At 35.5% G+C, this 72,089-nt stretch overlaps 1 long non-coding RNA gene across 4 annotated transcripts; it reads left to right on the forward strand.

The window, feature by feature from the left end:
* The first annotated feature begins 2,552 nt into the window (after positions 1–2,552).
* On the forward strand, positions 2,553–53,033 carry LOC137856183 (uncharacterized). 4 transcript variants are annotated; one of them, XR_011096271.1, is made up of 7 exons: positions 2,553–3,275; positions 5,357–7,393; positions 19,387–19,474; positions 22,372–22,455; positions 32,657–32,739; positions 39,361–39,492; positions 39,808–41,100. It is a non-coding gene; the product is annotated as an uncharacterized lncRNA (long non-coding RNA). The 4 variants fall into 4 exon arrangements; XR_011096273.1 differs by lacking the exons at positions 39,361–39,492; positions 39,808–41,100 and adding an exon at positions 36,109–39,286 and having other exon boundaries at positions 5,357–5,679; positions 5,773–7,393; XR_011096272.1 differs by lacking the exons at positions 39,361–39,492; positions 39,808–41,100 and adding an exon at positions 52,675–53,033 and having other exon boundaries at positions 2,554–3,275.
* Positions 53,034–72,089: the final 19,056 nt, after the last annotated feature.

Consider the following 72,089-nt stretch of genomic DNA (forward strand, 5'->3'; position numbering starts at 1 on the left):
AGTCGGGGAAAAGTTTCAGGCTGCACAGAGAGTGCTATAAAGAGAACATAGCTAATATATTTAATGTTATACCTTTTAAAGTTCTTTTGTTGTTTGTTTGTTTGTTTGCTTAATAGTTAGCCTGTGTGTAGGGATGTCAGCTTTTCTGACTGTATTGTAACAGTGCTGTAAAATGACTGCAAGTGTGCTTGTGCTGTTCCTCTTATAGTTCAGATTGGGACTCACCGCTGCTAAACAAGAGGAAGGTGGAATACCTAGAAAATAATTTTAACTTTTTAAAAATGCAGACGTGTATTTCTTTAAAGTGGAGCATTGCCTTCTTGCAGAGATACATGAGATCACATTTAAGCAGAAAAGAGTGAAGTTAAAATTTTGTTTTATCCATTTAAAATAATGCATATTTTGTGCCTTACAGTTCAAAAGGTTAAAGAGCTAAATGGTTTTGTGTATACCATAGGCCCCTGCTAAAAAGAGGACAATAATGATGAGCCAGCCACTTTTGCAGAGGTGGAAAGCAACTAGTTAGAATAGTTAATCTTTTGAGACACATCTCTGGCATTAAGTGGATTCTTCTAATTCAGCTGAAGGCATAACAGCTGGATTCCGTCATCCCTGACTGGGGCGGTCTTGTTAGTGTAGCATGACCTCTGGAGCACTAACACAGATAATACTGGCACCTCTCTCCACTCTAATCAACTACCAGTCTGAGCAATTCTACAGGAGATGGGGGCATTAAGGCCATATTATTCTAAACAAAATTCAGTGATGGTAGCAGAGTATTGTGACAGCAAAAGACAGATTCTACCTTTCCCACCAAAGGTTTTTAATGCTAAATTTAGGGAATGATCTGTAAAAACAACAGCTCCATATTTTCTCCTTTTCTTAAAGTCATGTTTGCAAAACTAGACTGTTTGTGTCAAGTATGTCTAAGCTAAAACTCTCACAGTTTTACTGCCATATTTAAAGCTGTTCATTGCAACCACACGCAGTTAATGTGGTCTCTCTTCATCTCTTTCCACATAGATTAGAGCTGGCAGGAAAACAAAGATTTCTGAGCATTTAGCTGGAATGTGAAAGACTCAGGTTCAAGTTAATGTTCTGTCCTGCTCTGGAGCAGGGCATTGAACTAGGGTTTCCTGTATCTGAATTGAATAATCCTGTGGCTGGACTAGGTGCTATTTTGATGATGGAAGTCTTGTATTTTGACTGTTTTCAAAGGTGCTTCATCAAAAACAACTGACCAGTTCTCATGATGTCCATGAACTTTCAATGAAAATATTTTCTATTGTAAAATGTTTGGTCATAGTTAATATTAAATGCTATAGATAAATAAATAAAAAAAAAAAATTAAAAAAAGGCAACAAAGCTCAACAAAGATTTTGGTAGTTATGAAACTGCAATATGGGGTGTGTGTGCCACAGAAGCATCACTCTACCAAGATATTCAGAATATCTCACAGTTTTTTAGCATATCTGTTTCACATATACAGGTGTGCCATTGATAAGCATGCAGTAATGCACTGGTGCAAAACAGAAAATACACTAATTTTACAGGTAAAAGCAATGATTGATTAGAAAATAACCAAATAATTGCCATCTAATTTGGGCTTGCAAGCATAAAATGTGCACAGCTTGAGTGCCTTTGTGTACTTGGCCTTTTCTAGCTGTTACAAATGATCTCTGGATCCTTGCTGCAGCAAAAGACAAGATAGAGACATTGTCTTCAGCTGTGTTTGAGGGTGTTCATCTCTTAAATTCGTCTTCTACTGTTGAAATCACAACAGCAGTAAATGTCTGCAGCTGAGGTAAGGGTGTTTACATTTATTTTATTGACAGTGGCTATAAATAGTGTGCCATTTATCCAACCAAAATATTTACTGTGCAAATGTCTAAAGCTAGATGAGAAATCCCACCTTTGATTTGCCTACCAAATGAGAACAACACAATAATAATCTATGAAAAACTTAGGGTGTTTAATTGCCTACAGTCTTTTTGTCAAAGATGGGAATAAAACCCATTTCTCCAAAGTGACACTATTTAAATAAAATAAACATTATGCTCCACTCTCTGCTCATAATTTTAGTATGACAACATCAGCTTGATTTGCTATAGAGCTGTGACTTTCTATTGGGAGGGAAATATATTGTTTGATGTTCAAGACAGGAATACAGAGTGTCCATGCAATTAAGAACTGTGCCATAATGAACACAGCTGTGTAGGTCAGATGCAGTATTTCTTTGACATGGAGAGAATGTTGTAGAAGTGGGGCTGTTGTGCAATTTCTTGAGGTTTTAAAAGAGCATGAAAATTGAAAGCCTGATACTTAAGAAATTCATCAACACTACTGAACTCCTTCAGTAATGTGGTATTACTAAATCCTTTAGCCCTCAAACTAATGGTAGAAAATAGATAATAGTTGTCATCCTGTTTGTTAACAGCTAACATAGGCTTTTGAAGCTGTAGTTTTCATAGAGTTAGTTAGAGAGTAAAAGAATTTTGAGGTTCATAAACTCATTTGGTTTTTCAGTGGAGTATTTGGGAGTGGAGGGGGCAGTTGAAAGAGCATGATCAGAAGACAGCAGTATAATCCTGACAAAACTGTCGGCAGATAAGTGTAAAGAAATGTCAACAAAGACTGTATAATATAAAAGCAAAAACCAAAAACATATCAAAACCAAACTGAAGAAAACAAAAACAAAACAAGAAAAATCTCATCATCATGGAAATGACCACTAACTTCTTGGTATTGTCAGTTAGTGGGGCCTTCAGCTTCAGTCCCTTATCTGCATGATATAGACCAGGGATGCAATCCTGATCTCCTATATCTCTTGTGAGCTACCTTGCTGCAGGGAAATTCTTGTTCTTTCTTTAAGTTCTTTCAAAATAAACGTTTAAAGTGGAAAAGCAAATGAGATAAACTTCAAAACCATGACAACTTTTGCAGCCTTCCCTCTCTGTTGCTTAGGTCAGGTTTCAGTCCCAGGACATGTGAATTAGTGATTGCGGACCTTTTGCCACTCTGTTCCCTGATGTCACCCATCTCTTTCTACTTGTAATTACCTCTACTCTTTCTGTTACTTTTCCCATGAACACTGTCAAAATGGTTTCTTCTTTCCACTGTTTCCTCAAGACCTTGCAATGCATTTTCCTGATTGAATACTGTCAGCAGGGGGAGCGTCAACAGCACAGGATAGTCTCCTACAGGAGTTACTGGGTCTTCTTGGGTGGAAAAGGGACAGACCTGCTGAATCAGAAAGGCAGGATTTTGGCCAAGTTGTAAGTATGAGAAACAACTTCGTGCTCAAAAATTTTGACTCACATATATGAGAGAGCTCTTTATATTTAAATGGAAATGGAAAGGCACTTTACCCACATATTAGTATTGTCATAAAAAAGACAACATAACAAATGTAGCATTGTGCTTGAGGTCTTTGCCTTATATATATATATATATATATATATATATATATATATATATATATATATATATATTATTTTAGATATTAACTTATTTAAATATTTAGATATTAACTTAATTCAATATTTAGATATTAACTTTTTGTTGCATTCCTTAGTCATTGACTCACTAGAGTGAGTTAGTTCATTGCTGGTGAATTTTAAGGCCAATATATTATGTTGAGATTGACCAAATGAAAAATAAACCAATTTTCAGTATGCTGGCATTGAAATAAAATATCTTGGGTAATCTGCACTGTCTGGACATTCTGTATTCCTGGATGATTCTTCTCTTCAGTGAGTCAGTGGCTTCTGGTAAATGGTGATTACCCCTCAGTCTACGTGAAAAGTTCAGCTCAGCTAGGCTGTTGTAATTAGTTCAGACATCAATATATTATCAACATATGACTAAAGGAAAAATGTGCACCCTGAATTCTATCTTAAGAATCTAGATGCTCTCGTATATAACACAATATATGAATATCTCTATAAAATAATCTTGCAATATTTTAACATACTCAATGAGGGATACTAGCAACTTGGAAACGTATGCAAGAAAAAAATATAAAAATGAGGGCAAGTAAAACTCACTGTAAGATAGTTGCAAGGAGACGTATAGTGACAGAATGTTTGAACTACCCATATATGTGGCTGGGATGAAAAACAAGTTAATAAATAACTCAAATCTGAGTATTCGGGAGAAAAACTAAACATTAGATACAAATAAAATTTTAAGAATCTCCTACAAGAGGGGAGCTTAGGAACTCTTAGGTCTTCTGAAGTTATGCTACCTGGGTGCACAATCTTGTTAGCATTCACAGAGTTGAGCCTCTCATCTGAAGCAAGTAATTTTTTCATTGATTTCATGTCTGTGGCTATTTAGGAGTCACAGACAAAGTATTCTTATCTCTGAATTCTCTGGAGAGCCTGATGCAGTAGGCACCTTCAGAATGAGTTTAAGTCACACCTGTTGCACTGCATTCAGCCATGGTCATTATTTTGGAGGAAAATATTGTGCTGGCATATGTGGTGGTGATGGTGGTGCATATTTTTAGTATTGTTAAATGCCTAACTAGAGAGTTAGGCAACTCTCTTCAACAAGAGAATTAATTCAGAAGTTATTCTCTGAATATTATGCATTATTCTAGAAATCTCTCAAGGCTTCCTCAGCAAAGTAGGAAAAACTGTTCTTGCCATACAAAGGAGGGAGATATTGTAGGTCTTGTCATTCCTGGTTTAGAAAATGTGCAGGGGAGAATAAAGCATGTTTTTGGGACAAGCTGGTGCCAGGCTTGCTACTTCTCCTAAAGGGATTGGAAGATCCTTCCTCTCCGTAGTTATTTCTGGGTTCCAAAACGAGAACCAAACAAGACTCCCAGAGCTTTACCATCAGCAACTCAAGCTGTGGTACTGTGATTTTTTCAGTATCAGAAGCTGTTGGCTGATGTACGTAGAGGTCTTATTTGCCTATGTTTACTTTACATCCCTCCCTGTCTAAATACTTCTTATACCACAGAATCAGAGCATGCCATTAATTATATATATTCATCCATTTCATTCATATTTCATGGATTTATTTTTTTTTTTTTCATACAGAAAAGCAAAAGCACAGAAGGACAGATTGGTATAAGATCATATAGAAAGTTTCTTGTAAAGTGGTGCCTTGAATTCACCTATTCTAAGTCCTAAAGCAGACACCTAGTTATTTTTCTTCTGCAACATATGTATGTCTTTGTATGTCATTTGTATGTCATATGTATGTCTTTGCTTCTGCAAGCTGAGTAGGTATATTTTTTAAACCTGTAAGTCAATTGGTATATACAGGATTACTATGGTTAAAAATGTCTTTGAAAACTTCTGCAAAGCTCACTGAAGCCAATGACATCTTTGTTTATTTTCAGTGTACTGAATATCAGGATGTGGACAAAAGGAGAAGCTTTGGTCCTGCTTCTGCATTGCAAATTAAAGCAGGCACACTTGAAAGTGTAGGATATAATTTGCTTGTAGAAGTATATGGAATCATGAAGACTTCACAAAAGTGGCTGTTTCATACTTCCAGAAGTGTGCACTACTCTCTGAAATGGCATCCATTGAACAAAACTTTCAAAACTTTAACATACAGATGCATATTCTGAGATTTCCCCCCCCCTCCCCCCATAATTTCCTCTATTATGGATACAGAAAGATCTGGGAGAAGATGTCTCACCATTTAAAATAGATCTAGGTATATGTTAAAACAAGTGAAACTAACCGCTTACATTTTGACATACATAAAAATGTTTTCATTGGGTCAATAACTACTATTTATTTTCAAAAGGTGGTTCTCAAGTTTAAGAAAGCTACAGCAAAATGAAAATCCTATTGATCCAATACAGTCAAAAATGTTCTGAAGTTCCCCAGCAGGTTTGCTAACTGTAGGAACACTATGTCTTGTTGATTAAACAGAATGACTTATTCAAACTGGAAAATCTTCGTGGGTCAGGTAAATTTCTGGACTTATTTTTGAAGAGAAATAGAGAACAAACTGTGCTTTAAAACAATAGTAGCCTGAAAAATCATAATTTGTCAGTGTGTTATCGCTAACGGAATTGATTGTATTCTTAAAACAAAACAAAACAAAAACAACCAAACAAAAACACTAGAGTGATGATGATGATGATGATTTTTTAATCTGGGAAAATGTATTGTTTCTGACAAAATATCCTTAAATTAAAACAAAGTTTGATGGTCTCCATTTCAACTTGATCACAATATTTTGTTGTTTTTATGTCAAAATATTTTGTCATAAAATTATATAATAAACTGTAAATTACAATACAAGTAATAAGCTTTGACACAATCTCTTTTGATTTGACCTGAAACAGTTTTTCTGGGGACGGGAGAAAAATGTGCACCACTCTGGAGAGTGAATACATGATGGGCAACATCGAAATATGCTCTTTAAAACCACAAACCTTTCAGCTGCTGGCAGTAGTTCACTCCTGATAAATACAAGATGACTCCATTGCACCGTGAGTGCAATCATGCTGTGAGACTGCAGAGCCAGCTTTGAATTGCAGAACACTTGAATTTGAGTGAGACATTTGTTGATGAGATGTGATGAGACAGAACTGTATTATTTTTCTTGCAAGCCTTATGTACCATCTGAAATCTGTATCATTATTGCAAATTTACCTCAGGTTAAACCGCTCTCTACTTTCACTGTAAATTTACATATGAAGATAACAGAAGTTGTAAGGAAGAGAAAGAAAAGGGATTTCTGGTAAACTACAGACTTGAAGCATTTTGTGCTGACTTCAGAACAAAAGTCCAAACTTCAGCATCTTTCTAGACCGTTAAGCCTTTTGAACATCTTTCATCTTAATTACCCATCCATCTCAGCAATCAGCCTATTGTTACTGAGGAAATACCCCTTGAGAAGAATATTAGGAAATCCATTTCAGTGATTATTTTATAAGGAATAATGACCACTTTGTTTCATTAGTGGCTTTCTGGTTCTAATCAGACATTTATTTTTCACATTCACCAAACAAGGATGTGCAGCATATGTTAAGGGAAATGTGTGTGTACCATATGGCTGAGAAGAATAAATTCTGTATAAAATAGAAAGGGTGAATGAGGAAGATTAAGGTAATAAAATAAATAATGAATTCAGCCACATTATATGATTTTATTGTTATGGGGATGCAAAGACTAGAGTACCATGGATTTTAAACCCAGGGGACTGAGTTTTACTTCTAGTATTCTAAGCGGTGCTTTCTTTTCCCACCCCCTGATCAGATGACTCTATAGTCATGAAATGACAAAGACTGTAGGCTTAATTCTTGTATGTAGCTTTCCTGGCTAACTCCAGCTTCAGCAGAGGTACAGCCCATTAAGCCTAGACACCTGAAACTGGGATCACCCCTGAAAAAGTCCTATGATGTGTCAGTATTGAGGTAGGTTTTCTGTGTTGCAAAACAGCACTTTGATAATTTCTAAGCACCAAAACCACATATTCTGGCTTACATTAAAAAAATTACGCTCCAAAATCAATTGAAAGATTTCTTTTAGAACTTGGCTTGGCTTCAGAAAATGAATTTTCCCGTTGTTCTAATCATCTGCTATAAAGATTTGGAGTCAGGAAGCATCTTGAGTTTAAATCACTAGAATGAATGACTGAAAAAAAGGTTTTGATTTCCTAACCACCAGTTTTAAGAGGTGTTCTAGAAAAAAAAATTGTCTGTTGGATGATAATATGAAATATAGATGGGACATTTTCAGCCACGGTTTAACACAAATTGTTACCTGATAGTAGGCCTCTCTTGTTATTCTTTGGAGTTTGACTGATTCTGTGGTCAAAATCCTACACATTACTTAATACTTCAGCCTTGGAATTAATAGTGAAATTTGCTTTTGGATGGGTAATTGATTTAATTGCTATGGATAAAAATCTGAAGAAATGCACTGAATGTAATCTGTCACAGAGCTTTCTGTCTTACTCTTCATACAATCACATCTTAATAATACCACACTTCACACAAGTGCTAATTCTGAAAGAAAAAGAAACTGAATGATCACACTTTTACCTTTAGCATATGCATTAAACATTCATGTTCCTACATCATATACTGGCTATAATCTTGCTTACATAGGTTATAAATTCTGATTGTTAAAGCTATCAGTTGCTTAATGCTAATATCCAAAAAATAAAATAATATAATTTAATGAAATAAAATAATAAAATGGTGCTCATTAGGATCCTAACCTGTGTCTTTCCCTTGAGGAGCATATTGTCATGGTTGGTAATATCAAAATTTTTAATTAAAGTAAGAAACATTTCACCAACCTATTTCCCAGTTTTACAGTTTAAAGGAAGTTACTGAAAATTTCCTGTTCTTAATATATAAGTTAGGATCAGGTAGAAATAAACAAGAACCATTAATGGTAAAATAGAGTAGAAGGTGTATAAATCCATATATATATATATTTTCTTTCAAACGTTTGTTTCAAGCATACCTGATAGATTTATTGCTTGACTATGCTTCAGTAGTCTGACTCCCTGTGGTGATTTCCCAAAGACTGCAGGCCAGAATATACCCCTACTGCTGCAAAAGATTATGACATCATGGATGTTAAAACGAGAATGAATGATGTGGTCAGCCATGCATTCAATATATTACTAGAGAGGGGGTTATATGGAAACATGGCCTTTCTGTCAGATAGAATAAATGAGATATATAATTTGTTTTGTCCTTCTCTGAAAAGAACAAGGGAAAGGAGATAATCTGTCTTAATAAGGGCATGCTTAGAGTATCAACCAACTAGAAAGTAATATATTTTTAAACATCCATATGTGATCCCCTTATTAAATTAGGATGTTGAGCTAAATTTAAAGTATCAATATATAAATCAGTCAGTCAGTTAAATTAGCCAATTTTATACTGATAAATGGGAGTTAATAAAGCAATTACTTCTTTCTGAACCATAAAGGCTCTGGTTTCCAAATCAGTTGTATGAGTTATGGATTACTGACATAATTTACAAGTTTTCATTTACATGACTTATATCTTTGATTTCTTAGGAATTAGTCCTTTATTGTGTTAAAGGCACAACAAAACAACATTTGCGTAACATTAAGGTTGGGGCAAAGCAACAAAATGCACTGGCTTCTCAATTTATGGTGACACAGTATTCCTAACTCTATCTGCCATTGTTCTTTACGTACAGAGAGTTAAGGACAGAACTGTTGACTTAATATTGGAGGTCATGACTTTTCAATGTGTGTGTGATGGCCTGTGTTCTGTACCTGTAGAGCTTTGCCTTTTTTTCTCTCATTTTTGTAAGCACGCACCAGTAGCAGGGAGTTCTGCACCTATGTTGGCCATTTGCTATGAAAGAGGTGGTATTAAAACTTGTCAGTGTATTGACACATAACCTTCACATTTTCTGTTTTTATGAGGCTCAGCTTTGTATAGGCTGATGTCTTTGGGGTGTTGGAAATGGTTACAATGTGAACAAGGTCAAGCTTATATAGGGTGTGTTGTAAATAAATTCTCATTTTAATTTTTCACACGCTTTTCTCCTTGTAATGCTTACTGCCTGGTATTTATCTTATTCTGCTCAGCTGAAAATAACCTGCCTCACTAACATGGGCCACACAAGTCTTGAGGAGCTGCACAAACTAACAGAAGTTAGGTAGAATTTTGGTAAAGCCCTATTAGTTATTTGCAAGACAGTTCTAAAATCCAAGAATTAAGTAATGGTTTGCAGATTAAATTGTTTACTTTATTATCAGGTAGGAACACAGTAACATCAATAGTAATAGCCATTATGAAATAGAGTAAGAAGAACATTTCAGAACGACTTCATAATAGTTACTGATGGCATTAGTGCTGTTCAGTTCATTCAGCTTTTTAAAATAACAACAAAATAAAATCAATAAAATAATATTCTGATTGAAGATACCATGTTTCTTATGAAAAACATATTTGATTAGAAAGTGACAAAAGGCTAGCTGAGAAATCAGAACCGGCTACATAGTGTCTGAGATATTTCCAGTTAAAGTAGGGAATGAATAAGTATGCAGACAAAACAAACAAACAAACAAACAAACAAAAAAAAACGAGACAAGTATTAGGAAATCAACAGGATGTTCAAGTAGAATTCTTAGGGAAACTGAAGAAAAAAAACAAAGCCCACACACAACATGACAAGATTTACATGGCCAACAGTAGGGTTACTCTGGGATCTGGCCCTATTATCGGACTCCATTTCACAGACTGGCAGAGTCAACAAGAGTCTGGCAAAAAAAAGTAATTTTAGTCTCCTTTTTTGCTTTCTTATGCTTAACTTCTGAGTAATCCAGAAACTGGATTTAGTACTTCACATGGGATGAAACTTTTGAAAGATTAGCTTCCATCTTCTCAATTTATCTCCATTCAAATAACAGCTAATATAAAGGCAAGAATTTGTCTTTCCTAATGATGAGACCAATTCTGCTGTGAAATTTGAAGCCACTTAACTTAGCCACTAAAGAAATGTTTTCATTAAACAAAAGAAATTTTCCCATAACAAGAATTTCAGTTTTTCCCTCTGAGATAATCTGAAATACTTACCTTGAAATTTTTATACACAAGTATAAAAATTACAGTGCATTATATATTTTAAAGCTCATGGAGTCCAGGCTTCAAATACTAATGAGCCGAACAATAACTCATGACAGAGGTATTCAGGTGGTGATCTCCCTGGTATGTGTTGGAGACCAAGTATGGTTTTCAGCTGTCAAATTGTATAAATATGACTCTAAGGAAATATCATAATGTGTTTTCTGTAATTTTACCAAAGTTCACCCTCAAGCCATATGTAACTGGATAAAATCTGCTATGTCAGACAGCTTTGACCATAGCAATTTGGCCTGCACTGATAGCATTAATATTATCATAAGACAATCAGTATGTCTGCCAGTTATTGTTGGTGTTACATATCATCTGAACTTCATTCCTGCCTAACAGAAAAGTAACTGGATTTAAGTGAAACATAAACAAACTAAACATTATTGAATAGGATATAAACCCAATAAAATATTAAAGCCTCTTAATAAACTGAATTAAAAAGGCCAGTGTTTGATATGCCTAATAAGAACTGGGAAAACTGACTAAACTCTTCAGTGTTGACACAGGAGGAACCAAAATGCTTACATTTGCGCACCGTTCTTTTTGGCCCCAACTAAAATGAAATTTATTAATCATTTATAAGAAATGGGATTTTGGCAAAACTTAATTTGCCCCTTCAGTCACTAATTTTATGGGGTTTTAGATAATAATTTCCCTAATATAACTATAGCAACCTTCCAGGATGATAAAGAAAGGCTGTTTACAGTGTATAGAGCAATGCCAGATTTGACTGGTCTGGAGGAAAGCTTTCCCAAACTTTTGATCCAAAGGCTCTGCTTTCCAGAATGTTAAGATCCATGCTAAAAATGGAAACTGGTATACAGAGTCTGTTCATCCCATTGTTACAATTATAAAACAGAACAAGACTGATAAGGGATGATTAAAATTATGAAATAGCTACTGTATGAATAGAGACTAAAAGGAGTCAGATTCTTCAGCTTTGAAAAGAAAAACTGAAGGTCTGTATAGAGGAGGGATTACAAAATCAAGAAGTATGTGCAAAAGGTAAATATGTATTATTTACTATTTCTTCACACAAGAACTCAGACCATGAAAATAATGATAACATAAGGCATTTTTTACTCTCAACACATAAGTAAAAGGTGGACACAGAGTGCTACGGTATGGGGTTATTAGCCATAGGATGTTTTGGAAGGAAAAATACAAATGTATTTATATTCAAACAGTAGTAAGCCAATTGTTGAAGGATAGATCTGTCAGTGTCTTTTAACACCAGTAACCTACAAAATTGTTCAGTGATTGCTAATAGTTGAGAAATCATATCAGATTCTTTTTTTTTTTTTTTTTTTATATCCTTGTGTGTCTGCTAGTGACACTGTTGGCAGTGCGATCCTGGGCTGTGCAGACCTTTAGACTGACTCAGAATGGCTGTTATACTGTCAGAATCATGCTCTTAACAGGTTTAATTCTAAGGAAATTCCCATCAGTTATGAGTGATTGTTACCTTGTCCCCCTAAAGTGTCCTCTAGTGGAGGTCTTCCTGTTACTCTGCAGGTGCTTCCTTCCTTTTCCCTATTTCTTCACCCTTGCATGCACAGTTTAACAATCTTTTTAGGAGGATAGAGCAGAAGGAAGGACTCTAATATTTTTGTGTTAGATATTGATGTCTGTGTCTACGAACAGTAATTATTTCTTTGGCATGACTGTTAAAAGGCAAAATTGAATCAAATGATTTGGTCCTACTTTCTTCAAACTCTAAAACTTTTGCTTGAACACAATCTGTGTTCTCTCTCTCAAAGAAATACATATAATATACTGCTTAATTATTTCCCAGTCTATAACCTGAAGCCACCTGCATAATATTTCATACATTCATATGAGAGAATGGATGTAAAAATGTATAGCCTCACATAGTATTTCATTCCATGCTGGGAATGTGTTATCTATACAATTACAATAGATCACTGTATTAATCTACTGTTTGTGAGAAAATTGAAAATGTATTTGTTTTTAGGAACTATAAATTGCTGTTGTTCAGGCTTGATTTTAAATACAAGCTATATTGGCACAAAACGACACGAGGCTGGTGATATGTCTAAAGGGAAGTAAAAAAGGAAGAGCTAATTACAGTCACTCTGAAATTTTGATCCTGATTTCTAATGTAAGGGCAGAACATATTCTGGACCAGGTCACAATACTGGTCAGGCAGAAACCTCAAATACTTTTTATTATATGAACTTCTGGGTTCATCACCTCAACCAAAAAAAAAACCAACAGTTTAATAACAAATTGGTTTGCATCAGATTACTTAATTTTATTTACCTCTTTTCTTCTATTTAGCATAGAAGACAATGGTTCTAAATGCCCACATGACCATGATAGTTAATGTAAGCAAAACCAAAAGAGTTTTGGCTTTGAAAAAAAGGAATCTGGATCAAATTCAGGTTGCATGTGCTTAACATTCTCCAAAATGTTGCAGATGGGTCGAATGGAAGGCTGAATTTGATAAATGGTTCCAACTCTGAAGCCACAATGCAATACTAGTAAATTCTTTTGAGATGATTAGACTGGTAGTTTAACATCTATCATTTGAGGTAGACTAGCATGATAATAGATACAAATAACTCATCACACATCCTTGCCATTACTCTTCCTGTGATATTGCTGATTTTCAATTGCTCATCCCAGTGAATTTGATGGAATATTTTTTTGATTAAAAGAATTATTTTTCAGAGGAGCCTTAATTTAAGGGAGTAAATATTTCATTCTCTTGTACACTTTAAAGGACACTGTCAAATGTGGTTTCATTTTTATTTATTTGTTTATTTGTCTGATTATTATTTTTATTTATGTCTCAAGTTGTATCCTTATATCTCATGCACAAAAGTGGAAGACCTGCATAAAAACTTCCTAACCTGTAAAGAAGTAATGGAGAATGACCTTATATATTCGTTCATTCTTTGGCTCAACATGAGACATTTAGTTGTGGTAAAACCTATGAAAACCATTTTGGATAGTTTCAGTAACTTCCTTCTCCCCAGAGGAGTTTGGCTCTGCTGCCAGCAGCATTGCACGGCTGAAGGGATTGCATCCTCACTCTACGGGGAGCTCATTGGCTGGTGTAAGCAGATGTCCTTCCCTTGGAAGCAACACTTGACCATGGGACTGTACACACTATGCAGGTGCCAGAGAGGTGAAGGAGCCCAAACAGGTTTTTGCTTTGCGTGCTGTTAGTGGAACCTCAGGTCCTGTTCTCATCATCTTTGCTGAATCTCCACTCTCAGGGAAAGATTTATATTCTCTTGACAAGGAAGAGTTAACCAAGGGGGAAAAGGACTTTTACACAGCCCTGTAAAAGTCATGTTTTGCTGGCAAACAGCAGCAAACTTGCTAGGCTTTCTTCATTAGAGCCTTGCCATTTAAGCCATCAGCGTCATTTTGTGAGGACATCAAACATGTGTACACCAGATGCTTGCAATGCAGAGCAGCACTAAGGACCTGACTCAACTTAACAATAATCTGTGGACAGCGGGTGTGAACCTGAGCTGGGCCAACACCTCATCAGACTGCATGGCTAATTGATTTCAAAATTAGAGTTGGTATTTCTGAACAATAATCTTAAAAGGCAGCAATAAAATACATCAGAATCCTTTGAGCTAGCCAAGCTTTCATCCAAATGGCTTATTACAAAGAGCTGGCACACCTGAACTTTGGCATAGACAAATAAATCCCAAAACAGTAAATGGAAACCACATTTGGCACTGGAGGTTTGTCAAGAGAAGTTTGTAGTCATCAGGAAACAAGATTTTGGATTTTTTTTCCTTAGTGGCAGGAAATCATTCACTGAGTGTATTTTACTTCAACTGCTGTGATTTACACAATGAAAATATAGGTAGTGTTGAGGAGAAAGCTTTTTTTTTTTTTTCTTTTTTCCTTTTTTTAACATTTCACAATCTTCAGGATCCCAGAAGCTCTAAAAGCACAGCAAGGGTTACAGTTATCCCAACAGTGATAACTTAATTGCATGTGTCGGCCTCCCTCTTTGAACTTTGAACTGCTGGTTTGTGGCATCATGGTCCAAAAGGATTTAGATCTGACTTTTGTGTGGCTACAATAAATTATATCCAAGTATCCAAGCAATGCCTGGAATCTTATCTTAAAGACAGGATGAGGCATCTCACTTAAGGGATGGTATAAATTTGGAATACAAATCTTTCCAGGAACTATCATTTAAGACCAGGTAGAAAAGACTGCTTTTTCCTTCACTGTAGGTAGAGTTAAAAGAAACCCTGGAATATGTAAATAAGTTCATTAATTTACTAGGACAAAGTGGTCTGGAAAAATGACCATCTCCAAACTACTTACAGATAGAATTAAAGAAATCTGTGAAGACAGCAGCTGATCTGTAAAGTACCTTAAATCCATTTGGACTGTCTTGTTATTTCCATTGCCTGTAGATAGCTTTATACACTTGATTTGATGAATAAAGAAGTATGTAATAGACTAGAATCAAGTTCAGCTTTCATCATCAATAGGTGTAAGTGAAATGTTACCCACTGCTTGATTACTAGCTTTGTGTTTAAAATTAGTGGTAAGTTTTACCATTCTGAAAGTCTCCTGGCCCGAGTTTGTGATAATAGATATAGTTCTGTTCATGGTCTTGAATTATTCTGATCTTTACTATTTATATTTGTATTGGTATGGTGTTAAGTTTAGCTCAAAAAGTGCATATTCTTGGTATACATTATATCTTCATAAACAATCCTAAGACAAGTATGACTACAGTTTTCTACATTACTTTGTCAATGATATAAGCAGTCTTCTAGATGCACATCTAACACATGATAAGCTCTGCTTTAGACACTTCAAAATGTTTTTTTTTCTTCCTTCAGTTTATGTCTAATTACAATTTTCAGACATGGCCTGATTCTCATCTCACTTACAAAGTGATTTTCCAGATGTATCCCTGGATTTTCACTGGATTATTGGTATGAACAAAATTGGTCTGTGATATGGCAACTTTCTGATTATACAGGGCTCAATTCAGTTACACATGTTTAAAACCAACCTAATTCTATTAACTGCCAATCTGTAGTGCAATGAGAGGATAATCAGACCTTGAAGATTCATCTTGTCCTTTTGAAAAACTTTGCTACCCACAATGTTGCATTGAATATTGGATCTTGCTAATATATTATTGTGTCTCCAATGGACTAGGCATATGAGAGCTCCTACTCATACCTTCTATTTTAGTCATGATTTTTTTTAGACAGTTTATGTTCTTCAGGCACATAGGTTTGAGGTATGTGGAGAAATTTGACATTTTGACTCATTAGGTACAAATTTTGTGCTTCTCAGTATTTCAATCAAGTAAAAGATGCTGAAATAATGAAGTATTTTCATAAAATTTTGAGCAGCTCTTGCTCTGATAACTTAGGTTTCTAATATATTTGCACACCACTTTAATATTAATTAGGTGTTGATGCTCATCTCCTTGTTTGTCTTTAAAATAAGGTATAAAATAACCTAAAAGTACAGCACAAACAAACAAAAAAAGAGAGAATAGATTCTGGTCTCTCTTATGTCTGTTCGGCCTGACTGATTTTATCAGGGTTTTCATAGGCATATGTGAGGGCAAATTTCCCTCTAGATTGTTTCACTTTTCATAATGACACTTTTGCTCATGTAGTAGAAAATAAAGGACTTGTTTTTATAAAATTAGAGAAGAGAATAGTTTGTAACTTAATTACAGCACATGGTTCTTCATGTTTTCTTCCTACCTCTACGCATATTCATATGCAAAGCAAAAGGATACATCAAAGTGACACAAACAGCATAACAAAAGCTGTATACAAAGTCCTACACCAGCTGGTACTCTTACATGTTTTAGATTAGAGTCCAGAGAGTACTAAGACTAGACCACCACAGAAGAAACAGCTAGGGGACACTGTGAATGTTCCCATGCACAGTATTATACAAACACCTGTGTTAAATTAATCAAGGCTTATCCACTGTGAAAATTCACAGGGTTTAATGGCTTTTCTTACCTGTGAAGGGGTGGTCTAATATAGGACTTCTGTACAGAGTCTGATGCAGAGGGGCAGGTTTCAGATTTTTGTGTGCTAATGTTAAAAGACAAAATAATTAGTAGATAAACAGGTGGGAGTTAACATTCAGCAGTCAGAAAGTATACAACAGGAGCATGAATTCCTCAGTTTTTATTCATTTTTGAGTATCAAAAGGTGACTCAGAAGCCACTAAACCAGTTTTCATAATGAAACTATTCTTATGGAGTCCCCTCTGAGGAAAAAAAGAAAGTGGATCCCTGCTGTATCCTGCAGAATGATTTTATTCTAGGGAAAGATAATTATATATGTGTGTTATGTCTGTATAGTTAGTTTAAAAACTTTTTCCCTATATTATATTTCTTTCAGATTATTTTATGCAAAGACAGTTCGCTGTCAGAAGGCTCTTTATTTTCTTTGGTCACTGTAAATCTTCCTTTGTTGTTAAAATATTGAACAGCATTGTGCTGTACTTATGCTTCTTCAACTAGGAAGCTGCAGAAAAGACAGAGAGGTAACACGGACTCACCCATTTTCAAAATAAAAGCTTTGCTGTATGAAGTAGTTTTAAGAATACATTCCAAATACATCAATAGTCCCCTTAGCTGCCATGCATATAAAGAGATAATCAGTGCATTTCCTAGCTCTAATGCTGTGGTTAAAATACTTTGGGTTAGGGTTTGTTTGTTTGTTTTATCCTTGCATTAGTCTTTGACAATGCCACAAACAAGACTACGCTTGTCTTCTATATGGAGATGGATGAACTGGCTGCCTCCAAAACAAGTCTAGGAATTCGTAGAGATAACATGAGGGAAATCAGAATGTAACTGGAATTTTTACAGGGCTCCTTCTCCAGTGTTAGCATCTCCAAAGGTTATTGGACTTCTAGCTATAACAGCACCCTGACATGATGCTTACATCATTGAAAGACTACTGGGTCCCTCAGTGTTCTCAGTTAGCTTCCCCAGAAATATAAAGTGCCTTAACATGGCATGTCTCGGACAACAGCAATCTTTGCTGCGGGGTAGTACTGCTTCTTTATCTGTAGTGATAAGGCAATGGTCTTCCTACAGCAACTAGACTGTAGCCGTCTCATTACATGTAAAGCAAAAGTCTTGCCAATAATGTTTAATGCCTGTTAAATAGTATACTTTATCTTATGTTTTCATATATATTCTCTGTCAGTATATCTTACAAAATGTTTGATTTTGATTTCCAGTTTTTAGTAAGCTAATCAGCAGCCTATCAATACAAAAAACTAGAAATTAGGCAGAGGGACAGTGAAATTAAGCAGTTTCAACAAAACAATTAAAATAAACTGTTGATTACATTAGATGGTAGGCAGAAAAAGCCTAAACAAATGCGTTATATTGTGAAAGAATAAAGATTGGAGTATTGTAAATTATTAAATTTAATATGATTCAAAAAGCAACTTGTATATTTACTCCTGTAATTGCATATGGAATATGCATAACTTGGTACATAATAATGAATGCATAAGTGCCAAGAAATTGATTTCTAAAGGCAGCACTCAAGGACAGGCCCTGCAGTATAGGAAATTCTGGAGAAAGGAGATTTATATGATTCTCAGGAAGGGAAGAAAAGAAAAGAGTCCTACACCCCGATGAGCACTGCAGACCAATATGAATTCCTTTCACAGTGGCAGTCAATTGAGGTGATGTTGTGGCCCTTCAGGGAGAGAATGGAAGACCTCTGGAAATGTGTTGCTAAAAACCTCAGCAAGCTGGACTGTAGGATAATTTCTAGGTGGACTGTAGGATAATTTCTAGGTGCTGGCCCTTACAAAGTTACCTGTAACAAACAAACAGACAAACAAAAAGAAAAGAAAAAGGATTAAGGAGACTTGACAACAATTGTGGAGGATATAATTTCTAATATTCAAAATAAGGTTGGAAGGATATGATATATGGTTGTACCACATGAACAAAACATTATATTAGACTGGAGTTCATTCATTTATTTATTTAATTATATATATTTTCCATGTGTTTCTTTGCTTCATTGTAAGGGCAGTTTCAGAATAATACACAAGGCACAGTCTCTTAAAGGCAAAGATGATATAATACTAGTCCTTCTAATGTTGCTCCAGTGAGTTTGGTTGGCTCTTCTAGCCTTGTATTAGTGCTGATGGGATTCTAAAAGACATCAAGGAAAGTGACAACTGCATCTCTCTGCATCTATTACACATAAGTGTCATATATTAATGTGATCTGACCTCTCAAAACAATGGCAGCAGCCTTCTGGCATAAAGAAAAGCATACACCATACAGAAAGACACTATTAACAACAGTGTTAATTAACTTTACTTGGATCAGAAGGTCCAAATAATCAAACTGGGAAGCAGAATTTAGACACTTTAAAAATAATTATGTTCTACCAAACATTCCCAGCTATGGTATATAATACATCTCCACTGATTTCAAGGAAGCGGTGTTAATTTATGCCAGCTGAGGATGCTGACGACAGTGATGAAACATGACTAACAAAGATAGTATAGTTTGGAAGTGGAGTAATGCAAAAAGAGAGAATTATAAGGACACCAAGTTAATCTGATGTATGAGGACAGCAACGTCAAGATTAAACAACATGCTGATTATTCTGCCTAATTCTAAGCATATTATTTTCAGAATTGATTTAAATTTTCTAGTTACCACTTTATCTCTCTTGCTCTGGAAATCAATCTATGCCATTTTTCTCCTTTTATAGACTCATTTTTTCTTCTTTGTCCAGCATTATCAAACCATGCCACAAATTCAATTAAGCCGTTGTGATGCCAAAACCTGTGGTCCTGGCAAAATGTATCATGCAGCATATCTAGGTAAGTGAATTAAAAAAGCATCTGAGCAGGTATCTGGTGTGTGTCACAGTTCATTCTTCCATAATAAACTATGTTCTCTTTCTCATTCATTTGTCAATCATAGTAACTAAAGATTATTATTTGCTGTATGTACGTGACACCAGCAATTTGCAAAGTCTGTTGGAAAGAAAATCAGGTTAGAATGACAGAGTGAGAAATTAAGCAGAAGTCTGATGTAATTAGCTACAACAATCAGTGCTCTAATTTCTGATTTATTGTTTCCTGTTTTCCTGCTGCTTTCAGTCCATGCATACTGTATGTGCTTCATATAGGTCAAACAATTGCCTTATCAGTCCTGGCAAACCAAGAGGTCAGAGTTAACAATATTTATTTAAACATGCAGGATGCTTCCCACTGCAATTAGGAAATAACTATTACTAATAGGTCTTTGGTGCTATTTCCTCATTTATACAATTTTGTAGAGATAGAGGCGATAGGGAATTCAGATTTCAGAGTTCTTCATAAATATTTCTTGCAGATAGATTTACTTAGCTAGTAGCATTTTGTTTTGTCAAACTGGTCATATTGAATTCCATCAAATGACAATCCGACAACAAGATATTAATGTGAAATGCTTCAATTTGCTTATATCAGTTTAATAACAATGGACTTGTGGCATATTTTGTATTATTTCATGCCAGATCTTAAAAAGAGACTAGCCAAGTACTAGGCCCTCTGAAATCAATGAGAATTTTGCTCCTGACTGCAGTGGGATTACAACTTGGCCCTATGAATTTGTTCTGGCTGCCATTTTCATACTGCACAGAGTTCAAGGTCTTTGGAGGAACAATTCTTTTTATTAATCCAGGACTGTACATAATTTACTCTTACACAGTTCTTTCAATTCCGGTAGGAATTTGCATGACTGCTTGTTTTGATATGAAATCCATACAATAAATTGTGCATTTCAGAAAAAATGTACATACTATGTGTATTCAACTCTTCAGATTACAGCCACATTTTCATAAAAAGTGGAGCTAGAAGAGACCCTGAGAGGTCATATAGTCTGGTCTCCAAACTATTTCTAAAAATAAACAATAACTAAAACATTCCTGACAGAAGTTGGCCTAGACTATTCTTTTAAAACTCCAGAAATGGAGATCCCACAACCTGCTCATGTAATCTACCCTTACAGAGGGATAATAGGAATAAATTCCAAAGTAAATACCCTTAATGCAAATTAACCTTATTATTTATTTTCCTTCCAATTTGTAGGCATGGAAAATAATTTAATATCATCTTTGCAGTGACATTTTGCATCACTACGTCATGTCTCCTTTTAGTCTTTTTTTTTTTTTCTTCTAAAATAATCCAGTATAGCTGTTCCATGAAATTCGCATTTCATTAGCTGCTGATCATTTTCTGGATGATGAACTTTGATTAATCTTGAGAGGGCAATTGCAAAGCTGTGTGCTTTACATACAACTCTTATGGTTATATTTCCCATTAAGATATTTGCTTTATTGAAATGTTAGGACAGTTTTGACTCATGTGATACACTATAACATCCAGATACATTTCTGTAGGATTGCTATCTAAACAAGTCATTTCTCATCCAGTATTTGTGAAGCGGATTGTTCCTGCTTAAATGTTTTATTTGTCTTGATTGAATTGCTTTCTATTTATTATAGCCTATTTCTCCCATTTGTCATGCTTATTTTGAATTCTAACCTTGTCCTTCAAAACGCTTACACTCCTCCCTGCTTCATATCACATAAGAATTTAATAAACTTACTGCCTGTTGTACCATCCAGGCCATAATGTAATGACTACACAGTATCAGACTCAAGACAGACTTCAGTAGAACCCTACACTGATTTCCAGCCTCTTTTGAAGTCTAGTGTTGGGTAGAAAATATAATTTCCTTTTTTTTTTTTTTTTTTTTAATAATAAATGTTTCTCCAGTGAGGTTATATGAAAAATGCTATTAAATGTTGTAATGAAGTGAAGACACAGAACTTCTACTCCTTCTCTATTCTATTTCTGAGGCTTGTTCCCTGTAACAGAAGGGAACTTCAATTAGCTTGCTTTGTACTAGGTACCTTATTTTTAGCCATTATGTCTCACTGATTAATCTTTTAAGTGCTTAAAAAGAAATGCCTTGTTTGTTTTTCAGTGGTCTGAAGTCAGGCTAGCTCTCCTAGGGTTCCTTGACTCTCCCTTTCTCCTTTTGGGAGTAAACACCACATACGTGTTTACATCTCTAATTTGTAATAATACTAGTATTACTTCGCCACTTCTGCAAATATCCATTGGATTTTATTCAGGCACAGACTATGTGAAGTCCTTTATAACTCAGTGCAGGTTGAGGTTTTACCCTGTCCACAGAATCTTTGTGATCTTAGGTATTTTTCATGAGGCATGAGTCAAAAGAGTATTGAACCCTTCTTGGCTTTATCTAGTACTATTACTTTTCATTCCTATTGACTATCAGGCTGATTGTTTGTTTACATCTTCTTCTACTAATATAGATTTACAGAATAACTTATGTTCCATTTTAACACTTCATGGGCCTGGTACTGACTGTGTAATGTCTCCACCTTTATGACTTTTTTTCCCTACATTTTATTTTTGCATATTTATCATAAGAAAGAAATAAGTAATAAGTAAAGAAATAAGAAATAAGTAAATAAGTAAAAGTAATTAGAAATTACTTTTTGATTTTCAGATCATTGTAAACATCATAGTTGAGACAAACTTCTTCACTGTCAGAGCTCAGAATTAAAATTGAATGTGAGTTGCTTTCTTAAGTTGCAATCTAAGATTCCTTTGCACCTTCACAATCTCAACTGTTTTCTTTTTCTTGGTAAAAAATAAGAATACATCCTCTTATGTCCTTTCTCTATTTTCTTTTTCAGAAACTTATCCCCTGACCAAAAATCTGCACTGTGTTTCTCAAAATGTAGTTACTAAGAGGAGATCTACCTGCTTGGAACCACTGGGTAAGTCTCATCTGGGAAGACAAGTTCTGCAGTTAACTGTGCAAGTCCCAGGGAAGTGCTGGAGAGGAGTCAAGTCTACAGCATGACTACAGCATGCAATATTGGTAGATTTAGGATTCAGGCAATATCAAGGAGCTAATATTCTGCAAGCTTAATTTATATCATGCAACATCTGCTGTCCATAGATGTGAGTTCTTTAGCAAATAGTAGACCAGAATGGAGGAAAAAGAAGTAATAGAAAGGGAATTATAATGGTGGACAATAAATGTTAAAATTGGTAACAGCATGAACTGCTAAAATCATTATCTTCAGAAACTATGAAAGGAAGAATTTTCATGTCACACAAAATTTTTGTCTGGTGCACCTTAGAAATTAAAGTTTCAAAACAAATAAGGGTAGTCTATGGATAGACGGAAGATACTGTGAGTCTGAATGCAGAGTACTACTGGTTTATTAGAAGTCATTTTCTAAACAGCCTTTAAATATTTTCTGTTTTCAGCTGTTTAACAGTTTTTAGTTTTAAGTCCCACCTTTGGAGGTTTATTGCTCTTTTACATCTATCTAAGGGCTTCTTGTACTGTATGCATTGCTTCTATTACTATTAGTGGGTTAATCCATATTTCTCTGTAAAGAATCCTGTGTGGACTGAAGGCTGAACTCTCAGTGTGAAGTCTGTGTCTCTGTAGCTGAAGAAAACACATTCAATTCGGGCTTTCTAAGTATCACTTCAACTGTAATTTTTACTTTTTTTTTTTTTTTTTTTTTTCTAATTTTAATTTTCAAATCATTCACTTTTCTCATTTTTCTCAAAATTATTTTTTTTTAATTGAATTGTACTGCACAGGCTGTGTTACAAGTTTGGAAACATTATTAAAATAGATTTGTTTTATTTTTTTTTGGCCTGGTTAATATTCCCTTAGGATTTGGTCTTGTTGCTTTTGCTATCTATGATAAATCTACTATAAAGTTAAAGGGGTGTGGAATCAGGTGTTAAAAAAAAATATATATTGAAACATGACATGGTTATAAATGCTAGTAAAACTTTCAGGAGTGATCTTTCAATGGTCCTAAGAATTGAGGGCTGATCCACACCAAGACGTGGTTTCTTAAAAAAAGGTAATTTACTCAATCTTCACTTGTTCCGTAGCTTTTTAAAAGTTACAAAGAGAAGTGCAAAGCATTCCTCAGGAAACTCATGCATTCAGGATCAATAGTTTTCTATGGAGCATATACAATTGGTTAAACTCCAGCACACATTCCAGAGTTTTCTACGTGTACCTTCAGCCAGCTCAGTCCTAGTGCTGAGGTGGACACTAACAGCGGCCTGACTTCAGGCTGGATAAAGACCTGAGTATGCGCAAAGAAATCTACACCAGCAAAGACGGAGACATCATATCTTGTCTGTTGTCATGAAGCAGGCAAGACTCCAGAGCGTAACTGGCAAGAGACACAAACATATAACAGAAGGGTAAAGCAGAGTTTAGCTGTTTTTTTGTTTGGTTGGTTGGTTGGTTGGCTGGTTTGTTTTGTTTTGTTTTTTACTTTTTGTGGATTCTAATGTGTGCTGTCTGTTAACATTCCTGGTGGCTTCTGAGATGTGTACTTATTTCTGATAAGAGTTACTATACAGAATGCTTATTATTTCAGGCATTTTTACTTTTTAGGAGTAATTTAGTAGTACTTCTCTTGCATATCAAAGCACTTCATAAATGGGAATAGCCTAATTCATCATTATTCATGCATCAAAGTTTGGGTAAAAAGGGACAGCACAACTAGAACTTAGTTGTCAAATGACTGTGTGAAGGTAGTGTAGGAAAATATCACTGTGCTCCTTTACTGCTTATCATTCAAGGATATAGGAAAATATCTTAAACCTTCCTGGGATCAGAGTATGAACCACCGTAAGAGCCAAAATACAGATAAAGAATTTTATTTTCCCGTAACTGACAGTTCAGTCCAAATTAACATCTTGGCCAAATGTTCAGCTAACATCAATCATCATAGCTTCCTCAAAGTCAATTTACACCACCTTATTATAGATGAAGATAGCTGTAGGATATCATATAGATAAAAGGCACCGTGATAGGAAAAGTTCTTTCACCATATCAGGCTGGTCAAAACATAAGGAAATGTTTTCTACAAACAGAATAGCTTCTTGATCAATAAGCACTGTTAAGAAAATCATTGCCAGAAAAAGACATCAGTTCCATTTTTTTTTTTTTCATTTAATTTAAATTACTTCTATAACATTTTTTAAAACCTTTCTTTTGGTTTCTTAAGATTGCAATGAATTGTGGCCACAGGGTCAGCTGTCCTTATTCCCCTAAACTGAAAACTCAGACACATTGGTTAAGAGCTCATTAAATAAAGAAATTTAAGAAAATATATTATTAAATTTAATTTCTGTGAGATATTCCTGTGGCATTTGACACTTTAAAAATATCAGGAGTTATGGAGATCAAAAACTTTAAACCCCTCTAATTGCTTCTGCTGTGTCTGATGGAGTAAGGATTAATTATTTGGACACACACAGTGCAAAGCATCTATCTATCCTGAGTAACCAGAAACTTACAGAAGCATATATTTAACATTAAGAAACAAAATTCAGGTGGAAAGAATACCTCTAATCATAAGCAGCGTTAACTGCATTGGCAGTGTCATTTTCATCTATGATTTCAAAGGACAAACACACACAAACAGTAATACCATTTGCATCTTAACACGTGACTATCCAAAGATGGCATTTTTTTCTCTGCCATAGACTATAAGAAGCAAGAATTAGTATTTTCTCTTCCAATAAAAAAAAAAGGAACACTTTATGACTTCTTGACTCCATTGTATTTATGTTCTTATGCTCTTACTTAAAGTTGAAGTTAAGCACATTCCTCAATATCTGAAAAATTAGTAATATATTTTTAAAGAAATAAGCATTTATTTCAGCAAAAATAACATTTTCTAAATTTCCATTCAGAGCCAGTTATTTGCTACAAATGTAAATCTAATGTGACATTTTGAGTATAGTACTTAAATTAAAAGTTTGTGGCCAATAATCATTGCTCAGATTACTAACACTGGATATTAGTTTAATTTTCTACAATTTCAGGAAAATGTCAATCCAGCAGTATTGTGGTCTGCAACCATCCTAATATTTATGCCCTCCCCAATTTTTAGCGGACTCTTATTTTTTCCCCCCCAAAAAAGTGAATTAATCTTGCTTATTTGCTTCAAAATATTAATGCTAATTTTCTTTGCCAGTTAATTTGGAGGTAGAAAACCTAACTTGGGCTCAGTCTCCCTTGTTTTATAATTTAATACCAATATTACTTACGTTATTAGTTTCACTGGTAAATCAAGGAGCAAGTTGCCGGAATCCAGCTGTGACCCCAGGGCAGGAACTTTCTGCCTGCTGTCACCTTCTGACAGTTCGGGCTGTTAATTACCTCCAACAGTTGGAGCACAAGCACCTCTCTGTCTGCCAGCTGGCAGCCTCAGCCTCAAACTGGCAGCCTGAGAAGATTTAAAACCTGTAACAAAAGGCTGCTATGTAAACAGTTTATTGTATAATACACAATGGCAGCAGTAGACCCACATCAGGAATCAAAGGTAGCCTCTGCACTCATGAGTAGCTGAGACTGGAAATGATGCAAGCCCTTGTTTGCCTACTTTCCATCAACCAGTGGACAAAACCTGAAGCCCAAAGTGAAACTCAGCACCAGCCAAAGCTTTGCAAACTCCAACTACATGAATCTAGAGATCTGAATTTTGGAGGTTCCATTGAACTACACTGATTACTGCACCACAAGAAAATATGAAAGCAACACTTTTATTGCCTGATGACATATCAGTCACCAGTCAAGAGAAATTACAAAAATGATTATTGTTTTTTCCTTCTTGGAAAAAAAAGAAAAAAAAAAGCAGACTCCATGAGTTTGTTTTCAGGACCCTGCAACTCCTTAAAGCAGCACAAATGTCCTCTGACATACACCAAGGAAAGAGCTCATGGTTATACCATGACTATACATGGGTTTTTCCAAGAAGTGTTTGAGCTACTGGACCTTTACTTCAGGTCTTTGTTTGACAACCAGTGAAGTTTGGAAAACAGAATCACCAATTTCTCCTAAGGACAGATCAGAAAAGGTACCCAAACATTTTGTAAGCTGCAGCTGATTAGTTAAGGCACTTGCTGAGAGGAAGAGCTGGACTGCTGTCCACCCCAGCCTTGAGAATGTTCAAGTCCCCATCTGTCCTTTGTTTGGAGAATGGCCTGATAATCTCTAGGTGAGCATGGGCTACTGGAGACCTAGAATTGCAAAACTGATGAAGTCCAACAGGGGGGTATTCTGGATTTGATCCTTGTTCTCTGTAATGTTTATGTATTTTATGTGTTTGTTGTTAGCTGCAATAAGCACAGGGTTTCTATATCAGAAATTTACAGATTTTTACATTTCTGAGGTAGAACTGATGATAAAACCATAAGTTATCCCACAATTTCCAATTAGGTATTTTGAACATTGTATTGTATTTTTGTACATTTGAAGCAAATGCAAATAGGTAAGGTATATTAAGTCTATTATATTATATATTATTAGGTCTGCATATCCAACTGGGGAGTGTTCAGACATCTGCTATCTGTTTATAATATGTAGGTAACATATATTAACATTGGGGATAAGCAAGATCTTCCTGAGGACTTTAAATGATATCATTAGAACAGCTGAAATCATTCTTTAAGTGTAAGAAGTAAATGCAGTAGTACTTTGCATTTCATGATAGGAAATTGAAAAAGATATTTGTAACAAAATGATTGTTGTGGAAATATTTTTGAGTGATCATTATAAGACATCCTTTGTCTTGGTCTCACTAAGTTCTCACTCAGAGTCTAAGTAATCCATTCTTACCTTGGTATAAATATTATTTCTTACATGGAAATGAAATTTCTTGTCAGTGATATGTTTTCCACAGATGTCAAAATACTATTTATTAAATTTATTCTAAGAAGTATAGCAGTTTATGTCCTTTGAAATTACTTCTAGAGAAAATTAACAAATCTCATTTTATAGAAAAAAAATGTTACTATTGAACTAGCAAGACCTAGGGATTTCGACAGAGGAAGTCAGCCTGAGTTCCCTAACAGTTATTGTCCCCACTGCTTTCAGTCATCTTTTAGATAAACTTCAGTTAAAGTACAATTTGCTTTTGAACATTTTTCAGATCAGGCATGTGAAGAGCCCTGTATCCTCCATTTCTTGCAGAAAAGGAGAAGCCAGAATAAACATTTCAGGAAAAGTGGATGTGCTGCAAAAATTAGCAATAGCAGCCCAGGAACAACCTGAGTGGTCTGCTGATTTCCAAATGAGCCAATGCCTTCTAGGCCACAGATGTCCAAAACGTTTTTATAAATGAAACATTTGCAAGTGTCTTTTGTATCACTCTGGAACATGCAACTTCATACCTATACTTGCAATTTCGGTGTTCCTAACTGTCATTTTAAAGCTACAAGGTTAATGATAATTAATCTCACAACATCTACTTAGACCAAATGTCTCCTGAAGTAGGATGTACCAAATTCTGGTGTTGACTACAATTGAGCTTCCTAGGATCCACTGGTACAGACCAGAACAAAGTTTGGTCCTGTGGCTTGAATTCATAATTTTGAAGGATTTTTAAAATGTATATACATTCTGAAGTTTGAAATTTAATGTATAAGCAAGACAAAAACACCTTTAAGTCACTGTTCTCTGTGATTTATATGTATTAACCATTACTTATAAATTCTTTGCACATAAGCGTTGCAGGATGTTTTTTGAATGATGCCCTGAAATATAGTTACTTACTGGTATAAAGAAAGCTCATCTTTCCCACCAGCTGAGCTAAAGCAAAGGCTATTTCTTGCCACTCCCCTCGCTAAAACTGGGGCAAACCTTCTGACAGTTCCTACTGCTGCAGGCAGTCCCCTCTCTCGTAGTTAACTACTTCACTGCTGGCCCAGCAGCCGCAGCTGCCCCGCATTGCCACATCACACTGATGCATCCTGGAAGCCGAGGAAACGTCAGCAATACATACCTGGTATGTATCAACAGCAGCCAAGCTATCAGATAACTGACTGTAGCAAAGCCGTTTCAAAGCCATTTTATAGAAATTTCTACTTTACTTTTTTTTTTTTTTTTTTTTTTTTTTGTCATAGATCAGAAGCACCCTAATAGTATTACTCTTTTTCTCTCATTTTAGTAAGCCTCAATTTTATTTGGTGTTCGTAATAGCAAACACAGAGATATGTCAAAATGGTTCTTTTTACCAATTTGTTTTCTAGAAAGGAGATTTTTTTTAGCCAATCCATTATTTTCTAGACAATTTTCTCGCAATAATTATTAAAACAATATCTTTTGTTTGAATTTTTTTTTTATTCCCACCTTCTTCCAAAAAATATATTTAATTTGATTTTCTAGTAGAATATTTGCATCTTTAGAGTCACTTAGCCTGTTTCATTATTCCATTGGAAAGGTGAGATTAATTTATTCTTTACATTTTTTTTACATATACTTTAAAAAAAAATAATGGAAGAGACCAGATATCAAAATTTATTTCATTAAAACAGGGCCAGATTTTTAAGCAATTGTGGTATTCAAAACCTTTATAATTGCTTAAAATTTCATTTTTTTCACATTTTAATTCCCAGAATTTATTTTGTGTTTAATTATTTATTTATTATTGTTTTATTAATGGCAACCTTCATCTCCATCTTTTGGCCCTCTGCTCCTATAGACTGTATATTTGCACAAAAAAAAAAAAAAATAATAATACTCTTTCACTCTGATAGCAGAGACAGTTAGTGTGGCTAATTTTATGTACCACAAGTAGTCCCTCTGAACTCAATTGCTTCCCTGAAATTAATCACAGCAATCCTAGCTCCACAGAGCTGTTGGTGCAGGGAGTGTGTGTGTGCCTTTGCGCTCACTGTCTGAAGCTCATTGCAGCTTGCTGCGTGGCAGCCCCGTGATGTAAGCCTTGCACCCTGGCGGGCTGGTCTGATGAAGACATAAAATTCTGCACCGGGGATTGGAGGAGATTTGGCCTGTGGGAGAGGGATGCCTTTGTTTCTCTTCATTTTGTGATTTCTAGCACCATAGAGAAGAGGGAAGTGGAGGAGAGGGAGGTTCAGGAGGAAGCATTGCTCAGACTTTCTTTGATCTACTCCAGGTGAAGCTTCTCTGACCCAGGCAGAGCAGATCAAAGCAAGAAGCCAGAATGCAGAGCACTTGAGTATTTCATGACTAGAAAATACTGCCACAAAAGTGCCCCTTTTGTATTTTGAAAATGTGCTCACTTTACATATAACCTGTCATGGCACTTATTACTAAAACCAGATGATCATAAACTATTTTATACATCTCCTCCATGAAGTCATTAGCTCTATAGTATCTCAGATTTCAAAACAAAACAAAAACAAAACAACAACAACAAAAAACTGTGCCTGGTACATATAGAGTGCAATAAAACCTGCAGAAAATAAATGATAATTAACACATCTACTTTATTCCTAAGATTATTTTTGTTTAAAGATATACTAATTTTAAATCTTCAGTAAGCCAGTGATGAGTAGAAGACTTCCTTTGATTGTTAGTAAGCCCCAAAATTTTCACAATAATTCAGCCCTTTTTTAAAGGTTGTTAGCTCTTGTAACCAGCAAATCAGAAGCTGCAAATTGCCATCTTCCTAAATTTGCATCACTCTTTAGAAAACAGAGCAGTATAACTGAATAAGACCTGAATCCTAAGCAGTGTGTATAGGTTATACTAAGCCATGTATTGAATGCTTTATAGCCATAATTAGATTATGTTTTGCCCCAAAGGGACCTCTAGTAAGGGCTTATCCTTGTGGCTACCTTGCTGTCCTGTGAGCAGTCCCACTGATCTTTGTGGAGCTGATGGGGGTTTCTCACACTGCTTGCACATCTCACATGGGACATGCACACCCTCAGGGGTAGTTTCAGCCCTTGCTGAAAAGCCATGGTAGTCTGGCTGTGTAGCTTGCTGATTATTTATTTCTGTTGTGCCTCAGGTACCTGCAGCAGGCTGAAGGCTGGCTCCTCTTTCAGAGAGAAGGCTGCCATCTACTGAGGCAGTGATATGCTTCTTGCCGTGCAAATACTGCTCCTGGAAACCTCTCTGTTCTACACCAATCTGGAAAAATCATAAGACTAAAGTAAATCCAGGAATTCAGTGAAACTCATAAAAAAGAGCATTTGAGGCAGAGCTGCTTTTGTTCAAATTAATATCTCCATTTGCTGTGTACTAAGTAAAAACAAGTAGCTTTATCATGAACAGCAATCTGATGCAAAAGATGTTTTTGGCACATATGTTTTAAAATAGCAAATTTCATGATAAAAAACTTCCATCTACACTCCTACAGCATGGGATGAATTAAACTGTTATCCTACAGGCTTTCCAGTTGTTAGCCCTGAATTTACTCTGTGTTGTTTTATGGAAACTGAAGTTTCTGAAGCCTTTGTTAAAATACAGTTCATGCTGATGGTTATACAGTGAATTATCATTTTATGCCATGCTTGGAACCTCAAATCCATATCCTGAAAACAGATTACAGAACTATTTCTGCTAATACTTTTATCCAATACTACAAAATCCATCATTGTGGCATTTTGTATAATGAGGGCCACAAATAAACTTTGTAATCACATCACATTTTCCTCTTGCAAGAACATTCTTGAAAGTTGTCCTCTGAGTACTTTGGTCAGTATGTTTGCTTCAAAAGCCAGATCTGTATTTTTCAGAACAGACTCGTTTCATTATCTGTTGGTATCTGTCTTCTTTAATGAGAAAAGGGCACTAAAGACACTGGAGAGGCAGAGCAAATACCTTTATATGAGACTGTGAGTAAATCACAGCCTGTGTGTAAGCCCAACACATGCTTTCTGTTCATAATCCACAGGGGAGTATACTAATCATACATTTCTACTGCAGCTCTATGTATCCAAACATTTGACCAGGTAAAATTATTAGAGATGTCAGGGAAAAAGATATATTTGCTGTTCTTACTTCCACCTCATCTTAGAACATAAAACCCTGTAAATAAAAGCTAATCTTGGCAAATCATGCTGAAAAAGTCAAAATCAAGTTGTCAAAGTAATAAACAGTCCAATACAGCTGACAGGTTTCTTTGTTGCAAAATAATATACACATATGTCAGCTGGGAAAAAAAAAAAAAAAAAAAAAAAGGAGGCTGAGACCTTAATGTACTGTTTTTGAAACAACAGGTTTGAGGTTTGGAAAGTTCTCATTCTTGGGATCTTATACTACTGAGCTATGGTAAAGCTGAAAGGAAATTGTTGATGTCTTTTTTCTTAAACATTTTTCATCAGCCTACCCTGATCTAGCTATTTATTAGAGTCTAATAGATAGTAAAAGCAGAAGGGAACGTTGGAACATTTTTTATTTTTATTTTTTCATTTACCAGTGATTTACAATTGTGATTGTGATTGGAAACGATTCAAGCTTATGCTGTTTGTGTCTTTGTCATTCTCACCACCAGATTATGAAATAAGTGTAGATTTTCAAATGCAGATGTAAATATCATGACTGTGTTTATTATCAAGAAGTATTTATTGCAGACCAAATTGTTCTCTGATGTTTTTGGACAGATTTTAAAATCAACAGGTTAAGCTAACAGGAGTTGTGGATTATATCTAAACGGCATTTATAAACAAGAGTCAAATTTATGCATTTAAGAGAATACTGAGAAGTTTGAATAACACTGTCAACATGTCTGATGCCAATACAATTCTATCTTCTTCCCTGTTAGTAACTTACTGACAGGATTCTGTTTTCAAGATAGCTTAGTTCCTAACCAGGTGTGTGTGCATTGATTTAAGCTTCCAAATAAAGCAAATCTGCATAGTTGTTATTCCAGAGGTCACTTGCTTGTAAAAGATTATTTTGTTCTGATCTTCCTAGGGTATTGCCACTTTGATGCAGCAATAAAGTATTCAAAGTATTTCAAGCTAGCTCATGTTTCCGAATAAGTGCCTGGAGATTACCAATTTAATTTAGAAGCAGTATGGCTTAAGTGTTTCTTGGTGCTTGATATCATCACCTATGATTTTGCATTAGGTGACTGAAAGAGTTAAGAAAGCTAAAATTAAGTGTATTTTCTGTCTTTTTCCATGCTTATTTTATTATTATGGTAGTTTGCAGAGTTTCTGAGCTCACTGAGACCCTGTTGTGAGAGGCGCTAGACAGCAACGCAACACTGGCCATACTTATTCAAAAGGTATCGTATCATCATTTGTATTCTTTTAACACAGCCTTCACTGAAATTATGAAGGGTCATCACAGATTTAACATAGTCTGTCTAGGCTGCCTCTAGTGAAAGACATCGAGAAGTCATATTACCAAATGATATTTTTAATGAATTGCAATAAGGTTGTCAATAAGCAGGAACTAATCAAAATAATACTGCCCTCACTTTTCCTAGTTAAATGTGAACAATATACATTGTGAACTTTGTGACCTATTGCATGTATAGAGGGCTATGAATCATGAACTCTGCTATTTTAACTCTGGCTTTTATATTCAGTCATTGTTTGGCTTTGGGCACAGAACTGAGGCACTCCATACTTTACTTTTTGTATATTTAAAAAAGGGAGAGATGGCAACAGTGTACTTACCCACCTCCCCTTTTAAGGGATGATCAGTTAATGCCGCTACAACACTTTGAAGATAGGCTTTCCAGAACTTAAATATGATTAGACGTTTATACAGATAATAAAACATCCATACTTACCTAGGATAAGATACAGGGGATTTAAAATACTCAGGCCTCCTGGCATAACAAACTGCTTGAGATTGGGAGGGAAACTTCTCCTGCAGGCAGATTATTATTCAGAGTATTACGTTTGGTGGTTATAGGGTAGCGTGCGTGTTCCCTTGAAGCAGCACACACTGCTGGCTGGAGCAGGATCTGAGGTCTCAGTGAGAATGGCAGGTCTTCATTTTCAGCCTAGACCCTGACTGTCTGGTGGAGATGAGCCCTCTTGTTTCTCCATGCATTAGTAAGTCTCACAACATACCTCGCTATAGCTACAACAACATACCTCTCTATAGCTACACTAGGCTAGGACATGTCCCACCCTGCCCAGCCCTTAGGCATTTCTGTATTTCATATTTGTTATATGAAATTTTAAAGCATGTGGTTCTGGTTTGCTTCAGTGGACATTGTTCAAATAAGAAGATGCTTACCTATTAAAAACTATTAAAGAACTCCAGGTGCCCTTGACTGTGCTTGGTTAGAGGGCAATTAAATCAGTAATTGTGCTGACGGATTTGAGGTTGGGTTGTCTCCACTGACAGCGCCAGAGCTGTGTCCTCCTGATACACCCAAACTACCTCCCAACCTTTGTCCACCCATTTGGGCTGCCAGGCAACAGGGGCTGGGGTGGGGGAAGCAGGTTGGCAGAGAAGATGCTGGGTGACCCTTTGTGACTCCTTGCCATGCCTGTGAGCAGGTCTCTTGCCATACTGGTGCTGGAGTAGGCATTGCAGAATCTGTTTCAAAGTATTCAGAGTATTCAAAGTGCTGAGATGTACTGAGAGAGTAGAACTGCTCCCAGAATAAAGTCATCTGTTGGAATATTTCTAGCAAAAGCAAAACTAAAGCATTAGCTATGGGCTTGCAACTTATAAATAAGAATATTCTTCTGGAGAAAATGCCCCTTTGCCCTTGTTTGCACCTTTGCCACAAAACATCATGCAGTATGTCTGTGGCATTTGTGCATGTGTTTGTGTAACAACTAGCTTAAATTCAAGCCTGATTATATTTTTAAACTTGCTTATCAGACAGTATGTCTCATTTAATTTCTATTCAGCCCATAGTTTGTATTTTACTGTCTTATTATATTTTTCAAGTTCAATGGATATTTCTCTTTCTTCACCATTTCTTTTCCTTTCTTTATATACATTTATATACATATAAATAGATATATACATGCACACGGAGAGAGAAAAATAATTGCTTATGTGAAATCTTGAAACCCTTTCACTTCTCTAAACAGCAGATTTAGTATAAGTAGGGAACCGGGGGCAGGGAGGAAGAACATTAGCACACGACAGCAGTGAAGTTATACAGATAAATTTTGTGGTTCTTTATCTAGTAAACATCCTAATGATCAACATCAAAGGCTGGAGAGAGAAGTCATTCTCCTCTCTTGTGCCAGACTGAAAAAGAGTGGGCTCTTTTACATCTCATATGGGAGATATGAGGAGCCTTTGAATGGATCATTGCTTTTTATGAGTAGTAATGAGGTGAGAAGTATTCTAGTGTGTGGCACAGGCCTTCATTAAAAGCGTGAAAAAGAATGGCTTATGGTTAAAAGGAGTAATTTGTTCTAACATACTTGCTAAATTGTGCTGTAACCATGCCAGGTCACTGGACTACATTTTCCATAGGATTCCCAAATGCATTTGTGTGTAATTATTCTGCCTGTGCAGATTTCAGGGATTTTTTCCAATGGCTTGTGCTAACTAGTTGACAACACTCATTCCTCTACTGGAAACTTGTCTAAATGCTGTATTATAAGAGCTGTGGAAGAACCCAGATTCTGTTGTTTGAGCCTATATTTCCTTACAAGAATAAGCAAAGCAACATAAAATCAGTGTAACTGATCTGAAGGCCTTCCTAACTTGACAAAAAAAAAAAAAAAAAAAAAAAGCAGAAAAACATTCCAACAGTCTCCTTCCCAGGTCTACCAGGTTTTTGGCTCCGTGCAGACCAAAGGCAACTGAGTTGCTGTACCTTGATCTCAATTACAGCAGTGCTATGTTTGAGCATCCCGACTCCATAAACTGCTGCTCAGCTGCTGCTTTCATTGCTGTCAATGTTAAGCAGTGATGGTTGTCACTTTAGAAAATCAGCCACTTGTACCCTGGTGCTGCTGAGAAATAAGATAATAATTAAGCACCAGTAAAGATAACATCATGCACAAACACTTCTCCAAGTTCTCATTCCTGTCATGCTTTAGGAGAGGAAACTTAAATTATATGTGCAGCATAAAATTCTGCCTGGGTAACTTTTTTTTTTTTGGAACAGTGAAAGAGGTATGGATCCTGGAAACCACACTCATGAACTTTGAGGGACTGGAATAAATTATACTGGCAAAGGAATAGTTTTTCCAGTGCAGGTTATATGCACAATAAGAGTCCTTTTGTCAGCAAAACACTCCTAGCATCTAGATCTGACCTTTAGGCATTAAAAACACGCAATATGCTCAGGATTATACGTCCAGCCAGTGGCAGAATAAGGAAGAGAATGCAGACTACAGACTGTTCCCTGCTGCAGTCACTGCACCACACGGACTTCCAGCTCTGTAAACATGTTTCTGCTCCCAGCACTAACAGAGAAATTGACTTTAATCCCTTCCACACAAAGAATTAGCAGGCCTGAATCTTAAACCTGATCCAAGTAGAAGTAACAGCTGACTGGGAGATTATCAGTGGAACTTCTTTAACAGGAAGTGCTAATTCATCTAAATGAAAAAAATGCAGAAATGACCAGCTGCAGTTTATGTCTTTCAAAACAAAAAGAAGTGAAAGCAAATCAAAATGGACAATATATCCAACTATCACTTTTTTGTCCTCTTTTTAGGTCTCTTGTACAGAAGAAACATCAACAAATCACAACACCTAAAAGGAATTAGAACAAAACAAAACACAAAACAAATCTTACCAAAATGTTTTAATTAAGCCAAGCTTTTGTTTGGAATGCATATAGATGAAAATTTATGAGATTCCAACTTTTTGCCCTGAGTCAGAGCAGGAAAATGTTTGAAATCTCAGAGCCATTTCATTCTAGCTTTGAACTAAGGGAAGGAAGATTGTGTGTGTGTGCATGTACGTGTGTGTGTGTGTGTGTTTGGCAGCAATTAAAATATGAGAGTTCTGCTTAGAGCCATATGCTTCCTCAGAAACTGATAAAACTAGCATGTGTATAACTGCTGGAGAATTTGCCCCATAATTTTAAGACAGCTGAGTTAAGCACAGTCGTTTCTTTAAATCAGCTTACTATCTCTTCCCTTACAAATCATGACGGACTAGTCTGCCTTAAACTATTTTGATGAGTGAAAAAAAAATTGAATTTTGTGAAGAACATACGAAATCTAGTCTGGTTACCATTCATCTTCTGAGTGTTAATCACTTAGAAAACTGAGAAACAGAATGAATTAATTTCTTACTATATTTTTCCAGCTGGATTGTGAAATATAGAAAATTTCAATGGTTTATGTTCATCAGTAATTGCTCAGATCATTACTCAGAACTGTATTCACAAAGATTTATTTTAAAATGCTAATAACAGTGATTTGACTTACATATTTCAATGCTGTAAATATATATATACATAATTAAGCAGAGCACAGCCTGCTTTACTTAAAGTTAACCACTCCCCCCAAAATGTGTATATATATATATATGTGCATATATTTATTTATAATGTATGTCTACTACTAGAAGTACAAAAACTACACAGTGTGAGCAAGCAACGAACTACAATGTCCTTCTCCTACACATTAGGTAGTTCTTCTAGTTTTTCAAGCAGAGAGGTTGTGACAGGACAAAGACTGGGTGGTATGTTAATAGACATCTGGAAATTGTAAGGGAATTGAATATATTCTCTTAAGTACAAATGAGGAAACTCATGCAAACTTTTACACACAACTGGGTGAACTCAGGTTGTTGTGTAGGTTTCAAAGACTGCCTCTGACAATACATGCTACTTGTTTATTGAGAAGATCTGAATGTCCTGGCATTGAAAGATCTGCATGGGTTGCATAACAAGATAAATATGCCTTCACACCAGATTAATTAGAAAGCTTATATTCATGCACTCTAAAGTTATGGTATTAATAGAACTTGTCATGTGTTATGAATCAGAACTTTTAAAATATATATTGACACTGATGCCTTCTCTGTGGTTATAAATAGGGTTTAAAATAAGATTTTTAATTTTTATTGATGCTGCAGAATTTAGGTCTGCAAAGCCACCTTTGCTTTTAATCTGGTCACCTTGCAAACTACAGTTTGTGTGACAATTAAAGTGCATTGTAAACTAAAACTGACTTGAATATAATGTATCTAAGTTGCGAGCGAGCATTGCCTGTCCTTCCCCTTTCTCCTGCTTTGAAACAATTTGTTTGAAATAGTTTATTCTGTGGGTAATTACTTAACTGCTAATTGTTTAAAAAAGGGAGACAATAAAGCTGAGTAAATCAAAACAAATTGAGGCTGCTTGGGAAACAAGCAAATATTACACTCCATAAATATGGCTACCAGCAGACTATCTGGTCCATAGATATGGCTACCAGAGTTTGCAGCTATGGAGCTAAGTTTATCCATGGAAGATATCAAGATCTAGCAAATGGTGGTCACAGTCCTCCCCAGATCTTCCAGACGATGTTCCAATACATTTTTGTTTTACAGATACTAAGGTTTTAAATTTGCGAAAGACTCTCAGATACTGATAAAAGGACTGAAAATGTTGATATTAATGCCCTCTAAATAATAAAATTAATTGAAAAAGCAGGAATACAAGCATTATAAAAAGCATCAGTCATGCCCTGTGCCTCAGTTTCTCTTTGCAATGTCAGCAGTTCTCAGCAGTTTTCTGTATCCAAGTTTCAGAGTTCAAATGACTTGACAGTAGTCAAATCCCTTATTAACAGACAATAAGTACAAAGATACAAAAAGTATCGTTGTCTTTATGTGGCTGTTTCATCCAATAATGTTCTAAATGATTCCAAACATCTCTTGATTAATCTTGAGCTAAATTATCTTCAAAGTTTTGTCCACATATTTTTTGCCTCATGGGACATAACACTGTTAATAAAAATAAAATAAAGCAATATGAGAAGGGAAACGTTTACAATGAGTCTAGGCTTCTTGCTGGGTCAAGGTCTCTTTATCCACGTATGTTTGTTGAGCATCACACAGACAAAGAACATATATGTCCACTACATTTTTTTTTCAGACATTTCCTTTTCATAACCCAAATCCTGCTGCTTTTTTCATGTCACGAGTCCTGTGTGTGAGCCAGCAACAATCCAACATTTATGAAGAAATTATACAAGACAGAGATAGAAATCCCATTCATCCCTGCAATTTTGTACAGGACTGGATGTCTAACTCATGTAACTTTTTGCCCTGTTCAACTTTCTGAAGAAGACAGTGCCATCCTCTAAGGTGCTTGATCACATACTTCTGCTGAAAGTTTTATTTACCTTCTTCCCATGCCTCTTGCCTTTAGACAATGAGAAAATCTTCAGCTGGCAGACCAGGCTCCAGTCAGGCCTTCCAGGGCTGCATTTTGGGCCTCTTCATGTTGTGTCACAACTCCTGCCTGGAGCCAGAGTCTTACTTTGCATTAACGTCTACACATTATCAGAATATTTGATTTACTCAATCAAAGTTTCCCTGCCTTCTGAAAGTCCTGAGTATGTGATGAAATGTCCAGTTTACCAGAACAGCTCTCTGCAGATATAACCAAATTTGCAGATTCATATTGGATGAAAAGTTTTATATCTTGCTCTTGTCCTTCAAGGTGTGTGTAGCAAATCTCATCCAAGCTAAGAGTCATGCAAACGCGGCACTATATGGAGTTCAGCAATCCCCTATGGTTAGCTGTTGTGCCTTTATGAACATTAATGACCTGCTGAGACAGCAGGATGAAAGGATAAGGGGACACAGTAAGAATTAGCATACTGTGGTTTCAACCATAAATAAGTTATCGCTATCCTGGTATTAAACTTTTCTTTTTGGACCTTATAAATTTTGTTTGGAATAAAGAAATTCCTTCCATCACTTATGGAAAGTCTATCCTTATAGCATGTTTCTCTATTAAATGTAGGATTAAGCTTAAGCCTGTTGCTGAGTACTCAGAGGTGCCAGAGGCTAGGTTTGGGTAGACAACGGAAAGCAGCAGTCTCTGTCCAACCTACCCAGTGGGAGAGACCTCAGCTGTCCGGAATGGAAGCTGCAGGTCAGTACATCTGCTTGTCTTCTGTACTTAGAAATACAGCTAAAGCAAACAAAACTCCATGACTTCACCTTTGGATTAGTGCTGAAATTTTGCCTGTGTGTTATTCATCTAATTACAATTTCCAAAGTGTGGAATTCAATGAGAAAAATAAGCTATGTTGCTAACTACAAGTGTGAAATGGAAATATAGCTACAAGAAATGGAATTATTTCCAGAAAGAATAATTTTCCAAAGCTATTGTTCATTTAACAAATACAAGAAAAATGTGACAGTCAATGAAAGGGAAAATTACTGATGATCTTTTTTCTTTTTTTAGGTCTTTTGTAATGTTTTATACCACTTTGCTGATCTGACCTAGAGCACAGCCATATAAACAGTTACATTGGCACAACTGAGCAGGAAATAAATTGGAGATGAGGTTGAGAGAGTCAGTGGATGAAATCAAGAAAAAATAGGAGCATCTTTTTCTCATTTTGCTGCCAAATAAATCATAATCTGGGACCAAGCATTTGCTTTGTGTAGATTTAGCTTTCTGTCCCAGGTTTATGCACATCTCAAAATACCATGCAGGCAGAACCTGAGAAGAAAAGCAAGGCAGATTTCCTGGTTGTGATGGTATTGGACTAATTGTACCTGGTAGTACCAGGGGAAAGTGGGTGTACAGGGCAGAATACTGAAATATATGAAATACCACATAAAGTTGTGACTTACTGAAAGTGAAATGCATGGTCCGCTGTTTAAATTGTTATTTCCCATAAAAGCTGCACTATTCTACTGTTTGCTACCATTTTCTTTTAAAATGTCTAGAAAACAAACAAACAAATAAAACAACAACAACACATTTTTATAAAAATAACAAACAGTTAAGCCTGACCCTTCATCCTTAAGTGCCTACTTGTGTCTTTGAGATCCAGCACATATGGTACAGTATGTTACAATCAGCTGCTAACTGGGCTCCCTGCAAATAAGGCTATTAAGGTCAACTGAATCAAATGAGGACAGCTCAGTCTTTAAATTCAGGGGATGCATCCCTTTCAGTTGATTACACACAGCTCATTTTGCTGTTAATAAGAGTAAAATGGATTTACACAGAAAGAATAGGCTCCTAGCCAGATTTGTTATCATTAATAACACTTCTAATATTATTACCACTTATACATTCATTTGAAACAGTACATCAGAAAGTGCAAAGCCCATTCCCCAAGTACTTAGGAACAAAAGTGTATCAACTTTGGATTACATAACATGTCTGAGTTAATCTTTTAGTTCCTGTCTTGGACTTTTTTTTCCAGGATATTTAGATAAAACTTAGAAAGCTAGAAATTGTATTTTAGGATGTATAAGAATATTAGAAATCTTAGCCCTTGTGAGAACGAACATATTTCAAACTTTACAGTTTTAATCTTGTTGACTGACATATAGTAACAGAGTACTACTTTTAGCACAAGTTTAGTGAATGTGAAACAAAGCTTAATAGAATAGACAGCACTGTCTAATAACAAAAGTCTGTTAACCTACATGCAATCTTGACAGTGGCCATATAGTCTATTTGTTTTTCAGGCTGTTGTTTTGTGAGCATCCTGCCAACAGAGAGCGAACCTCTCATACATCTTAAGCATGACTATCAAAGTCAACAGAAAATCTCCCATTGTTCCCAAATGTCTATATTAATAAACTGTGTAAACAAAACATTTGTGGATACCTCACTGGGTCTGAAGCCTTATGGAACTGTTGCTGATTAAGGAGTCTCTTTACTTAGCATTTGTCTTTCACATTTATTTTTCAAAGTATTTCCGTAACAGGCCAATGTGACTGAAGTTTCCTGACCCTCTGCCAATCACAATATAACCTTCAAAGGGAAGAGATAACCTCCCACTGAAGTAAGCAACAAAGAAATGTTCTTTAGAAGAAAATCCAGTAAAATTCATATAGGGAGTGCAAAACTGGAACTGTTTTTGAGAGCCGAATACTGAGATTAATTTAACTCTTTATCTGGTTAGTGCTGTAGTGAAGGGGCTGATTTAAATCAGAGTTCCACCTACCAAACCATGCTTCAGGGAGCAAAACCAGGGCGAGATAAGGCCTTCTGAGGCAGACTCTTTGAAAGGCAGTAAGAAGGAAAGATCTTTCAGCCAGGACTGCTTGATGTTTATCAAGTGGGAAGAGCTGAGATAAGCAGATCCTGGATTCCTGTTTTCATTAGATTTGAGTGAACAGTGAAATTCTGGTCCCGAGAGGTATTCTGATATACTGATATTTATTTTCATCCCAAATCACAATGAAATGTGAAATATCACATTTTGTGGATTTTTTCATGATTTTTCATGATGGATCATTTTGACTGCATGTGCTTATAATTCTGCATTGTCTCATAAGCATGGTAACCCATATCCCTTGTGCCCAAACTCTTTTCATGGACAAGTTTTCTGGCTGAATGACATTTCTTGTCAGGCACTGGATGAATTGTATTTTAACCAAAGGAGTAATTCCAGAGAACAGGAAGTACTACAGGAAGCGCAACTCCTCCAGGACCTGTGCCAGTGACGTGTCTGCATTCATAACTCATAAAAAAAAAAAAAAAAAAAAAAAAAAAAAAAGGTCCCACTGATATAAGCAATCAAAACAGTGTTCTGCAGAAGAAAATTCAGTTGCTGGAAAATGAAAATACATCAGATTTTTTTGTTTGTTTGTTTTGTTTTTGTTTCACAGAAAGAGTGATTTCCACTGAGCGTAGCCTCTTACCTGTGTCTTATGCCTAGATGACTAACAACAAAGGGATTCTGTCTAGCTGTTAAAAATTCAGATTATTTCAAGTGCTGTAGCCAAAAGTATTGCCAAACCATCACTAAGTATTTTTTCTGTTTTTAGCATTAATTTTTAATTTTTTTTTTTTTTTTTGGGTGGGGGGGTGGAAGGTGGGGTGGGAGGAATGGCTTCATGTCACATTTTGGGCTGAAAGTAGAAAGCAGAAGTAGTCTTTGTTCCATTGTGGTCAAAACTCTTTGTTGTTGTTGTTGTTATTGTTTAAATTCTGAAAGGAGACAACTCAGAATCAGGCTGTGGTTGGTCTTTGCATAAAAGAGAGACAAGAGCAACTTTTCTGCATTTGAGTAACCTACAGGAGCATGTGTCTTCATGTGAAATATGTGTCTGCAAACATTACTCATCCCCTCACTATCTTCTCTGAACGAAGGAGGATTAATTAGTCATGCCTGTGAAATGCCACAAGAACACACCATTTTTAACCAGTGCCATCCCCGATTTACCAATATGAAACCAGAGATCCAGGCACAACAGAACCTGCACTGTTGTTCTTCTTGCCTAATATTTGGTCTAGGTTTCTAAAGAAGACACTGTTCCATCTTAAGAAGCAAGTGACATTTTATCTGTGTGAGTCCAGTGCTTTCTGAAGTCTAGAGGAGAAAGAATGGGGACAGAATAGGCAATAACAGTAGTTTAGAAGTTAGCCCATTGTGATCGTAGAATCATTATCATATGGATTTTTTTCAGTGGAAGTTAGTTGCCTTTATTTTGCACATTAGAAATGGCAGTTAGCTCTTTTTTTTTTTTAAGTTTATCTACAAATTAATTTACTTACGTTTACAACCTTGGAGTGGGAAGGTTGTCTCATCCTCTAACAGACATTAACAAAGCAGATTCAACCTGAGGCAACAAATACAATGTTATGACAAATGCTTAAAATTTAACATTGTCCTTGATTTTTTCTTTGCCCAGCTTTCACCAAGGCCACTTAAAGTTCTGTTTTGGTACTAAAAGCAAGGAATATGTAAGGGGAAAAGGAGAAGAAATCCCAGCTTGTATCTTTAAAGCTCTGGAATGGTGTAAATTATTACAGTGGTTTCACATTTTCATGGGATCAAGGCAACAACAGTAAGCTCATAAAACAGATACCACTAATTATGCAGAGGAGAAGTCATAAAGTCACTGGTGGAAGCATGTTTTATATTCATGAACACATCATTAAAATTTTAAGACGCACTATCAAATTCTACATTTTAATACTATACCCAACAGCATTAAACCCTCCCAACAAGAAAATCAGATTGTTTAATGATCATGTTTGTCACACAGGTTTTATATGTCTGCTGTTGAAGCAGATGTGGACTTTTCTGTTGCTGGACAGCTTTTATCACTGGACAATTAAAAATAATTTTATCCAAACTGCTTTATAGAAGAATAAATACCACAAAAAGAGAAGAAAATCAGCAAAAATTTAGGAATGTTTACTTGCAGAAATATTTAAATTTACCCAATCACATAAAAATATTTTTATAGCATTGTCAATTAGTTTTTATTTCTCTTGTATTTTCTTTTTAATTAAAAAGTCATTTTAAAGTAAAAGGATAAGGATTCAGGCAGGCTACAACCCAGCATGCAAATGTTAGTTATTATAAAGGAATCTTTAAATTAGAAGTGGTTTTAACCTAGACATTTTGATCAGAGAAAATCTAATAGGAGATATTTCAAGCTCAGCTGCTCAGTGGAATCTCTTGGAAGACCTAAGAGTGTCCTGAGTGACTTTCATTACAGTCGTGAAGTGACTGAGACCACTGTGAAAAGGTGCGTATGAATTTTAGGGAGCCAAATGGTTTTATATAAGAAGAGGTGCAACAGATGGTAGATAGATGGATTCTTGTCAAGATACAAACCCTTTCAAAGTTAATTCTTGTAACCTACAGTAAAGATTCCTGTTTGTGGGTTTGGACTAACAGATGCAATAGTTGTGCAGTTGCACATTTGCACATTGTGTCTCTCCCATATTACTGGTGTGGACAACTCCATCTTACCCCTCTGTTCCCCTTCCCTTCAGAGCAAACTGTATTGTTTCTAAGGTTTGGGACTGCTAGAAATCCATCCCCTTTATAAAGGGTGAGAGCAGCCAAAAAATGAAGTCATTCTTATTTACCAGTGTCAGTAGCTAAAATCTCCAATTATTAATGCTGCACTTCAAATACGTATTTTTACCATATAGCAACTGATTTTTGTAAAAACTTTATGAAAAGAATTAAAGTGGTCTATCTCAAAGAAATTATTATATGATGCCCGTGTATCAGCTAATACCATAGTTAAACATCTACCTGAAAAAAGACAAGTGAGAGTTTCAAATTTTAACATAAAATTGTTGCCGTGAATTCTGTTAGGACTCAGTGAAGACTTCTGCCTAATAAATAAATAAATAAATAAATAAATAAATAAATAAATAAATAAATAAATAAGAATCAATGGCTCTGTATGGCCTGATATTAATTCTTTTCTAAACCTTTCTTTCTCCAGAGCCAATATTTGGCCTACACTATCTGCCAGCATCTTTTTAATGAGAAGCACACATCTAAAACCTCTCACAGTTCTCAAAATTTAGGAGTAAATATTTTTAAATTAAAACCGTATGCTAAGCAGTGCAGATTTGCTGGTGCAGATGTTATTTCTGGCTCATTTTCTTTAACTGATTCGTAACCAATATACTTTAGTCTACATTTCCACATTTATTATTACTCTGAATTCCACAGATCCAGCAAAATATGTTAATAACACTAATATCTCAAGATGTTTTAGGCAGTTTTCTACTTAGCAGCAAAATCAGCAATAAAATTCTATGAATAAGATGTATCCCCAGGACACTATAAATTGTGAAAATGAGGGGGAAAAAAAAAATAATTAAAAAAAAAAATAAGATAAACAGGACAAGAAAGGTCTTTTTTTTTTTTTTTTTTTTTTTTTTTTTCAAATTCTAAGCTCCACTTCCTTCAGGAGGCACATGCAGTCTTTTGGCAATTAATTCCTGATCACACTATATAGTTCTACATGCACAGTACAGTCATCCCCACCCCCAACCTCCATTTTTTTTTCGTTCATAGTGTTTCACATTCATTCCAATTCTTTGGGATTCATAACAATGTCTATTTTGGCTGTTTACATGTGAGTTCTGTTGTTTAAGGTATCATTCTCCTTAGAAGAAACTGAAGTCTCTGATGAAAGTCACAGTTTTCCATGCTTACTTCTCAATTCATTTTTAGGCAGAATTAATTCTCTGGTTATATGGTGGCCCCTGTTGTCAGCATGTTGGCCAATGGTTTACTAAAGAATTTATCATGCATTTTTTCCATAAATAGATCTAATTAGCCTTCTTCCTTCAAATGCTAGTTGTCCTTGGGATCATGCAACCCCATTATCTTTGAAGAACATAGCTGTCCTAGCTGGCCTTTCTGGTAATAATTGGAAAAATGACAATACAATTTTGGGATTTCAAAAATTAAGATCAACTCAGGTTCCGAGTAGACAGTATGGTGATATAAGGTGTAAAGCACAGAAATGCTGTCAAAGTCATTTTGAACGGTCTATTAAGACATTTTCTTTAAACACCAAAATTGCCATTTTTTCCTTAGTTTTAATGTGAACAAATTTTCTAAGTACTTCAGCCCAAAATGTAGTTAGACAATTGTTAAGACTGAACAATTGTGGCATTGGGCAAAAATATATATATTTTTTTTTTTTGTAAGCACAGAAAACAACGTGAAATTTGAGAATAAGAAGTCCCACAGACATGAAGAAAAAAAAAAAAAAGCTAAAATCAATTTATGATAGATAAGTTTGTACAGGGAGTACAGGGAGTGTAAACATAGGTAGAAAAATCTTCTGGATAAAATCCATTAAACATCTACTGATTTGGTCTAAATCTTATGATAGTAGGCCCACATCTGCTAGAGAAATGATCAAGACTGCAAACAAATGCACCTTTTGCAGCATCAGGTCATTTGGCAGCACTGCATAGGGATTGCAGAACTCCCAGTCTTATTTCATGAAATGTTTTTGTTTGAATTCTTTCTTGTTCTGTTTCAGCAATTATGTTGTAGACCTATATAAGGTACTTTTCTATTATTGATGCATTAAGTAGCACTTTGTAACTTTTCAAAATTACTTTTATTACTAGCAAACTATAAAGTAGAAAAACTAAGCTGTCTGGGCTTCTTGTATCTTTTGTTGAAAAGTTTATTTTTTTGTGTGTGTGTGTGTGTTTTTTGTTTGTTTGTTTGTTTGTTTTATTTTTTTCCCACCCCCCCAATTGTGGATGTTTTGCAGTGTCACTTTTTTTTTTTTTTTTTTAAAGAAACAAACCACAGATCTGCAGGTTATTCATTTTTATTGCCCTCTGGAACAAAACAGAAACATGCAAGTGATAGAAAATGTCAAAAACAACATTTTCACTGAATTGTTAAAGAAGTCCTGATATTTTAGTGAGAAAAAAAAATCAGTAAAAATAATAATAATAATAAATCTTTGGAATGACATGTTCACAGACTGTCATACCACAGCCAGAGGGATAGATATTTAAAACATATAAAATAATTCCCTTTACCAAATCTAATATTGTTTTCCTGCTACGAAGACTGGCTAATCAGTCAGCAATTAACTTTAGGCATAATTTATCAGACGAACTTCATTAAATAGCTTTTTGATTGTATATCACACAAAACCAAACTCTATGATTGGGATTAATTGCTACCTTCATCAGTTTCAGCACAGGTCAAGGATTAAGTGGGTTTGGAGTATGATCTGACCCTTCATTGCAGTCCTGCTCCCACCGTAATCTTTAGCTGTCAAATTCACAGTTACAGATTTCACAGAAGATTGCCACAAATTATGTTTTGATGCTATGCATCATTTTACCTAGCCATGAAAAAGAGCTTAACAGAATAGCTGTTTTGAAAAGAAGTGTGAGAATCATATTAGTAGGCAAATGTTTTGATGTCTTTTTGTTACAGAGTGGGAACTAAGGCTGAAAAATCAACCAATTAAAAAAAAAATGGAGCAAGATTCATTTTATGTTTAAAGGGAGAAAAGGCTTGAAGTCAATATGGATAGCTGAAAATTTCATATAAAAACTCTTTTTCTGTGGAAAAATAGTTTATGATTTCAACTTTTCATGAAAATGCCCCTGAACAAAACATTTTCAGCCAAAAACTTGTCTGGTTTTGGTTATTGGGGAGGGAGGAGATTGAGGAAGAATTAAAATTTTACAATACGGTTCTAGAAGGGCTCTTCTGCAGTTGGTTATGTATATTTAAGACATATCTCCCTCCTGGCATGATTTGCAACATAATAATGGAGCAATGTTGAGAAACCCACGCTATTTCTCTCTACTTAAATTCCCAGAATTGTCAATCTGGCATCTCTCACAGTACAACATTTACATAATTTTTAAATTACAGACAATTATGCAAAACCCTTTTCCATCAAAGGACCAATTTTCTTCCCCACCCTTCCCCTGAAGTCAACAGCAAAGTGTCCTTTCTCAGCAGTGGAAACAAAGTCAGTGTCTGGTGGTTATACTTATGGAAGAGCACTGTATGCTTAATATTGTTGTATATTTGCCTATGCCCAATACTATTGTATTTGAGAAAGTATGTCAGTAATGATAATGATATGAACAGTAGCTATGAATTCTTTGATGGTAAGCACTGTTCAGGGAGAGTGTATACAGTGACTATTGAGAAAGAAGTAAGCTAAGAAATAAGTAGGCAATACTGGATTTTTGAGTTTGTAAAACTGAAATACACAGTGAACTGAAACGATAAAGACTGGGAAAATTACCTTTGGGTTTTAATGTGTGTGTATATATAGATAGATAAATATACCTTAGGCTGATTTTACCTTACACTATACATATAGTGTAAGTATATATATATACACACTATACATATATATACATATATATATATACACACTATATGTATAGTGTGTATACACTATACGTATATATATTGTTTTCCTAAGTTAGTGTAAATTGTCAGCCAAGGAAACATAATTTCCTTACTGCCTCCTTTCTATTGCCATCAACCCTTCAGCTATATGAGAATTACATTCTTTACAACTGTTAGTGTGAAACAACACAGGATTCCTCTTATCTGTCACTGGTACTGTGAATTTTTTAACTAAATCATAGACAGATGGATACACAGATGCAAATATGAATGACTTACTGCTCATTTTGTTGTAGACGGCAATGTAAGCATGTGTATGTATGTGTATATAATACATAATGTTTATGTGTAGGTTCACATACACACACATGTATTGTGACTGGTGTTTGGCATGTAACTATGAGACAAACAACTGAGAGAGAGGACTTGATTGCTTTTTCTATATTTCATATAATGATTCACAAAAGTGTTTAGTTATAAAAAGCTGACTCCAAATGCTTTTTCTTATACTAAAGCAGCTGTTCATATGAAAAAGAAAAACAAACAATCCCAACTTTTCTTTGATTTTACTGCAGGATACATGCTCAGTTGCTCTTCTTGTGATGAAAAAATAATGCCCACAGTGCAGCGTAGCAGTGGACCTTGCCCCTTTTTGTAGTTAACCAGTGAAAAAGGCTGCATCTGCTTATTCTCAGACATTAATGCAGCTAAAGGAATAAGACATCAGAGGCCTGCAAATGAGAAGGTCTTTTTAAATTTACAAAGCGTTCGCTCCTGAATCCACCTCAGCCAGTTTGGGGAAAGCGCTTTTGGCACCAAGTCACCCTTCAGGGAAAGACTGATAATGATCACTAAAGACATACTACGGGCTCCTGCCTCACTCACTTCAAAGGCCTTCTCTCTTAATCAACATTAAATCATCATTTTGCCTTGGATATAGGGACAGCTGTACACAATCTATTTGTTTTAAAACAGATTAGGAATGGTTTTTCTGCCAGAGTATAAGCTGCACGATAAATGCACTTTAAAGACACAACTAGGAAAAACATTGCTCCTTTGGTTAGCTAGATCCCGATATTAGCTGAGAACATACAGCATCTTGCTAGGATTGGATCCTTATTCAGTTGTTCAGCAACCCCCAAGGGAATTTAGGAAATACAGACATTAAAATAAATAAATAAATAAATAAATAAATAAATAAAAATCAAGTATCCATTAATCTTAGCTATGCATTCCGGTAAGTTGCCCATGAACAGCAATAGTAATGGTAATAGTAAGTAACATAAGATCTTCCAGATCTTCCACTTTCTGGTTCTTTTTATTTTATTTTACTCTTACTATTATTGTTAACCTTAGAATCAACTTGTTCCATCTACTGACATTCTCACAACTGCTAGGGTGACAACAAAGGCCTTTTATTACCCAATTAAAAGCTGATAGATAGTTGTTAAATAATTAAGTGAAGACCCCTAATATTAGGTAACACACCTCCTCTAGACTCATACTAGAGATTTTTATACAGCTGCTAAATGTCTCTCTAAAGGCTGGTTTTCTTATGCAATGTGAATGTACTGACATGCACAATTTAAAAGACTACTCTAGAAACAAGGCGCATTTCCAGAATAGAACAGAATGTTTTGGAAAGTAGTGGCTCCAGGAAAAGATTTGGGAGTCAAAATAAATACCCAAATCAATGTAATTCTTGTAAAACTTTTTGGTAAAAAAAGTTACTCAGTTTTTCTATCTGTAGACAGAATACATGTATTGATACTGGAATACTGTAACAAGTCCTGTTGTTTATTTTTAGAGAGCTATTGAAAAATGAAAATGGGCAAATAAATATACTACAAATAAAATATCTTACAAAGAGAAACTTAACATTTTATCTGTTATTCTTCAAAAAAGAAAAAAAAAAAGAAGAAGAAGATTGACAGGTAACGTGTTTATATGTATGAGAGAAAACAGTGTTTACATGTATCACATATCAGAGAAATGGAATTCCAGTTTTAGAAAATGAAAGCTAAAATGAGACAAATACAAATAAAAATTGAGTTCCAATAACAAGAGAAACAATCAGAAGCATCTATAAAATGAATTGGTCCCTTCTGTTCTTGTTGCCTCCCTTCCCATCTTTTAGCCTAAATCAGCCATCCTTCTGGTGGACATATATCAATGAACCTCCAGCTGCTTTAATTCAAATGGAAGTCCATTCACAAGGAGCTGGCTGAAATACTGTGCCTTCTGAAATAAGAGTGGTCTAACTAGTTTGATGATCCAAGAGCCCATCTTGAGCTCAAGTTTTCCTATCACATTTTTGGTTGAAATACTAGTGTCACTGCATGCCTAACATCTTAATGCAGCTACCTTAACTATGAACATAAGTCACAGATGTGCAAATTAGTTGACATGTTTATTGGTATAACCAGTGACATCTGCAGTATACACAGAAGGGATTGGATGTCTACACAGAGTGAACATCATACCCATCTAGTAAGATGGTATCTTCTTTCCTAAAAGGAAAACAAGAACAAAGCTACTATTGTTATGATCCTTTTCCAAATCCAATAAAATAAATTGCTAACATTGAAAATTCAATGTTTTATGCTTTTATGATAAATCTCAGTTTTGCCTTAACCACCTCATCTCTCTGTAAATATTCATTTCAAAATGAAGAATTTTACCTGATGCCCTTATGAAAAAAAATCAGACTATTCAACTCTAAAATAACTCTATCTGATTAGTATTTCTGTCTGTTATAGACTTGACATTGCTATTTTATGATAAAGGTAATACAAGATGGTCCAGACTGCAAGAAAAGTGGAACCTAGTATAAAAAGGCAGATACTAGCACTGAATTTGGTTTTCATGGTGTGTTTATGTTCATGGTAGTAAATGAGAAAAGTAGCTTAAATTCTTTATATAGGCATTATCATAAAGAATATTAGACTTCCAAGAAGCTACTGTTAGGTATGGGAATAAAGGGAAAAGAAAGGATGAATAGATTAGATTTTAGCTAGCAAACAGGACAGAGAAACAGCTAAGCAAAGATAGAAATGGAATGAAAACTGGATAGATTTCTGGAAAAAAAAAAAAAAAAGATTATAGATGAGAAAATTCTGGTACCACCAAAAAGAAGAACTACACCACATCTAGAAAAACTATCCTAGCTAGAAAAAGGCTCCACTTGATCAAGCAGTGCAGAAGTAGTATTTTGAGTAAAGGATGGCTAGTTCCTTGTCCTCCCAGAAAATCTATTTCTTGGTGGTTGAGAATGTACCAGATGATCTAGCTATGAAGCAGGATGCAAGGAAGGAAAAGGCATATAAAATGAATCATATGTATTTGAAAAACAACAGAATGCAAATCAAGGCAACATAAATTAAAGAGAGAGGGAGAGAAAGTTACTCCAGGGGCTTTATTCCCCTCCCCCCACAGGATACAAGCTATTTCCTTTGACTTTTGCAATAGTAATTTCAGAATTCTACTTCTGGCACAGTCTGAACTGATGTATTTTCAGCACTTGGCAAGAAGACATTTAGAAGATAGAGGTTGTTCTTTTACTTGAGACAGGGAATTCAACTTCTTGTGCTATGACAGTAAAAAATGCATTTCTCCACTGAGGTCATCACTGCACAGACAACAGTAAATTTTGCATTTCCTAATTTATTTATTTATTTATGTTTCACTTTACAACCTGAATAACTTTCTTCTCTTCATTGAGTAATGTCCACATGGAGTCCATTTTTATTGTGCACGTGCTCATGGCTAACTTCAGGCACAAGGAGCACATACAGTCCAAGAATGGACTACATGTGGATAACACATTTCAAAGACATACGGATTCTGAGAGGTAAGTCCTTACTAACGTACATTTTGCTGTGCAGTATTTAGTAACTGAAGATGGAGTTCTCTGACCATTGCCAATGCAAGTTGCTGATCTGTCATAATTTGCAGTGGATAGACCTGGTTCTGACTTCTCCTAAAATTTTCATTACTGAGTAATTCTACAAAGTACTTTGTAGATAAATTAATAAATCAATATGACAGAAGTATGTCTTCCCTTTATAAAGAATGTCAAGCTGACTAAAGAGTGAAAAAAATAATTTTGAATAATTGACATCAACATATTATATTTTTTAAATAACTATATGCAATGTTATATAAAAGTGCTAAACAACATGACCAGGAGTAATAGCAAAGGGAAAGGCTATAGCTTTAATTTATGAAAGCAGATATAGGATATAGGAATAGCCATACTGGCTTAGATCAAAGCCCCAGTCTGTAACAGTGACCAGTAGCAGATGTTACAGGAATATAAGAAAGAGATGGTGAGCCCTCCTTTTTTATGCAGTCAGACACTGTAAGTTTGTACAGCCAGACTCCTGAGGAGGGCCAGATATGCAATAAGGTAACAACTGGCTGATATCTTTACCTGTTTCTTAACAAAATTCTTCACTTTCCAGAGTCCTGTTTCATGCTGTGAAAGATTGTATTCTCTTGACAGAAGATGAGAAGAGGTTTTATATATTGCTAATATTCACTGAGCAAGAAGTATCACCCCCTTCAGAGAAGCTACATCACACTGGATGCCAAGATCAAGCAAAAAAACTCAAAGTGTAAACCTGAGTTCATTCCTATTGTATACAACAAAACCACTGAGATTGCTGAGTGTCTGCCATCTTTCAGTGTCAGTATATAAAACTCACAGACCCAGTCAGATAACTGACCTATATTGAACTGACAAATTGCAACTTTGATTTTTAGCTTTATCTAGTATTAAAGGTAGAAGTAAAGTGCAATTTAAGAAAAATAAAATACTTAAAATGTGCATTTTAAATCACTGAATGGTGTCATTTCTTCTTTGCAAGAGAGGATGCTTGTGATAGTTATACTGTTACATAAGAAATATGTTTCCAGTAGTTTATTTATTTCAGGGCTTGCTCTGTGAGTAACTACAATTTAAAAAATATTGGTAACTTTAAAAACTTCAGACTGTAGTTCCCCTTTTAAGTAGTGGCCAATGGCTGTCAACATGCATCATTACAGACCTTTGGAAATCAGATATATGTAGCTGTCAGATACAAAGTAGGAAAAGGGGAGAATTGAAATCAAGCCTAAACTGTACCTAGTCTGGATCTTTCTTTACAGACCTGATGAAGATAATCTAAGCCCACTTTTTTTTTTTTTTCCCTATCTTATTAAAGCCAAAGTAGAGGTTTTACCTGTTTCTAAACAGTAGAGGTTTTACCTGGTTCTAAAATACTTCCTAAAATACTTCCCCTCATACCTGTTAAAAATGTTTTGATTAAAAGCTCTGTTTTAAGGTTATTTTTTTCTTCATTATTAAATTGAGTTGGAGTTAATCCAATGATCTTCCTGTTTGTCTACAGGATGCATACAATAAACCAAAACACATTAGTTTTGCCTTAGCAAGACATTAAGGAAAAAAAAAAAAAAAGGAATTACAGCTTTTTTCTTACACTATTATGAACAAGGTGTGGGACTTCCCACCTTTGAATCTTGCAAGGAAATAAGGCAAGGAAACTAAAGTGTTTTATTCACTCTATATTGGAAAACTGGATAAGCTCAAATAAAATGTAGCTAACAGCAAGTTCAAGGCAGGATTCATATTCCAGTAACTTTAGAAATCAAAACCCACCTTTGCATTAATCCAGTCTTGTGCCATCATGTTTCCACTGAAAATGGCAAAGTTATGCTGAAGTAAAGTTAGGGAACAGTTTAGTACTTAGCTTGGAGGTGATCATGGAACCAGAGGTAGAACTACATCTCCCAGATCTCTGTCTGCTTCCTCCTTTTTTTACCCTCTGGTTTGCAGAATACTCTTGTTTTCTGAAGCACTGTATCTGCTCTTTTTCTTTCGAGACCATAGTATCTCCTGGCTGTGATCCCTTGAACCACAATGAATCACAGATACCCTAACATCCTATACATAGTGGTCTCTTCTCTTTTCTGCTTGCCAAGAAAAACTTAAGATCTTTTTGATGGTCAAATCCACAGAAGAGTGGCAGGTCACACTGATGGGATGTGTGTTACTGCCTTTGGCACAGACCAGAATGCCATGAGAACAGATTAGACATGCTGCAGACTGAAAAATTGTCCCAGAGCAGAGAACCAGATATAGAAAAGTGTTCTCAGTATAATAGCTTTTTTTTCTTCTAGGAGTTTAATGCTGAATGATGTTTTCCAATCAAACTAATAAATAAGAGCTTGTATTTATCCCCAAAAATATGAAGAGGAGAAATACAAGAAGGAATATTCTAATTTTCTTTACTCTTCAAAGAGAAAAACAAAGATTTATTTATTCAAGAGCACAGAATGCTATATTGAAAGCTATAATGAAAAGTCAGAACTTTGAACAATACTGGGGGTGTCTGACTTCATTAGAGTGTCTGAATACTAGCTTGGAGGGAAAATCAGGTCTCATGTGGAAGGAGTATGGTAAAGTGAGTCAATGTTCAATTCTTTCTGCTTCCACATTTCCCCAGATGAGAAAGGGTTAAGCATGAGTTAGGGATGCATGCGAAAATATATGGATGAAGTAGGAAAAAAAAAAATCTCTTCTAGTTTGAGCCACTCCATCTGTTCCCTTAATTCAGTGGCAGACCTTGACTGGACCCTGGGATCTGCTAGTCCCACACTTCACACAACTTCTCTCTGTAAATTAAGTTGTTGGCCTGTGTTGCTGAGGGTTTAGGAAGGTGAGTGATGACCTTGGTTTGAGTATGTTTGTATAGAAACATGTCACTGCAGGATGATGTCTTTCCTCCTGGGACATAGGGCCCAATACTAACCATTTGTTAAGAAAATACCAAAGCTAAACATATCCAGTGTATGAAAGGATCCAACACCCTTGCCAAGTGTAACTTTCACTCATCTTTGAAACATCAATGTACACTGTATTTTAAAGGTTATTTTTAGCACTTGTCTTTTAAACTGTTTCCCATCTGATGTTAACATCTTGCAACTTTAAAACTAATATGAGTTATTTTTATTATTAAAATGGGAAATCGCTTTAATATATTGTAGTATGGCAATATGTTTAATATATGTTTTAAAAAGGAGATCTAAAATAGTATTTATGCTCAGGAATGAGAACACATAATACCAAAGAAGCCACATAATGCTTTCAAGTTCTATGTTTCTTTATATAGCAAAGATTAAAAATAAAATTTTAAGGAGGATATAGTTGTTAGCATTTTTCCCCTATTTTCCTTGCAGTATTTTCCATGCATTCATCTGTATTCCTGAGTTCTAATATAGGCATACTGATGTTTGAAGAACTCATCGTTCTTGTTTGATTTTCTGATAAATATTGCTTTTTAATTTTCAGTTGTCTTGCAGCATTAATTTTGAAACTGGATGAAGTCCTCTTGTAATCCCATGCAGGTTTGGTCAGATCAGTAGTATACCTTAACTCATGATGTCCACAAGAAAACAATGCAAGATAAATTTGCATTAGAAATATTTTTTTTTCTAACCAGGTAGTCATAAAACTGAATTCCTAAGTGTGGCTTTAGATACCTAATTTTAGGCATCTGAGTCAGAAAATGTTGACCTTGCTTTATATTCCTATTTAAGATTGATTAATGTACAGTCAGGATGTTTTTCCATACAGCCAGCCTATAAATGTTACCTTTCTAAAGTTCAGCCCATACTTATTTGGTATATCTTTAAATAATTTATCTTCCTTTCTTACACTCTTTAAATATTTCATCCTATTTTAGGTTATGAAATGATTGTGAAAACACTGATTTGGCTCTAGAGCTTCTCCGAATTATGAGGCGTAGCTGGCGTGGGGGACAGCCCTTTGTTTAAACAGGAAAGAATGAAATCTTAGCACCATTAGAGTCAATGGGAGCTCTGCCACTGACTTCCACGTGGCCTGGATTTTACCCAGTGAACCACCTTTGCTCTTAAGTGAAGTAAATCAAGCAGGACTGCACCAAAGTCTGTGAGAGTACAAAACAAGAAACCAGTATGTGAAATCAGACAAAAAATGGCAGAAGAACAGTTAAAAGCCGGTCAAAATAAAGTACCTGTATTAAAAGAGCGTGCACTGTAACATCTTTTGCCCTGAAAATTTTTCTCTAGAACTGTATTTCAGGAAAGATGGTCTACTGCCATGTTGAACCATTCTCAATGGATACACTGTAGAAAGTAAATAAGAATGCTTTTTTTTTTTTTTTTTATCTCCTGTAATGGAGTAAATAAATTATCTAAAACTGATCACAAACCATTTCAAAATGTCTCTTTTCCTCCACGTGTAAATCATCTTTTTTGTCATACCTGAACTTTTAAAAATATTAAAATCCTGCTCACTGCAACATAAACAGAAAAACAGCAACATGTTTTGTTTGTTCCTCTCGTGCGACTGTGTCCTTAGATTTCTTCTGTTGAAAGAACTGTATTAGGAATGACTTAATGTAGAGAATGCACTCAAGCTCTTTAGGTATAAATGAATTTTATTTACAACCAGTTTTGTATGTTTTTGTGGAAGCTATCATTCCATTACTTTTCACATCATTCAAGGAAGAAAAAGAAAAGAAAAAAAAAAAAAGGAAGGAAGGAAGGAAGGAAGGAAGGAAGGAAGGAAGGAAGGAAGGAAGGAAGGAAGGAAGGAAGGAAGGAAGGAAGGAAGGAAGAAAGAACTTGAGTAGAAAAGTGGTAAATAAAGGTCATTTCACTCAAGAGAAATCATGTTTTAGTCAGGCTAGCCCTGGAGAACAGAAATAAAGGATTGGACAGTTATCTGGAGAAATGCTCAAAATGTTTTCTGGGTGAGAAAACACTTTCAAACTAATAAATTACTAAACTGTCAAATAAACAGAATAAAATGTTAAGTGCATTTTGTTTTATACTGAACATAAAGAAGAGAATAACAAACTCTTTTAACTGCAACCAGGATAGCATTCCCAAAATAACTTCAAGAGATGCAGAAGTCTGTGTGGTAAAAGGGCCACAGCTAGATGTCTTTCCGTGTAGATCGGGAATTCCCGCTCTGTGCGAATGGGGTGCAACCATCATATTTTAATGGATAGAGCTCAAAACCTTTAAAACCTTCTTGTAACTTCAGAGATGTCTCAGAATTCGAGCTTTCATTTGGAAGAGAAGTGTAAATTATGGGGCCATGTGAAATCCAGAGTGGCACCAGACAAGCTCTGGAGGTATGTGGGGCCTTGTTATCAGCCTGATTTTACCTTTAATTTATATGTTGGACTCCGAGTTGCTGCAGTTGAAGAGGTGGATTCTACTCTGTGGAAACTTTTCAGTGAAGTGGGTGGGTGAATGAGCTGGTTGTCTGAAGTTACTTCATCTTGAGGAGTCAAAACCCAGACACAGGTGCTCTGCTGTTCCATCAGCGAGCAGAGTTCTTCATCCTCTGTTGAGTTGGCCAGAGCTCAGACTTCCCACTCTACCCTACCATGTGCTGGTTTTCTTTAGTAAAAAGTTTTGTTAGTCTTGTTCTTTATAGAGGAGAGATAGACAGAAGTCTTCCATGGATTATAAAGTTCCTCTCTTTTTGGGCTAGTAGCAAATGCCATAGAAATGAAATGAGAAACAAAAACAGCGGCTATTGAATATGTGACAGATCTGTGAACATTTCAGATTTTTTCTGTGACAGAAACCCCTTAGGTGAGAATCTCCATCTACTTGGTCACCATCCCTACCCACAGAGTAAAGGTAGTTCCCCATTTTAAATCGGTCCAATTGCAACACAGGTGAAGCATTTTTCCATGGTAGCTGGAGAACAGCTGCTCCTTCTGCTTCTCTATTTCTTGCTCTGTTTCCTGCCACTGCCTCTTGCTGCCAGGTCTGAGGACGAGTGAGATCCTCCTGGCCAATGCTTAAATATAAGACATGAAGAATTACTTGAATTTATTTCCTTTTACTCCTTACTCCTGTTTCTTCAAGAATTCTGATACAGAACAGCAAATGATGCAAATTGAGTAAGAGAGTTTTCAAAGAAGGACTTTGAAAAGAGACGATAGTACTAAGGGTTAGGAATATCTTGCTCCTCTTCTTTCTCCCTCTGAGTTGTATGAAGATATTCTGGCTTGTGTGGAGCTGGCACAGTTGTACCAGGTTTTTAACAGTACATTAGCTTACCTCAATTTAAGCACTCACAAGCAATGCTTCCTTTCCTTAGGGCTTGTTATAGTATCCTCCCAGATAGAGAAAAGATGCATGGACTAAACAAAACCAGTTTGTACTTGACACTTTAGGTCAATTTACAAGCCTGCTTGAAGACTTAAATGAGCTCTTGTCTTTAAGAGCTCCCTGTGTGGTGTGTTGTCTGCTTGTCAAATATGTATATTTTAAAACTGACTAATTCAGAGCTGAGAAAATGCTGTTTTCTTCTTCATCTTTTTTTCTTCAGTAACCTTTCTGCAGATAAACTAGCAGCAAACAACATCTCTTAAATTTAATTTATTTCTTACTATATTTATCACTGGTATAGTAGCCTTGTTGAATTATTTTTAGCCATGATTAGTAGCAGTATCTGTAGATACTGTATATTTCCATAGCCGTAAGGCCTGAGCAACCATAGGGACTAAACAGAAGAGCAACAGCAGAGAAGTATATCTTAAATGTCTTCTCTCTGTATATTTATTAATGCTGCTGTAGAGAAACAGAAGGGAAACTAGGTAAACCCTGAACACTTCAGATTTTATCTAAATATTTGGGATTAAAATGATATGCCTGTGTTCTCTATGTCCTTTTACAGTTTTCTGTTATTTAGTAAAGACAAGTGTTTTGTTTTCAATCAGTAGATTTGCAGTTTATGCAATTATATCACCTCAGGATCCTCCCTAGAATTAATTGTTCTGCTAAAATATGAGAAGTGTGACTCTATACCACATGCAGACTAGAAAATAATGGCTTGATATTTTAAACCAGATTTTCTCCAAATATATTTTTAGTCACATTTTAGAGGAGAAGTCTGCAGATGTCAGTCAGTGTTCATGTGCATGCCTGTGACTACGTTTCTATTTTATTAAGAGTTTAATATTGCTTCTCAGTATTTCAAAGATATAGGAAAAAATGTTAATGAAAAAGATATATTTCTATGACAAGTACATGACATCGTAAACAGAAAACAGGTCTAGTTTTCAAAATCCAGATTTGGGTGCCACTTTTTTTTTTTTAAAGTTGATAATTTACACTCCTCTGCTCCCTTTTTGAGATGAACTTAAAGTGTGAAATTTTGGCACAACTGGTGTCTGCATTTGTCATGCTGTTTTCCCAAACCGGGATGTTTGGATTTGTATCCTGATGGACATGTTCTGTAACAAATTATGAGGGTGTCTCTTGGCAGGCTGTCTGAGATTTTCCACTGTACGTTTAATTTTTAGTGATGTTCTTCTGTCTTTGCTAAGATTTATATCACCAAAAATAAGAAATAAGAAAACCACCCACCAGTAGAGTATCTAGAGAACATATCAATGTTTAGGACTTGAACCCCTATGGTAAGTGGTGTCTTGCACATATACAGACAAGGAATTTTCTAATATATAAGCACTTGATCTAAATTTGAAATAATGATCCCTTAATTCAAGGTATTTTGGGTATGTTAAGATCAAATGGAAGAGAAATTTTCTTCTTAAGTCTCCTACAAAAGTCCTTTAGATTTTAGAAATTGTGAATATAATGTGTAATACAATCAGAAACTAAATTAATAACTTATAAAATATATGTATTTTTTTTTAAACTAAGAAATGTAATAATTTCAACCATCTGACTTAAGTAGTGATGGCAGACTGCTAAATATATTAAGCATAACAGAAATTATCAGAATAATTTCCAACAGTGATAGAATAATAATTTAAAATAATTTCTCTACCATGTGGCATGTTAAATAATGATCTCAGGAGAAAAAAGTAAGAGAAATTAATTTAATAGAATGCTACAGAAGTTGTTCACTATTAACCTTACAGAAAATTGTATAGAAACTCATTTCTTAGTGACCTATATTTCTTAGTGACCAAATTTTATTTGCTTCTTTTTGATTTAACACTTAGATTAGATGGATGAATATTGCAAAAACGGTGTGTAATAGGATTTTATTTTAGGGGTTTCTATTGCCACCTAGCGGCTACCCTCCTTCCTGTGCCCTAGCAGGCGTTTTCAAAAGATTTTCGGTTGTGTGGAGCAAATTATTTTACTGACAAGTGAGAGAAGGACGCAAGTGATTTAATTCTTTAAACTTATATAAAGTAGAAAGTCATTAATTTACGTTTCCTTATTATTCAGACTTCAAGAAAATTCCTAGAGCAACAAAGATATATTCCATCTCATATAAATTAAGACTCATACAATACCTTAGTAATGAATGCTAAGAAAAGGAAAACCTGTACCAACATGCATTTCTTTTTGTTTGAAACAGATGATAAGAGTTTGATGTGGTTCTGTCTTGGGTGAGTTTTCATCTCCTGAAGCATGCTCTGTTTTCACAGGAATTGATCTGTTTTTACCACTAGAGCAGAAACTCTTTGTAGTCTTCTAAAAGACTGAGAAGTTCATGTTGCTCTTGAAAAGGTATGTTGAGAAGAATCATAAGAAATATCATGTCTTCAGTTCTAGTTAATTTTCCTTGATAACAGCAATTATAAAACAATTTTCCGAGCTTTTCCACTTGCACACTGACAGTTGAGAGTTAAAATAAAAATTAATATAGTGTTCCAAAGTGAGAGTCTCAGTCACCTCTAATTTATGCCAATATAAAGTCTGACAAAGCACTGAAATCAGTGGAGATACTCATACCTGTGGAGGTAAGATTTGCTGTACATAGAATTAGAAACAATCCCACAAACTTGAATAATGCCCAGAAGTTTTCTTTTGTATCTGGTATCACATGTATAATGTGGTACTCTAACATAGATTATACACACGTATGTAACACCTGCACTTAAGAGCTCTTTGTATTAGGGTTTTATTTGCCCACAAAAGAGTTTTTTATAATATCCTTCCTTTAGAATCAAAAAGTTTCCTTCAAATAAATTGCCATTATTTTCAGTACAGGCTAAAGAAAAAAAAAAAAAAAAAAAAAAAAAAAGAGAGAGAGAGAGAGAGAAATTTTATTTCTTTAAAGTTCTATTTTAATGATAAGTAAAAATTGTAAGCATTAATTTTTTCTCCACTAGTTAAACAGAAACTAGTGGTGTGTTCTGAGTGATAACCACTCCTCCTTTTAAAATAAACCACACAGTTTTGTCTTGGCAGACATTCAGCTCTAGTAGACTTATCTGCTTGTAAAGTTTTCCTTTGCATACATGGTCACTCAGTTTAAAGACATTTTTAAAGTATGGAGCAAGCTGTAGAATGGAAAAAAAGTGTGAAAGCATTGATATATATTCTATCTTTACCACGTGTGTATAGAATTAACTCTCTCTTTTCCTGGTGAATGACTCCCCTAGATTTGGTATGCCTTTTCAGAGCCACAAGAATGGCCCATCTGAAATGCAGACTTCCTGCAGCTGGAGGCTTTGCTGGACGTTTTTAATATCAAGACTGACTGGGAGAAGGGGAACTACTAGAAGATGGGCATTGGCAGGGACATGCATTATTTTTCCCATTTGGTCAAAGTTTTCCTGTGTAACCTTTAGCAGTTCACTTAGGCTCAGATTTTCAGTCATTAAAGTACTCTAAGAGGTGCTTTTTAAACACTCAGCTTTAAAGCTCTAAAATAACATGCTCCACAGTAGCAGTTCTTTTCCCTGTCTTGTGCTAATTTATGGATATTTTTTTAGGAAGAGTAAAGCACTTACCTGGCTTTTGTCTCTGTAAATCTTTCTGAAAGAATGCAAATTCTTGGAAGTTTAGTCTGTCCTTTCACAAAAGGATCTACCTCAGTTAGGATGAGGAGGCCTCACACTTGTCTTAGACCTTAAGTCAATGATACATTTCAAGTGCTAAAATAAAACAGGAAAACAGTGTGGATGGCCATTCCTCAAACAGTATAGACTATTCACACTGAAACTTCTGATTGCAGAATGACAAATTGTAATGATTGTACCCTGAACAATGAATACAGTTGGTGGAGGAGACAGTATGCTACAGCAAGTGTTCAGGGACTATCTGTCAATCCTGCAGTGATGCTTGCTTGGTGGCTCCAGGACAGGAGCTAGGCTGAAAGACCTGGGAATAGTTATGTCTGTAGTGATTATTGATAGCAAGAGAGCCAGCAAGCACTAGCTGTGGCCTACAATTCTAGTTTTCTGATTCAAATTCCATCAACTTGGATAAGTGTGTGTATGTATATAGACATTGAATCAGAGCGTTTGAATCAAAAAATGTTAAATTCCCATTTCATAGAGAAAATATTGTCCTTTTCCATTATTTCTTGAAGTGTTTCAAAGTTCATCCTTCCTATAGGCTTTGGTAGGTCAATTGATTTAAAATTAGATTTCTCACTATTTTTATTCTCCCCGGAAGTATTTTTCAGTTGAAAGCCCCATTTTTGCTAATGCGGTAATAACCATCTTCAAAGCACACTGAAAACATTTATCTATGCCTATTGCAGGTCACTTATTGCATTGTTGACTGAGTGTATTTGTGTGTGTGTATGTTGTTGGTTTTTTTTTGGAAACACAGCTTCCAAATATTTTTCTCAAATAACACTAGAAAATAAAAACTCTATCAGATTATATGTTCAAATTTGTCTGTTGTGTTTCAGTGTGATGAAGAGTACAAATACATGAATTTTAGGAGTGTTAGTAGCCAACTGGATAGTTTCCTTGGTTCAAGGCAGGACTTAATGGAAATTTGAGGTCACATTTGCAGTGCAGTAACATGGTAAGTTTCTGGAGTGCTCTGTGCTGCCAGGTTAAGACATGGTTACAGGACTAAGGCACTTTTGCTAGGTAGCCAGCGTACTGCTTTCACCAGCAGTCACACACCAGCCAAATATAAACTTTCCCAGTGGGAGCATCAGAGCAACGGTGTTTAAGCTACAGAAGGAATCCTAAGAAAGATTTTTGTAAGAACATTAACATGGAAAAACTCAGCAGCTAATTGATAGGGTGAGAAGGTCACAGGGAAATGCTGGTCACTTGGATGCCTGAGATTGTAAATATCTTTCTGAAATGTTATGGCGTTTGTGTGGCTGCCATGAGTGAGCAAAAAAAGAGAATGAGGCATGTGGGAAAAGACTGAAATGGTCGAGGCACAGAGTGCTTCTAGTTGTTCTCCAGCAAGATCAGTGATTAATGATGGGCTTTTCTGAGCCTCTGGGTTGCCCAGGATATAGAAGCTCTGCAGCAGCCCTCTGGGATGAGCAGAGGCGAGGTCAGGAACTCTGATTCCCTGCATAGCAAGACGGCTGGGTCCTGTTCAAGTCCTCACCAGAAACTCTCTGATACCTCAACCCATACCATATTGTGTGCAGCAAAGATTTTCTTTAACAAGTTAGGATGTTTTAGGCAATGGGTAAAATGATTTATTATTTTTTTTTTTTTAAAGAAACTTGGTGTGATGTTGAAATTTTGCTACATTGCTGTTTTCTGGAGGTATGAAGGCAGTACTGCAGCAGCTTCTGAGATGTCTGTGATACCAGCTGGCAGTGTGCAACTTATCTCCAAGGTAGCCACAGGCAGCACACTCTTATTACATTTTGTTTGGGTTCTGCACATTTGTGAGTGCCCATGGGTACCACCCTGGCCTGGATGCATCTGCTCTGTGTGGATTATCCCCTACCTGAGTGACATGCCAAAAAGACGATGAGGATTTTTTGCCTGCCCACCATTACCAGGAGACGGAGCAAAAAGCTATCAAGCTTCAGGCTTCCCCCTTCCCTGTTCCAATGCAGTAGTACATCGATTCTCTGATTTGGCAAAGTGGACAAGTGACTATGGCAAACCAGTAATCCTTTTCCCCTCCAGTGAGGCACAGCATGTGTTTAAATCCTATTAAAACCTGTTGGACTTAAACACATACTTAAAGTTAGGTGGAGTTGAAAGGCAGACATGGAAAATAAAATTGAAGAAATGTAATTCTGCCTGCTAGTTTAACAAAGGGCTAACTGCACACTTGGTGACTGTGGATTGCAGCAGCAGGATTTTATTGACCTTTCTGTTCATATGAAGACATTTTTGTACGATCTATTAGTGAAGATCACTCAAGCTTCACAGGTATATTAAGATTCAATGAGATCCTAATTGTCTTTCTTCCCAGAAGTTTTGCCAAAGTTGCATAATGGGCACAAGCGTGTGTTTTTTCTCCCACTAATTTTGAGCCCAGTAAAAGTACTTGCAGAGAGAGAGATGTCAGCCTCCTCTGAAGAGGGTTTGAATTTTGAATGGGTGTCCTCTGGAAAATTGTTCTTGTAAATTAACTTTCTTAAAAATAATTCCTGATCTCTTTGAGAATGAAAATGAAGCCTGATCCCAGTATCAAGGAAAATATTTTTTTCATTAATATCTTTATTTAAAACAAACAGACAAACACACTAAAACGTGTTTTCTACTAGTTGATGATTCTGAAACCAGCAAGTCATGTTCATGGCTGAACTGCGAGGAAAGTGTACTCAGACCCCTTGAGTATTGTACTGCTTTGCTCTCTGATGGCACACAGTTTGCTTCCTGGCAGAGATGGCAGAAGAAAAAAATAATAAAGAAAACAACCCTTAATGCTAAGGAACGAATGTGGAGCTCAACTTGAAATATAGGGAAGACAGTCTTTCAAAAGTTGTAGCTGCATTTAGCATCAGAGTTCATGAGATCCACATGTCCCATCTTCTTTTTCTACAAATCCCAGAGGGGAAAAAAAACATTTATTATGATAGCCTGAAAGGGAAAAAAAAAAAATGTCTGTTCATCAATTTCCCCCTTCTTTTAAGAGATAACCACTGACTCTACCCGTATGTTATCTTTATCCTGAGGCAGCAAATTTATCATAATTTATTCTGGTATATTCTAAATTTACCATGTTGATTACCACTGTATAAACAACGTCTGGCATTTGCCTCAGCCAAAGAATTGAGGCTGGCGCTGATTTGGAGTAGAGATCTGTGGAAGAGCTTCAATTTACTGAAGTGGCTGTAATATCAGTACAAACACCAGAGATAGATAGCAAAGGATATGATGGTTTTAAAGGGAAAAAAAATAAGGATTCTTCTCCTGTGTAATGCTAATGAGCCACTTACTGAAATGTATCTGTTTGGAGAGGGAAGTCCAAATGACACAAGGTTAAAAAACATCAGAAAGTGGTCTGCAAGTACAGTGGACTGGACTCTCTCATGGAAAAGCTGCTTTTAAGGCTTCTTAGGGATCAGTGGGTAAGGGTTAAGAAAATTGGGTTAAGAAAATCTTTTCATAATTACTGCATACAAATATAAGCAGTAACATGAAAGCATTCTCATAAGGTTGGACCGAAACCAGTCCTAATCTTAGGGACTAGAAAGGATTTAAACCAAAAAAAGAGAGGGGGTTGCCTTAACTGGAGATAAATTTATATTTACAGGAAAGAGCAAACTATTTGATGAAATGGCCCAAGCTATATATTTACTGAAATATAATTGAAACTCCACACAAGAAAATAGGTGAAGTGAATCCTGTGTCTGTCCCCTTATACAATCTCAATCTCTTTTCTTCACATCTCAACAGTAATTCTAATTTGCCTGTCAAATTCTGAAATGAGAGTCTGAATTTATGAACAAAGCTTAGAAATAATATAATGAGCTCTTTTATAGAAAAAGAATATTCAGGATTTCATTTGTTACCCTCTTTCTTGATATTCTGTTTCTCTGTTGTTTTGTGCAGTGTATTTATCTCAGAACCACCTCTTCTCCATTGGGACTGGGGGTGAGTTGCAACTAGATTTAATGAGGCCACAAATGTCTAAATGACATCCCTGACCAGGATTCCCATCTGTATTTTTTTTCTTTTTCCTTTGTATGGGACATTCCCTGACAAGGTACAAAGTGTGTATATTAAATTTATTGGCCTAAAGAAAAAAAGAAAAAGAAAAGAAAAGAACTAAATACATTATTCAATAGTTTATTATATGTTGCTGTTTCAGTGATGTGGTTTCCATTGTAAAAATTATTATTATTATTATTATTATTATTATTATTATTATTAATAATAATAATAATAATAATAATAATAATAATAATAATAATAATAATAATAATAATAAAAAAAATCTGGCAAGCTGATCATTTGTTAAATTTTATAATAATAATAATAATTATAATTTATATAATATACGTATATTTATATATATTATATAATATATATAATATATTTATATATTATAATAATTATTATTATTATTATAAAATTTAACAAATGATCAGCTTGACAGATCAGAGCTATAGCTTGTGTGTTTGCTGATTAAAATGAAAAATTAGCTCCTGTTATGTGCAGAGTGCACACTGTCATTATCTGTGTGAATATGAGAACTCCTGGGCAAGAACTGTGTACAAGCTTAGTGAATGCATCTCTGGAAGCATCTCTGAAAATCTGTCTCTAATATTCCTTGTTTTTGATTGGAATTTTTTTTATCTTTGCTTAATAGTGTTAAGAAAATCCAGACATGAACTATGTTTCTGATTTTCTGAGTTATGATAGACAGATAAATTCAAATTGTTTTCCTCCAGCTTGGCACTTTCTACTAATTCCATTGTACTCTGCTCTTCTTCCTGTACAGGCAATACTTAAATTTAATATCAAAATATGATTCATTACTAAACAGCGGTAAAGGAAATGGACAAGGATATTTTAGAGTGACATCAATAAATATACTTTCATTTGTTTTCAAAGACACAGTGCATACTAATGGAAGTGAAGGTGTTAAATGTAACTTGTATATAGGAGTTACAGTGTCAGAAAATTCTGAGTATTTGTCATAAAGCCATAATTTTCCTGAAGCTCATGCTTAACTTTGATTACTCACATTGTATGAGTAGCTTCTTAAACTCATAACATTGGTTGCTTTATTTATCAAACTGGGATAAACAAAACCTTTCAGAATTAAGTATTGGAATGTATTTCTCACATATCAGTACTCAGATCTGTCACTTTCATCTCCATTTAGCATCTTTGAGGCATTATATAATACGTACATGTGTATATATATATAACTATAGTTAACGCAATAAACAGCGTGATATGTCTTCCAAATAAGAAAAGGAAAATATGGGGAACTTTGTTAAAAATACATAAATAAGTAAATAAATAATAATAAATCAGAAGAATTCCAATGTGTGTTTGTGGATGTTGCCATGTGAATAGCAAGATCAAATCTCATCCATTCATCCTATATCTAGTTAAGTGCAGCAGTATGCATTAACCTTTGCACTCACCACCTCACCTCTAACATTACATGCTTGAAGGTGAGCACTTGCCTTCTGTGCTTGGCTAGTGTGGAATGTATGAAGCACAGTGATCTTCTTCTGAAATCCAAAGTTAGTAATTATGGTGTTTGGTCTTTAGGGGTTTGTATTCTGATATAGAGAACCTTTTATACTACAGTAGTGTGAAATCTGTTTTTTTTGTGGCTTATTTTCTATTTCCTGTCAACTAGGAAATGAGGTATTATGAGAAGAGCTGAAATTGTATGTTTTTCTGATTTTGAATTATTTGCTGGTGGGTTCAGAGGAAGCTATAAACCCCTGTAATTATAGGCAAAATCAGTCTCCCACCTCTCTGCATCGGCAAGGTAAGAAAGAAAAGAGGACACCAGGACTCAGCTCCAGCAGTGAGTGGCTCCTGGATCCCTGCAGCACATTTTAAGAATCCTGGTGAGTAGAGCTACAAAAGGCATTTAGGACAGCCAAAAGCGGCTCTAGGAGAAGTTCATTAATCAGCTTTGGCAGACCTCAGTGGCAACTTTGTTAAAGTCCGTGGAGCAACAGTGCTGACTGCTTCAGTTTCGTTACTCTGCATTCTTTTTCCTGAGCATTTGGACAGTTTTCTTTGGCACACTTGTTTTTCCTATGTTTTTCTAATAAATAAATAAATGTATAATCACGGTGTAGCTTCAGGTGCATACGTGTGCAACTCCATGGTATGTAACAGATGTGTATGTGTTTAGATCATGAACCGGTCTTTTGCCTGTGAGTTTGAAGCACGAATTAAATCAAGAGCAAATCTCTGAAAAAAAAAAAAAAAAAGTTTATCTATCAAACAAAAGAAAAGCAATAAAAGGATTTACTCTTAAAGTAACAATACCCTGCATTCAGCAGATGTTGTAATATCTCGCATCTGATAAGCCATATGCTGTGATTCTTTTCCCCTCCTTCTCGATTCCTGAATCTTAAACAAGGCTTGCTGTAAAGCTAAGGGTATCTGTGAAGAATCCTTATGTGAGTTCATTTCTGTGTTATATTATAAGTGGTTTCTTCATAAAAATCTCAAATATCAGCTTCTTTGAATGCTAAGTACATGTTTATAAGAATTGATTTTGACGGAGCAATTTAAAATGCTAAATTTCTCTTAATGCCATGACATTCTTCTGTGACTTGAAGACAGAGACATGTTCCTATTTGATAGCTTCTGAATAATCCTTGCAATGAATATTGTATTTGGGATAGCTAAGGAAAGATACAATACCCCCTTCTGAACAGTTTGGAGGGTTTTCTAGCTGGAAGACAGAGACTGAGTCTTTGTTAATGTTTCCTTTAAAGACCAATACTGTGGAATGTAATATTTAAATGGAGAGTTCATAACAAATGTGCTTTGCCAGGAAAATAAAGCTGTGCTAATCTGTTTTGTGGTGTAGCAGTCTTTTCTGTGACTTCAGCAGCTAAGCTGTATATCCATACCCCAATTTGGGAAGCACTTTGAGATCATTTAGAACAGCATGGTTAAGAATAATATGATTAAAAAAAAATAAAAAAATAAAAAAAAAATGGTATTCTCATTCACACATTTCATGTACTGTTATGTCTCTAGTAAAGTCATGAAGATTGAAGTTCTTTCACAAAATACAATTTATCCTTAAAATACATGTAACATTGTCTTGTAATTTAGTGACTACTACCAAAATAAGCTAATCTTCATCCAAAAGAAGAGTGTCTTTTTTCCCGTAACAAGCCTGCAAGTTAGGAGACAGGCCAACAAACTACATATAAAGGGTGCGCCATTGAATTTTAGAAGTAAAATGGTGTTAGATCTCCCATTTTTGAAATGGCTAGCTAATAAGTTCTTAGAGGCATAGAGGCTACATGACAGACTTTTCGGGCCACAGACCCATACCATTCTGGGTGTGATGGAGGGGGTGATTGTTGCAAGGCAGAGAGGGGTTTTTATTGTCTCAGAGATCAGATGAATTCCTCATACATGCTCATGGCCACCTTTGGGGGTGGCACAGCCTCCTCACAGGAATGCACTGGCCAAAATCTCAGCCATGCAATACAGTATGACAGTGTCTGAGGGAAAAGGGCACTAAGACTGTGAGATGACTGTGGGTTTCTCTTGTCATTGTGTTGGGTTTTGTTCTGGGGAGGAAAGGAAGAGTCAGAAGCTGGATGGAGCAGCTTCCTAAGAATAAATGAAACCACAGGAAAAAGCTGAGCAATGTTGCCCTGGGTCCTTCAGCCTACCCAAATATACATTGAACAAAACACACTGCAGAACATAATGTTACATGAAAAACCCCTGAATGTTGTTCAGCCTGGGGGAGCCAGGTGCAAAGAGAAAAGTGCCTGTTCAAAGAATAGATTGTTTGCTGCATACACAGTTCAAACCACCATGTTCTGATGCACTGTAGAGAAAGTGGTGAAGGTGGCAATATTAGCAAGTGGGGGGTGAAATTTCTTCCATAAGCAGCAGACAGGTCTCCATTTGCAACTGGTTTATGAGATTAAGGGCTGAGACACACCACAGCTGTCTTCTGGAAGACCCCTTTATAAAATTCTAAAAAACATGGTGTTGATTTCAGCATCCAAATACTTCTCTGGGTACCTCTAGAGCAAATGTGGTGGGGGAAAAAAATAAAGATGCCACAAATAGACCTGGCAGTCAAACAGCCTATATTTCCTGTGAAAATTGCTCTTCACATGAATGCTTAAGTTCCACACACCTGCTTTGCATTGTTGACTTACTTTCATGGAAGTTTTTCTTTAAATTCTGTCACTGAAGTTTAAGCAGCTGAACTTCTCAACTGGCTTGCCAGGGCAGACACAGGAACTTGAAGGTAAAAGCTTCCTAGAATAAGACCACTGTATCTGTTTAGTTTTATCCATATATTGCAAGCTGTTTCCACTATGATGAGTCTAAACATTTTAAAAATATATATATATATATCTCAGTCTGTTTATATTTTCATCATTTAATTTAAACAAGATATTATGATGTCTTTGTATCTAAAGTAAACACTTGCTGCTTTGACACTGCAAAATGTGATGCTGTAAACTAACTGGATCTTTTCCAGCTCTACCTTGTGTGCCTTGGCTGGCCTAGGACCAGATTTTAATGTTACTATTGGGACTACATTTTCAAAGTAATAAACAATTAAACAGTAGCTATGTGGTGGTGAGGATTTTTTTTTTTTCTTAACTGTAAGACTTCAGCTGGTTCAGGTTTCTGTTTCCAATGATTTTACAAGCAAACACTAAATTCCTTCTTTTATTCTTTCCTCCAAAACAGGGCAAACAAAGTTAATTTGATATATTTCATACGAGAAATTATACTTATTAATGAATTAACTCTGAAGTAATCAATTGCACAGAACCAGACTTCTAAAATCAAAAGTCTTTCTACTACTATCATACTTTCTATTGATGAAAATATAACACTGAGACTATATACTTCACAAAATCTCACTAAAAAGTAAGTTGCTTTAGTTTGATTTGAGGCAATGTGACTATGGCTATTTCACTGATGAAGATGAGATCAATGAGGTATTATGGGCCACAACTGATTTTTTTATTGAGTTTTTGCTTTGATTTTTTTAAAGGTAAAATGACTATAGAAAGAATTAAGAAGGGAAAAATGCAACAAAGTAGCTTGTATTTTACTGGGAAGGATTGTACATTATAATGACAGCTTTGTTTCCCTCATGTTTTGTGCAACTTGTTGTGATCAGGAGGGTTATATGCATTCAAAGCAAAAGACATTATATTTTGAGGAAGTCTAAAAAGCATACTAGAAAATAAATTTAAAAGTGTGTTAAAGATGATCTATTGGTGGCTGGACATGAAGATAAAAATTCCTCAGCACGAGGATTCCAATCACAGAGGAAATGATGTAAAAATGAAGGGGAAAATAGCTTTGAGAGACACTTTGCAATGAGTATTCAGTACTGAATTTTACATTGTCATAGACATAGAAGAAAGAAACATATATGAAAAGCTGTTCCCATGCTGTCATTTCATACATTCTTGGGCACATATTCAAGTGTTATACCCTTTCAACACATCTATTTTCTCTTCTGCCTCTCCAATTGCAAGCTGCATATTCTCTAGTACATTTAAATGCCTAAGGGTGTGTCCCATGGAAGTGTTACACAGTGCCAGTGCTCCAGAGGTGATATTTGGACTGTGGTACTCTGGTGTGCTGAATTTAATGATAGCACAGCACTTAATATACAGCTGAAATAATGTATGAACTTGTTTGTAGTGGTAATATTCCAAAGGAACAAAAGATAAATACAAGAGCAGAAAGAAAAACAAATCTCATTGTAGAGGGAGGAAAAAGTTTACTGTCTTTAAGGTCTCATCCTACATTTTGGATACGTTTTTTAATGTTAGTAGAAGTATTAATTAATAAAGAAAATAACATTGGAAATCGAGAATAAGTGGCTTTCATTTGTACTACTGATTTCATTGCTCAGCAGGGGTGTCAGCGGCATGTCCTGCCCAGCCATACTCCCAGAGCTGCAGCAGCTGTGTTGCTGGCCTGACCAAACAAACGAG

This window comes from Anas acuta, chromosome 4 (genome assembly GCF_963932015.1).
Source record: "Anas acuta chromosome 4, bAnaAcu1.1, whole genome shotgun sequence".
NCBI classification, from domain to species: Eukaryota; Metazoa; Chordata; class Aves; order Anseriformes; family Anatidae; genus Anas; species Anas acuta.